The sequence below is a fragment of the Dendrobates tinctorius genome, unplaced genomic scaffold (assembly GCF_039654945.1).
Source record: "Dendrobates tinctorius isolate UK_male_01 unplaced genomic scaffold, ASM3965494v1 ptg000147l, whole genome shotgun sequence".
NCBI classification, from domain to species: domain Eukaryota; kingdom Metazoa; phylum Chordata; class Amphibia; order Anura; family Dendrobatidae; genus Dendrobates; species Dendrobates tinctorius.
The window spans coordinates 11,947,274-12,014,987 of NW_027361814.1; the positions used below are offsets into that span (position 1 = coordinate 11,947,274).

Genomic DNA, 67,714 nt, shown 5'->3' on the forward strand with positions numbered 1-67,714 from the left:
GGTGCTGCATTGAAGTCACAGGTATAATTAAGATTAAAGCCCATACACAATAACTGTAATATACACATTATACCGATTTATAGAACTACCTTGTAGAGAGCAGCAGCAAAATCAAACCTGGTCCACCAGCCTTCGTCATCGGGACCACCCCCCCACCATATGCAGATTGGTCCGCACCCGCCCTATAGGATGACACTCGGCGTATAAGAAGACTGATTGCCGTATGTGAAGTCAGGAAGGAATTTTTTTTCCCCAAAGTGGAGCTTATGTGTTTGCCACATGGGTTTTTTTTTGCTTTCCTCTGGATCAACATGTTAGGCTATGGGTTGAACTAGATGGACTTAAAGTCTCCCTTCAACCTTAAATACTATGTTACTATGTATTATACTTTGCACACAGGCCTAGACAAGCACTCTCTTCCCCCAATGTATGCAATGGCATCAGTGTGCCGCGGTGCCTGTCCTTTTACAAACTCTCATCATCATTGTCATTCCAGCCAATCACAGTAATGCCACAACCAAGATGGCGACTGCATTACAGTGCCTCACAGGCAATCCCCGCTTATTGGCTGCGTAGCTGGCGCCAAAGGTTCGTGGTGGGGATTCAAATTTTATATAGCGCACCGGCCAATACTCTCCGAGTAACGAGCCCATCTGAGCACCATGATACTCGAGTGATAACCGAGTACCACTGAGCACGGTTGCTCATCCCTAATAATCACACCTCGGCACTTTGACAGCTCGCTCTGCACAGATGCGCTGCAGAAAGGCTGCCAGAAAGTATTTACAGCTGTGAACGATGACTGCAGCTGCTCTGTGCACGTCCCCATGGGTGAAAGCTGGTAGGTCCTTGGAGGAATAAAGTTCATTCTCTTCCTGTAGCTGCACTTCCAGTAAGGTGTCCTGGTAGAATTGTAGATACATTTATAGGTTCATAGCGTTTGGACTCATTTAGACAAGCTGATAATCTCGAATTAACATTTACTAGAACAATCGTTTGCCGATTAGCATCGTGGGTAAACAAGCCGGCAATCACTTGGGGAATGAGCAAAATGCTAATTCGTCAGGTGATTGGATCATTCATGCTGGCATTAAAATCATCATTCTAGGCAGCACATATTCTTGTGTAAACAGGACATGTGCTGCCGATGACGATACTCTATGTGCACAGACCGATTGTACTTAAGGGCCCTTTACACAAAGCGATATCGCTGCTGCGTCACCGATTTTGTGACGCAGCAGCGATATCACTAGCGATGTTGCTACATGTGATACTTACCTCCGACCGGCTCCCCCGCTGGCTATCGCTGATCGCGCGAGATCGGCCTGGTCCATTTCTTGTCGTCAGCTTCCTGCTGGCGCCGACGAGCGAGCCATGGACGCGGGCGGAAGACGGTCACCCTCGCCGCGTCTGACAGGTGAGTACGACCGCCGACCGCTGCTGCATCGCTAGTGAGATCTGCCTGTGTGGCAGCTCACTAGTGACCATTTAGCGATGCACCAGCGATCCTGACCGCGTCATATCGTGGTCGGGATCGCTGGTGCATCGCTAAATGTAACGGGGCCTTTAGAATCTTTCTGTGCTCTAATTATTCTGGTTGGCCAACAATTGACCACAAATTGACTTGTAGTATATGGCCAATTGATGATCATTTACCAGCCGTAGTCTGCTTATTTCAATTGGCCCTCATGCTTTTTCCTGACAACAGATGTTGAAGAGGATAAAAAAAGATAACTTGCTTTGAAAAAGCCACTTGATTAGTTTACACACAAGGCACCGATCAGTGTTTGAATTTCACAGAAGCCAACAGATTTTAATAATTAGACACTGAAAGGCTATAAGAGTATTGTCATTTAGCATGACTAGGGATCTGTAGCGGTTATTGTAACGCTGGTGGACTGCAGTCCTAATAATGTCTATAAAGTTCTGCCTGGATTTAAAGAGATAATAATTAGCAGAATATTGATAAAAACATTATCTTCCAATCTTTCCTACTGCGGGTTAGTGCCTTGTGGGAAACTATTTGGTTTAACCACTTTACCCCCCAAGGGTGGTTTGCACGTTCATGACCGGGCCAATTTTTACAATTCTGACACCTGTCCCTTTAAGATGTAATAACTCTGGAACGCTTCCATGGATCCCGATGATTCTGACAATGTTTTTGTTGTGACATACTGTACTTCATGTTAGTGGTAAAATTTAAATCATATAACTAGCATTTATTTGTGAAAAAAAAAGAAATTTGGTGAAAATTTAGAAAATTTTGCAATTTTCCAACTTTGGCACACAAAATACTTAATAAGTAACATTTCCCACATGTTTACTTTACATCAGCACAATTTTGGAACCAAAATTTCTTTTGTTAGGAAGTTATAAGGGTTAAAAATTGAGCAGCGATTTCTCATTTTTACAACACCATTTTTTTAGGGGCCACATCACATTTGGGCACATGGCAGAGCTTGGAAGGGAATGAGCGCTGTTTGACTTTTTCAACGCAGAGTTGGCTTGACGCCATATCGCATTTGGAGAGCCCCTAATGTGCCTAAACAGTGGAAACCTCCCACAAATAACACCATTTTGGAAACTAGACCCCCCAAGGAACTTATCTAGATATGTGGTGAGAACTTTGAACCCCCAAGGGCTTCACAGAAGTTTATAACGTACAATTAAAAAATCATATTTTTTTTCCACAAAAATGATCTTTTCACCTCCAATTTTTATTTTTCCAAGGGAAACAGGACCCCAAAAGTTATTGTGCAAGTTGTCCTGAGTACGCCGATAACCCATATGTGGAGGTAAACCACTGTTTGGGCGCATGGCAGAGCTCAGAAGGGAATGAGCACAGTTTGACTTTTTCATTGCAAAATTGGCTGGAATTCAGATCGGACGCCATGTCACGTTTGGAGAGCCCCTGATGTGCCTAAACAGTGGAAACCCCCCACAAATGACCCCATTTTGGAAACTAGACCCCCCCAAGGAACTTATCTAGATGTGTGGTGAGAACTTTGAACCCCCATGGGCTTCACATAAGTTTATGACGTACAGCCGTAAAATTGAAAAATCATATTTTGTCCACAGAAATGATCTTTTCACCCCCAATTGTTATTTTCCCAAGGGTAACAGGACCCTAAAAGCTATTGTGCAATTTGTCCTTAGTACGCTGATACCCCATATGTGTAGATGGCAGAACCCAGCCTTATATTAGTGGCCCACTATGATTTTCGTTATGGTGCTCCCCATCTTCCATGTCTACATGACACAAGGAGGATTTTTCAAACATCACCAACTGTCATGGCGGCGTCTGGGTCTGTGGATTCCACAGATTCATACACTCCTCCTTGTAACTCCATAAATAGTTACAGTCTACGCAGAGAGACTTGGGTGTCAACTCTAAGAGCTGCAGCTCGTAGGCAGGGTAGCAAGAGTTAAGTCGTTGCTGGAATAAGGTTGTTGATTAGCTTTGTGCTACATGATGTGAGAGAACCAGTCATGTCTGCTCTTTATCTATTTAAGCTGGCTCTGCCTTACTGGTAATGCCAGCAATATTTTCTCTACCCTGGTTGCTAGTGGTTATCTCCAAAGTTGTGGTGAGCGGTGTTTGGTTAACTCTTTCCTTCTTCCCTAGCTGTCTTTACATTGCTTGGTGGCCTCCTCACGGCTTTACACTTTAATTCCTTAGTGTTTTTCCTTGAGAGTGTGTTGTCTGACTGTACTTAAATTTTGCTCTGTCTTTCTTGCTTGTATTCTCCCATACACTTTACTGACTAGCTCTGCTTAAGAGCACAGTAAGGAATGAGGCCCAGGCATTCCCACCTTCAGGGGTAATCCTGGGGACAGGGATAGCTAGGGACCCCCAAGCCTGAGGGTCAGTATAGGAGCACATTCGCTATTCCGCAGTCACACCTTGACACTACCACTGCTCTACATATACAGTATCCATTCCTTAGTAATTTAGTAGCCAAAGTGCAGCTTTTATGCTCAGACATCTCACTTAAGAAGATAGACCTATTAAAATACGATGCAGAAAGGAGACAATTCGACGACAAACGCTGCACCATTTATACAATCTAGAGGAGTCTATGAGTGGATTTGCATTTCATTATTATCACTGTCATTTAAAATATTATAGCAATCTCATTGTATTATAGTAAACAGTGTATAAAATAAAACATATGGGTCTCATGCATAAAGACCTAGCACCACCAAACTACAGCAACCAAATTACTTGCAGAGAATAAATAAGTGCAACAAGCAGGGGCGCCCCAATAGGAGGGAGAACCCAGTGCCTGGAGCTCAGAAAGCCCCTCTGTCCCATATAAGGTGAAGATTATAGTTGACTTCTAATAGTTGTGGGTCCGCTTTACAGATTTAGCATTGTGGTCCAGGTTACATACCCTAGATCCACATACTTCACCTGGAACAAAATGCAGTAGGTTGGAGAGTGCTGGAGGGGCGCGTAACTTGGGTACGGAGTGCCGGGGGACACTAGATGTAGGGTTTGAGCAGTGAAGTGAACCTTTACCCAAAGTATAGGAAAACCTACCTAGGACAAAATTGTTGACTTATCAAAATTGTGTACTTCACACTTCAGATGCTGCAGAACCCAAATTTTTGCGCCAATTACTTTTAAAAAGAGGTTCTGCATTAGCTGTATCAACACCTGGTATATTAAATAATGTACCATACAGGTAAGATTATTAGATGTCACCTCTCAGTTATGGGATCTCCTACCTTCCTCGATGACATTAATTCCTTAGGAAAACTGCAATAAGTTGATCACTAAATATGTATACTTTTTTTCCCGCCAGTGTTTGATTCATAGCTAGACCAGTAGGAGGCGCTCTAAAAGCATTCACATACACAGTACAGTCCGTTATAGCGTAAACCATTTACTAATTCATTTGTAGAACAGACTAAGCTTTATTAATAACAAACAAAACAAAAAAATACTTTATCGAATTAGCACCTAAGACATATTTTGGAATGAAGTGGTGGCCATGTACTTGGAGTACACTTGAAGATATAACTTATATAACTTGGAATTGAAGACAAAATTAAAAGAAAAGACATTTAAAAGCATTTGCTATGCAGAATGGAGGGGCCAGCTTCATCGTATTCTGGTTTGCTGATCCACATCTGCTGGAAGGTAGACAGGGAAGCCAGGATGGATCCACCAATCCAGACAGAGTACTTGCGTTCTGGAGGAGCTATGATCTGCAGGGAAAAAAGGACAAAGTCAGCGGCTGACGGACTCTGAAATTCTATTTACAGTGCAAGAAGAAGAGGACTAGAACCAATGTCAGACTGGGGTGCCAAGGGCCCACCAGTAATATTGACTTTGGGGGTGCCCATTTTTCACCTGCATACAAATATTACACTACCCCATTCACAAATGTATCTACATTGCTATATAATAATTTACTGGGTAGTCTGGTTAATGAATGAGTTGCTGCTATTTTCTGTATAGAGTGAATCAAGTGAATTATGCCAAGTACTGCCCATACAGTGGGGTTAGGGGCCGAGATCTGCACAGGTGCCCACCAGGGGATTGCCCTGTTCTTCCTATTGGCCAGTCCTAGAATGACTAGAACCCTAGTGCTACGTATTGGAAGTAACAATCTCTGAAGAGGTAATTTCCATATTTAATTTCCCAAAGGCCCATGCATGGCATATACTGTAAGTCTCCTCACTCTGGCATTACAGGCCTTGCTTGTCACTCTGCAGCAGGAAAAATGTTATCCCTAAGATACTATATTTACTGTGCAGAAATTTCCAAACCTATGAAAGTCACATCTGTAGTTAGTGGCAAGTTGGGCCGCGTGGCAGGGATGCATTTTTCCCCTGGGCCGGTCCCCAGGCGGCTGTTCAGGACCGCCAGAGGACCGTCACTGTACTTGTGATTGCGACCGCCAAAACTTCATTTGCATCCGGGCTGCCTGGCAGACTGCTTCCTGATTATGCATGATGCACCCACATGTATTTGCGTTTTTGAAATGCGAATACATTTGAATGCATGATATCCGGCACAGAGCAGAGCACCGCTGTTGTTCCCGCACCACGGCCTAGCATATGAAACAAAACCATATAGAACAAAGTCGTAAAGACCCCAAATGAGTCATGTACTTTGTAGTCCTGCCTGAAAGGGGATCTTAAGTGGACACTCCTGCATAGTATACAGTATATAAGGCCGAAGTCACATCGGCACTCGGGATCAGAGTGTACGGCTGAATGTATTTCTATGCAGCCGAACACTCCGGTCCGAGTGCTGATGGCAGTGCCGGGTATTGAGGTGCAAGACTCGTTCGAGTTTCTCGCAAGTGTGACCCTGGCCTAATACTGTATAATCAGGGGTTTTGCTATTTAAATGGCATTGTTTGGTACTAAGCCCATTGGGACTAAACTTTTCGGGTGTTGGCCAGTGTTCCGCAGCCCCTGTCCTCACAGGGCATGGTTTTTGTATTTGTGTGTTTTTTTAAATGTTTTTAATATTTTTGTGTAGTTTACATATAGTCTAATAAAATTTTAGATATTTGTTATGGTGATCCCTGCCTGAATGCAAGATGGTCTAGTCTCTCCTTTTCTCATTGATCTTCAGTGACATGCGGTGGGTTGAACCCATTTACTAATTTGTTGATGGTGCCCTCCTGTCTTGGGTTCTCTACTAATACTGACCGGGGAAACATAACCTAAGTGTTCAGACGGGCAGTGTGGAGGGAGGACATTATAGAGACTAGGGACAGTATGTGGGGGACATTATGAAGACGAACATTATGGAGAGGGATGGTGTAGGTGGGATATTATGGGGAGGGGCGGTGTAGGGGGTATATTATGGGGAGGGGCAGTGTATGGGGTATATTATGGGGAGGGGCAGTGTATGGGGTATATTATGGGGAGGGGCAGTGTATGGGGTATATTATGTTGTGGTTCTTTATTGATCATGCCGGCATGGAGAGAGAATGACGGCCGTACCAGATGTATGCAGTCACCTGTCTGCCCCAATACAGATTCTTAGAGTTTAAGTAGAACAACAGTAGGGCGTTCAAAAGACAAAGTTTGCAAAATAGTACATATGTTGGAATATGCTTAACTGTCAGCAATCCTTATCTACTTTACCTGAGAATAAAAGGGATGACAGTTTATTTGTACGTAAGACAAGGAAAGCAAACTAAGCATTACAACCATGTCTTCACAATATGTCAGCTGAATAGAGCTTCTAAGTCTAGGCACAGAAATGAGGACTTTATCGCATTCAAACAGTCCCTCATTACAGATCTCCCACTTTGCACTGATGAGGGGCAGTACCCCGAAACACAGTGTCTGCAAATGGAGATTCTGGCTTGGCTTTTATCCTAAAGGCCCCATCTCACTAAGCAATCTCGGTAGCGAGATCGCTGCTGAGTCACAACTTTTGTGACGTAACAGCGATTCACCAGCGAGATCGCTGTGTGTGACAGCGATCAGCGAGCGGCCCCCCTGCCGGTATCGCTGATCGCTGCAAGAAACCTCTGGACATTTCAGTGATCCTTTGCACGAATGACCGCGAGACTTTGTTATCCCGCGAGACCGTGACATCTCGCGGTCATTCATGCAAAGGATCACTGGGACCGGAGTGTGGAGAGAGGCGGGATGACTGAACGCGACGTCGGAAGGTGAGAATAACTATTTTTTATTTTGATTCTATTTTTTACAGGATGGCCAGCGATGCCGGGCGCTCGGCATCGCTGTGCTGATCGCTGGTGAAGCTGTCTGTTTGATAGCTCACCAGCGATCACATAGCGACTTACTAGCGATCCTGACACCTTGATATCGGTGTCGGGATCGCTGGTAAGTCGCTTAGTGAGACGGGGCCTTAAGTCATGTAACTAGGCTCGTTAAAGGGTCAACATTGACTTTTAGGATTGCTACCTCCAATAGGTGGCACTAGAGTTCTAGTCCTCTTCCTCTCTGAAGAGACAATTTGCATCATTACTTTCAAGGACACACTCGCTGCAGCAAAGCAAACCTACTTCTCATCTCTCATATCCTCCCTGTCTCACAACCCTAAACAGTTATTCAACACCTTCAATTCTCTCCTCCGCCCCTCAGCACCTCCTCCCTCATCTCAGCTGAAGACTTGCCTCATTTTTCAAGGAGACGATTGATAACATCAGAGACAGTCTTGGTCAACAACCCCCAGTGTTCTTCCTCTTAACTGCCCTGCCTTCCTCCAAAACCAACTTCTCCACCATTACAGAAGATCGACTCTCCACTCTACTCTCAAGATCACATCTCACTACTTGTGCACTTGACCCGATCCCATCCCACTTTATCCCAAACCTCACCACAGTCTTCATCCCAACCCTAACCCACCTCTTCAACCTGTCACAAACAACTAATGTTTTCCCCTCCAGCTTTAAACATGCCTCAATCACACCTATCCTCAAAAAGCCCTCTCTTGACCCATCCTCTCTATCCAGCTATTGCCCTATATCACTTCTCCCCTATGCCTCAAAGCTACTGGAACAACACGTCCATCTTGAACTGTCCTCCCACCTCTCTTCGTGCTCCCTCCTTGACCGATTACAATTTGGCTTCCGGCCACACCACTCCACTGAAATTGCCCTAACTAAGGTCACCAATTACCTACTAGCCGCCAGTAACAACGTTAACTATACAATAATTAAGATGACCCTGCTTGTGAGAGCTTACAATCTACAATGAGGTGGGGGAGATAGAGTACAGGTGTGTATTTACAATGAAGGTCCAGCCATCTTGAGAGAGTGAGGGATAGAAGGAGATAGTGAATGGGCTACACATGCACACTTACACATAGAATGACTGATTAGTGAACGTGATAGGCCGCTCTGAACAGATGCGTTTTGAGGGAGCGCCTAAAACTGTGCAAATTGTGGATAGTCCTAATTTCTTGGGGTAGAGCCTTCCAGAGGATTGGCGCAGCTCAGGAGAAGTCTTAGAGTTGGAAGTGTGAGGTGCGGATTAGTGCCGAGGTTAGTCGAAAGTCGTTTGCAGAGCGCAGCGATTGGCTAGGCCGATAGACAGAAATGAGGGAGGATATGTAGGGGGGGTGACGCACTGTGGAGAGCTTTGTGGGTGAGAACAAGTACTTTCAATTGGATCCTATAAATAATGAAACATTTACATCCTGGTACCTTATAGATGACATTATACCTAATTGGAGTCATTCAGTCCCTTTTGGCTTCTTGTAGTACAGGCGCCATGATCAGATTTCATGCACACAGCTAGTGTCTGCAAACTTCCCTCTTTTCCATCTTCAGCAGCATTTTCTAACACGGTGCCCTTAAAAATAAAAAGTGTCATCATACTGCCAACAAAATATACATATCTACAATGCTGTGCCCGACTAAATAATTGCTTCCTGCACAAAAAATCCCCCCAGACTGTCTCTCTCCATAATATCCCTCCCACACCAACCTTCTCTATAATATACCCCCTACACCACACCTCCACATAGTATACCCCATACACTGCCCCTCTGTTAGGGACGGCAGAACGCACTAAATATAAAATAATAGAAAGTGCATTCGCCGCCCAGGGTCCACCATGCAGAGGTGTAAAACTGCTGCTATATAATGGCAGACGCACAATATGCTGGTATGATACACGCGGGTTGAACGTCACCCAGCGTGCGCTGGCGAGCACTGTTAATATCACAGAGACACGTACGGCATAAACATAAATGCCGAGCCTGTTGACTTCACAGGTCTCAGCGGTGTGCACGCACGGTATATGGTCACAGAACTAGGCCCAAGACTCCGGGTCACAGTCCGTCTAGACCTGCCGCGGACGCCAACCAGTGCTGCCGACTGCAGCGCAGCAACCGACTCAGCCGCAACACGACAATGCCCAAGAGGGGTGCACGGTCGGACGCTAGTTCTGCTAGATGTGAACTGTGGCCTGTAACGTGCCAATGACTGGCGCTGACTCTATGACTAAGTCCCTATCCACACACGTAATATCAGAGGGAGGGGATCTTAATGAGTCATTCGCAGGCACATGCATTCATCATCATTCACACAGATAGCAATTACAGTCTATACTAACACATGGCCGAGCGGCCATGCGGACCTTTTATAGCCGTGCGGGACCTTCCAGATCTCTGGGATGGACCAATCAGATCAGGAGAAGGACCTGAGCACGTGACTCCCTATCTCCAATGAGAGATCGTCTCGTGAGCATGCCCAGTAGCGTGACGAGAGGACTTGGCTACTGGAGTGGCTTGCTGCAGGGCAACCTGCGCTGCTATTGCTGACCCAGAGGTGGCAGCAACAACCAGTCCCACAGAGCTGGTCAGAGCAGAGAGCCTGCAACACTGAAATTGCTGTGCAGGCTCCTGAGCGGTTGGAGAAGAATGTGAGACCGCAGGATGTGGATCGCCCTCACCCACGGCAGCGGGGTACTCGGAGCTGGGCCTGGTGGATTTCAATGGGAGATGTTATGGTAGCTGCAACCCGGTCCATGGCCCTGGGTGTCCATTGTAAAAGGGGAATAGAGTGGATGATGATGTTTATAAGTGAATGATTCGTGATGCCATCTGTGGTGTTTGGCAATGAAGATGTTAAGCCAATGCTGCAGACAGATCCTCTGGTGTAGCAAAGATGCTGTAGCCCCAGGGCAGAGTAGATGAAGAAGATAGGTGTTAAGGAAGAGAGTGTCAGGCACAGAGATGTAGCAGTGCTGAGTGGGTTGATGCAGTAATAAGTGGAGGACACCAGGGCATGTAGTTCCAAAGCTTTGCTTACAGGTGCCTGCCTCAGTGCTGTCCTCCAGGTCAGGGGCTCAGGCAAGATGAAGTACTCGGCCAACATATGTGCCTTTTCTGAACGTCTCCCTTTTGCGCCTATAGTGAAGTACTCTCAGTACTGAGTTACACTGGAGTTCCTCCTGTCAGATGTTCCTATGAACTCTACTTGTACGGCAGACAGCTGTAGCCTGCTTCGGGGACACCTTGCTACCAAGTCCCGGCTCACTATCGTTGCTGTTGTGCCCCCAAGTCTTGTGTGGGAATAAAGTGGTGACAACTTCTATTCCTCCGGTGTCTGCTTATATAAGATAACTCCGATGAACATAGCTGGAGGGAAAATTATGCAAATAGAACAAAGACAAAATCCCACATAACCTCCATACGTAAGGACAATAGATGACCAACTGTACGACTATAGTCACAAGCAAAGAAAAAATCCAGTCATCAGGTCAAATAACAAGAATAAAAAAGATTTATTTATTTATTAACAAATATTAAAATTGTACAGACAAACAGGCAAACAGTAGGGCTAAATGATGGAATATAGCTATTGCAACCACATATAGGAGGCCCAGGGTGGGTCTGTCAAAGGTCGGTATGCATAAACATTATATTATATTAATAAGGATATACCACAACACTCCTCAAAACAATAGCAAACATTTACAGGTCACCAAAGCAGATATATGTGCCAGGGTAGAGCAATAACACAGTGGGCTCATAGCGCTAGTAGCGCACTATAATAATAAAGGTTTAAACAAATACCTGATAAGGAGTGAAGCAACCTTGCCAGATAGAGCGGCTCTTGACAGACCCACCCTGGGCCTCCTATATGTGGTTGCAACAGCTATATTCCATCATTTAGCCCTACTGTTTGCCTGTTTGTCTGTACAATTTTAATATTTGTTAATAAATAAATAAATCTTTTTTATTCTTGTTATTTGACCTGATGACTGGATTTTTTCTTTGCTTGTGACTCCGGTGTCTGCTGCAGGACCATTAGTATCCATACAACCTCGGGGACCGGACCCCGGCCGTGCGCTGTGAACTTGGGAAGGGTTCTGCTCTAACCCTAATCCTTAGTCCTCCTCTCCTTACGTTCCGTACTAATCCTTCCTTCTTATGAAGAGATTCAGGCTTTCCATCAATGTCTCTTTCATGTGCCAGCGGACCCAGGTCGGCTGCAGCACTTCCTTCATCCATCCCACTCCGGAGATCTTCACTCTTCCACTGACTCTATCAGATTGACTAAATCCTAAACTCTTCCCGCTCTTTTGGTGCCAACTAACTCCACCCGCCTCCCAGCACGCTTCGTGTTCCAAGCAGGGAGCCACCAAAGGGTGCTTTGCTACACTACTATGTTGTGTGGGATGCAGGTGTTGGAGTGTGGTCTCCACCTTACCTGACATTACACCCCCCTCCTGGGGCCTCTGAGCCTCGGCACACTCAAACGCCACGATCAGGAGCGGGGCGTGGATTTTCTCCACTGGTTCCCAGGTCCGGGCCTCCAGACCATGACCCTTCCAGTCCACCAAATAAATTTTTTTGCCACGCACAATCCTGCATCTCACAATAGCGTTGACCTCAAACTCATCCAAGGACGGGTCTGATGTTCCGGCAGATGACTCGGAAAACCGAGCCATGTGAACAGGCTTGAGAAGGGACACGTGGAAGACATCAGAGATGGCCAAGTGTGGTGGAAGAGCCAGATGGTAGACCACTGAGCTGATGCGCTCGAGGACTTTGAAGGGACCAATGTATCGCGGAGCAAACTTGTAGGACTCGGCCCGCAGCTTGATATTACGAGCAGAGAGCCACACTAAGTCGCCAGGGGCAAAAGTTGGAGCGGGAGGCCGATGTGTGTCGGCTGACGCTCTCATTATCTCTTTAGAGGCTCGAATAGTATCCTGGGTGCGATCCCAAATGTCGCAAGTCTCCACCCAGTCTGCCACCCTGGAATCCGTGGAAGACACTGGCATCGGGACAGGGATGCGCGGATGCTGGCCGTAATTGAGAAGGAACGGCGTCTGACCAGTGGAATCAGCCACTGCGTTATTCAGGGCAAATTCAGCCCACGGTAATAAGGATGCCCAGTCATCCTGCCTGGCAGAGACAAAATGTCGCAGGTATGTGACCAGAGTTTGATTGGCTCTCTCAACCAACCCGTTCGTCTCGGGATGATATGTGGAGGACAAATTGAGCTCGATACTGAGTAGACTGCAGAGCTCCCTCCAAAATTGAGACGCAAACTGGGGACCTCGGTCACTGACTATTTTGTCTGGCAAACCATGCAAACGAAATACGTGCTTTATGAACAGTGCGGCGAGACCACGAGCGGAAGGCAGCCGCGCGAGTGGCACCAGATGCACCATTTTAGAGAAATGATCGGTGACCACCCAGATGACCGTGCTGCCACCAGATTTGGGCAGGCCGACCACAAAGTCCATGCCGACCATCTCCCTGGGTCTCTCTGCTACCGGCAAGGGATACAGTAACCCAGCCGGCCTCTGCCTAGAGGACCTGTTCCGAGCACAAGAGACGCATGCTTGAATGTACTCTTTAGTGTCTCGAGCCATGTGCAGCCACCAATAAGACCTTGTCAGGAGTTCTGTGGTCCGCTTAATGCCAAAGTGACCAACCACCCTGGACGCCTGTGCCCATGCGTGGACCTCCGGCAGCAGGCGTGGAGGGACAAAGGTCTTGCCCGACGGAACTGCCTCAAGAGCGACCGGAGCCACGGTCCTCAGGCTCTCTGTGGGGACAATTAGCCAAGGCTCAGCCTCCTCTTCCTCCGCTGAGACCACCGAGCGAGAAAGAACACGGATGTTCTTCTCTCCAGACAGGTAATGCAAGGTGAAGCGGGAGAAGAAGAGCGACCACCTAGCTTGACGAGAGTTCAAGCGCTGGGCCATTTGCAAATAGACCAGGTTTTTATGGTCAGTGTACACCTGGAAGGGAAACCGGACTCCCTCCAGGAGATGTCTCCACTCAGAAAAGGCCAATTTCATGGCCAGCAACTCCCTGTCCCTGATGGAGTAGTTTCTCTCCGCCGGTGAGAAGGTCTTTGAGAAGAAGAAGCAGGGATGCTTCCGACCTTGAGCATCCTTCTGAAAAAGGACTGCTTCTGCACTGACGGACAGGCATCTACCTCTAGGATAAAGGGTTTATCCACATCGGGACGGTGGAGGATGGGAGCGCCAGCAAAATGAGTTTTCAGAGACGAAAAGGCCGTGGAGATGTGCTCTGACCAAACCTTTGGATTGGCTCCTTTCTTGGTGAGAGCGACCAAAGGAGCTACCAGTGTGGAGAAGTGGGGAATGAACTGGCGGTAATAGTTAACAAACCCCAAAAAGCGCTGCACCGCTTTTAGAGAATGGGGCTTCTGCCAGTCCATTACCGCTTGCAATTTGGCAGGATCCATAGCCAACCCCTGGGCCGAGATGATATAGCCCAGGAACGGCAAGGACTCCTGCTCAAACTAGCACTTCTCCAGCTTGGCGAAGAGAGAATTCGCCCACAAACGGTCAAAGACCTTGCAGACGTCTCTCCGGTGAGAGGCCACATCTGGAGAAAAGATGTCATCCAGATAAACCACTTCAGAGGTAGAGAGCATATCGCGAAAGACGTCATTTACGAAGTCCTGGAAGACAGCAGGCGCATTACAGAGGCCGAAGAGCATGACCAGATACTCATAGTGGCCATCCCTGGTATTAAAGGCTGTCTTCCACTCGTCTTCTTCGCGTATGCGGATCAGGTTGTACGCCCCCCCGTAGATCTAGTTTCGTAAAGATTCGGGCCCCTTGCAACCTGTCAAACAACTCAGAGATCAAAGGAAGAGGGTATTTGTTTTTTACGGTAATGGCGTTGAGACCGCTGTAGTCAACGCATGGACACAACTCCCCACTCTTCTTCTGTATGAAGAAGAACCCTGCACCAGCCGGCGACACCGATTTTCTGATAAACCCTCTTGCCAGGTTCTCCCGGATATATTGTGACATGGCCTCTGTCTCTGGGAGAGATAGAGGGTACACGCGGCCTCTAGGAGGCTCCGCGCCTGGCAATAGGTCTATCAGGCAATCGTAAGGACGGTGCGGCAGAAGCGTCTCCGCTGATTTTTTGTAGAAGACGTCTGCGTACTGCCGGTAGTGTCCAGGGAGCGCGGAAAGATCCGCGGGTACCTCCGTGGATGCTACTTGAACACTGCCCCTCATGCACCTTCCCTCACAGTCCTTGCTCCAACCCAGTATACTCCCTGAAGACCAATCTATATGAGCGGAATGGTAATGGAGCCACGGAAGTCTGAGAAGCACCTGGTCAATGCCATCTGGCAAAATGAACAGGGACAACGTCTCGTGATGAGAGGGTGAGATTGAGAAACCAAGAGGTGCTGTCTGGTGTGTAACTTGGGATGGTAAAGGCGCACCGTCAACCACCCTGATGGTCAAGGGACAAGGCAGTAGTACCAGCGGAATAGCGTGCTTTTGGGCAAAGGATGAAGACATGAAGTTTCCTTCTGCCCCGGAGTCCACCGTGACCTCTACCTCCCTGGTGGAAGCTCCGCTATCTAATGTCCCTCAGAATACTGGTTTGGGGGAAAAGGTTTTCATATTAGTTAGAACACCACCTACGACCACTGGACGTGATCGTTTTTTCGACCGCAGAGGACACGTGCTAGCCGAGTAACCGAACTGCCGACACTGGACGTGGTTTGGGGCCGGCGCGAGACACCTCCATAGAAGGTGTAAGCTCCTGAGCAGGAAATCTTCGTGGCTCGGAGAAGGTGGGAGCCAAATTATAAATTAACCCTTCATCTGGATTGCGCACATTCCAGCCCGCGCTCCGTAAACCGGAGATCAATGCGGGTGGAGATGGCAATCAACTCCTCCAAACTTGTGGGGACTTCTCTGGTTGCTAGAGCATCTTTAACATGCTCCGCTAACCCTCTCCAAAACACAGGGACGAGTGCTTTTTCAGGCCACTCTAGTTTGGAAGCCAATGTCCGGAATTGGACGGCATAATGGCTGACCAAGAGAGACCCCTATGTTAGGGCCAATAATTGGAGAGAGATGTCGTGCGTGATCCGTGGTTCCAAAAAGACCTGCTTCAGGGCCGTGAGGAACTGAGCAGCGCCCTGAACCACGGGGTCATCCCGCTCCCACAATGGCGTAGCCCACGCTAACACCCTGCCTGATAGGAGAAAAACAATAAACACCAACTTTGCCCGCTCTGTGGGAAATCGCGTGGCCAGTAACTCCAGCTGGATAGAGCACTGGCTCACGAAACCCCTGCAGGCGGTGTTGTCCCCAGAAAACTTATCGGGCAACGGGAGGCGGGTTATTGTCGGCATAGGCGTGGGTGTGGACACGCGTGAGACAGCCACTGCGACTGCCTGAGCAGTGGCCACTGTACCATTCGCAGCTGAGGTGGAGCTCTCAATAGCCGCCAACCTGCTCTCCAGCTGCCGAATGTACCGCTGTAGCTGCTGCAGGTCCGCCATTACTAGCCAGACCCTGGCACTAGTATAATGTTATGGACGGCGGAACGCACTAAATATAGAATAATAGAAAGTGCATTCGCCGCCCAGGGTCCACCGTGCAGGTGTAAAACTGCTGCTATATAATGGCAGACTCACAATATGGCGGTATGACACACGCAGGTTGAACGTCACCCGGCGTGCGCTGGCGAGCACTGTTAATATCACAGAGACGCGTACGGCATAAACATAAATGCCGAGCCTGTTGACTTCACAGGTCTCAGCAGTGTGCACGCATGGTATATGGTCACAGGACTAGGCCCAAGACTCCGGGTCACAGTCCATCTAGACCAACCGTGCGTGCGGCGTCACTACCGCGGACGCCAACCAGTGCTGCCGAGTGCAGCGCGGCGACCAACTCAGCCGCAACACGACAATGCCCAAGAGGGGTGCACTGTCGGACACTAGTTCTGCTAGATGTGAACTGTGGCCTGTAGCGTGCCAATGACTGGCACTGACTCTAAGATTAAGTCCCTATCCACACACGTAATATCAGAGGGAGGGGATCTTAATGAGTCATTCGCAGGCACATTCATTCATCATCATTCACATAGATAGCAATTACAGTCCATACTAGCGCATGGCCGAGTGGCCATGCGGAACTTTTATAGCCGTGCGGGACCTTCCAGATCTCTGGGATGGACCAATCAGATCAGGAGAATGACCTGAGCACGTGACTCCCTATCTCCAATGAGAGATCGTCTCTTGAGCATGCCCAGTAGAGTGACGAGAGGACCTAGCCACTGGAGTGGCTTTCTGCAGGGCTACCTGTGCTGCTATTGCTGACCCAGAGGTGGCAGCAACAACCAATCCCACAGAGCTGGTCTGAGCAGAGAGCCTGCAACGCTGAGATTGCTGTGCAGGCTCCTGAGTGGTCAGAAAAGAATGGGAGACCGTAGAATGCAAGGTTCTGCATTCCCACTGTGCAGCTGCAGGAACCCAACACCCTCTCCATAATATCCCACCTACACTGTACCTCTCCATAACATTCATCTATATACTGTCCCTAGTCTCTATAATGTCCTCCCTCCACACTGCCCGTGTGAACACTTAGGGTATGTTTCCTGGTCAGTATTAGTGGAAAACCCAAGACAGGAGGACACCATCAACAAATTAGTAAATGGGTTCAATCTGCTGCATATCAATGAGAAAAGGAGAGACTAGACCATCTTGCATTTAGGCAGGGATCACCATAACAAATATCTAACCTTTTATTAGACTATTTGTAAACCACACAAAAATATTAAAAACATTTAAAAAACTCACAAAAATACAAAAACCATGCCCTGTAAGGACAGGGGCTGCGGAACACTGGCCAATACCCGAAAAGTTTAGCCCCAATGGGCTTAGTACCAAACAATGCCATTTAAAAAGCAAAAACCATGATTATACAGTATTAGGCCGGGGTCACACTTGCGAGAAACTCGAACAAGTCTTGCACCTCAATACCCGGCACGTTCAACTGCTTGCATGCAGCCGCACACTCTGGTGCCAGTGTGACCCCGGCCTTAAATACATTATCTTTACTTGACTTCTAAGTAGGAAAGAAAGCACCAATGAATAATGTCCGACCAATAAGAAGGTAATGATTGGTACCCAATATAAATATGTTACCTAACACTGAGCGCAAACCAAAATCATGCTATCAATAGCCTGCATAGTCAGGGGCAAAACATCCAAAACTTATTGTGTTCAAGACTTCATTAGTCCACAATATTCCCAAACCTATAAGGTAAAGACGCGCCGCATTTGTGTCTCCGCAGGGAAGCTGGAGGCGACCTGCACGCAGAGTGGAGATAGGATTTCATGAAATTCCATCTACTATGCTGTAACATCTGGACGCTGCGTGTGTGTGCGGCGTCCAACTCGCAGCGAGTACTGAATGTTGGAACATACCCACACACTCTCTTAGGGCTCATACTCACATGCGAGAAACTCGGACAAGTCTCGCACGTCAATACCTGGCACTGCCGCTGGCACTCGTTTCGGAGCGTTCATCTGCATGTATTTCTATGTAGGTCAACGCTCCGCTCCCGGGTGCCGGCGGCAGTGACAGGTATTGACGTGCGAGACTCGTCCGAGTTTCTCGCACGTGAGTATGAGCCCTTACAAACTCATACACACACACTCATACACACCCTCTTCTGCCCCGCTCTGCATTGCCAGCAGCAGTAGGGTGACGAGGTGCAGCATGATGACCTCATCACTCTGCTGCACGCTAGGCTACGGCGGGGGAACAACAGCGGTGCTCTGCTCTGTGTCGGATATCATGCATTCAAATATATTTGTGTCTCAAAGACTCGAATACATGTGGATGCATCATGCATAAGAAAGCAGCCTGCCAGGCAGCCCGGCCGCAAAGTAAGTTTTGGCGGCCGGAATCACAAGTACCGTGCCGGTCCTCCGATGGCCCTAAACAGCCGCCTGGGGACCGGCCCAGGGGGGAAAATGCATCCCTGCCACATGGCCCAGCCCGCCACTGGGGTTCGCTACTCCACAAAGCTTTCTACAGCAGAGTAGGGTTTGTGGCGAGGTGCCCACCATTTGTTCGGCGCTCCTCATTCATGAAGAGACGTATGAAGAGTCAGTGGATGAGCCGGACGCCAGTCCATCTACTCACCATGACTGGCATGAACCAGTACAGGGCCCCCACAGTCTTTTAAGGGGTTCTCCAGTGATATTAGAAATATCTAAACTGGAAAGCACCCTCAGCTGATGACAGACAGCTGTGCTGCTGCTGGTTGGATCCCCCCGCCTTTATATACTTCTGCAAGATGGTGATTCATCAAATGAAGTAAAAAAAAAAAGGGGGGGTCCACATAACCACATGAGATGGTGCCCATAGGGGAAATTATGTAGCTGCTATGAAGTCAAACCTTTGGCACCAGGTGTAGTAGGTATAGTAATCTTTATTGAGTCAGCCCGTATGAGACAGATTCATGGACCAACGTTTCGGCCTTTATGGCAGCTTTTATCAAGGTTATCTGTCCAGGTGCACATTAATGGAATATAGGATATCACCATCCTGGTAGCAAATCAGGGGAAGGCGGTGAATAACGAGCAGTGCGCAGTAAGACGCTATTCACCGCAACAGTATACAGCACAGTGTGCAGGTGGAAGGCAGGCAGTCACGTGGTGTGGCTATACAGTAATAGCCCAGAGAGTCACGTGGTGTGGCTCCACAGAACGCCGCGCTCTGCACATTCCAGCCTTCTCTCGGCTCCGCCCATCTGTCACGCACAAGGGGGCGAGAGGAGGGAGATGGCTCAAATGAACAATGTGATTGGTCACTTGGCTAGTATTTCAACCAATCAACTAAAACCTTGCAGATCGTCACCCGGCGGCGATTCTACATAAGAGGGGCCTGGAGGGGGCGCGGTGTCGCTGGCAGCAGGGTGATTGGAGCAGGTGGGTGACCCGGGAGCCCCGGCGCAGGGGTCGGTGCCCGCGTGGCATTGCGTCATCCTGCCGCCCGGCTTCTGTCATTGTCTCGCTTCCTCCTCTATAGAAGGGCTTGGTGCTTTCATGCCGGATGCGATTTGGTTGCACGGTGCCGTCGCCCTGTCTCTTCCCTCTCTCTGTGGCCTGTGTGATGCTGGTGCCAGGGGCCACTCTTGGCCCTATGGATGCTGGGCACACAGTGATGCCTGTCACCCCCTGGCCTCCAGTGATGGCGCCGTGTGCCCCCCCAGTATCCAGCTGTGACAATGATTGGCATTTATAGCGGTGGTCTCCAGCAGTTGGGGGGAACTACAGTCCGCAGAAATCCTTGCATCCTCCTGGGCCTTCTCCAGGGGGCTGCGGATACTGGGGGGGGCGTTTTGGGTGATGCACCTCACAGGCTGTGCAGCTGGTGAATCTGTAGCTTTTCATGATAAGGCCGTGTTCACACAGTGTAAATACTGTTTGTTTGTTTTTTTTTTGTTTTTTTTTAACTGTAGAATAGACTGTACCATAACAAAATGTAGCATCAAATGGGAAAATGTACAGAATAGTGAAATTTGGACCCCTGCAGATAGAGGCAGCATTTCCACTGTCAATGGGGTCTTGTCGGTCTGCAGGATTCCCTCTTGCAGTCTCCTGTTACAGATGCTGTGGTGCCACTCTGCGGGCAGTGTCGCTGTTCCGCTCCTCCTGATGTACACGAGGATTTATTGCATCATTTATCCTTTATGTAACTAAGTTATGAATCTGTTCAGCCTGCAAGATCCGTCCTGCCCCAGCAGCGTCCTGTGACTTACAGAAGCCGTAGGTTGTGATCTGTAAATCTGTAATCAGATGTTCAATTACAAAAATGCACAAGTTAGAGGAAACAGAAAGGTGAAAAGGGGTTCCGTGCCCCCCCCCCCCCCAAAAAAAAATAAATTTTTCTAGTTTAATCTACATCCCTAGATAATGTTGTGGAGCTGAATTCAGATGTCGGTGGAACTGTCAGGCTGTGTACACGCTGCGGATCCACAGCAGTTTCTGCTGCGGTGTACAGTACCATAATATCCTATGGATATCAAAAACCTCAGTGCAGATTTTTCCGTGCGGATTTGCTGCAGTTTCTAAACCGCAGAAAGAATTGACATGTCAGTTCTTTCTGCGGATTCTGCTGCGGTTTGCCATCTCCGTTGAGATGAAAATCTGCAGGGCAAAACCGCAGGTGAAACCGCATGTCTTTTGACTTGCAGATTTACCTGCGGATTTTGTAAAATCCGCACCCCAATCTGCAGCGTGTGTACGTACCCTTAATGTAAAGACCCAAACTCAACAGCTTTGTATATCCCTCATATATTACTGCTGCAGAAATTCAGCAGCAAGTATGGCTAAAGCGCTTTAGAGTCCTGAATGGAGACGGCAATATTTAAGATGCATTGTTTTATCTGCTCTATAGGGTGGCAAAATACAAACACATGGGCCTTGCACTAAGCGAACAAGTCTGTAGGACAGTGTTCACACCACCAAAAGACTGAAACACAGAAAAACACAGTAAAACAAACATAGAAAAATACTGTGTTAATGAAGTAACAGTACACAGCAAGTGCTAGTAAAAAGATAACAGAATATTTGGTTGATATATTTTTGCAAAAATCGTATAATAAGCCGCTCTACCAAATGTCAAGGTAACCCATATCAGAGCAGTCCCTGATATATTTAAAAACCTGATCATACTGTAGTACCTATGAGTTTTTTACGGTTTTTCTGTGGTTCAGTCTCTTGGGGGGTGTTAACACTGTCCTACAGACTTGTTCACTGTGTGCGTGGCCCATGTGTTTGTATTTTTAATAGTTTTTTGTTTTTGCAAGTTTAAGGAGGTTTTCCACCCCTCCCTTGTCTCCCTTGTAAGCCGTGCACAAAGGCCATCCTCTGCAGCATGTCCACATCGTATATTACCTGTATGAATCCTCATATAGGTACTGTACACATGATCAGGTTTTTAAATACGTCAGTTAGGGACTGCTCTGATACGGGTTACCTTGACGTTTGTTGGAGCGGCTGTTTTTCTGTGTTTCAAAAAGTTACAAAAGTCAGAATGTGTCCCAAGTCCTGTGGCAAGGCTCATTTAAGGGGTAATTTTTTGCTTTAATGATTGCTAATTCCAGTTGGTGGCACTAGAGTTCTGAAGAGGCAATTTGCAAATATTTATTACTACTTGAAGAGCCCGGTGCTGCCCAGGCATAGTAACTAACTATGGTTAGTTATTACAGATTATACTGATTATATCTATATATGAGTGTAGAGCCCCGCCCACTCCACATAGCCACATTCAATATAATATCCCACATCATCCCATCAGCCAGAGCCACCGGACTACTACCACTAGTATACCACATCATCCCATCAGCCAGAGCCACCGGACTACTACCACTAGTATACCACATCATCCCATCAGCCAGAGCCACCGGACTACTACCACTAGTATACCACATCATCCCGTCAGCCTGGGGTCCGAACCACAGCGCTGAGTTGAATGGTCCTAACTTCCATACCGGAGATCCCTTCAAGAGGCCTGAGGTCAAAACCAAAGCACTGGATGGATTTGCCCTCACTTCCATACTAATGATCCCTTTAATAGAAGCCTGGGGTCAGAATCAGAGTGCTGAGGGATTTGCCTTAACTTCCGTACCGGAGATCCCATTAAGAGGGAAGATGTGCCTATGGGATGGAGGATGTGTGATGGGTATATGGGCACAGGAGGGGGTGATTCATTTGTCCTGTGCTCTCTGCTCCTTTCTGGGGGTGCAGACAATGGCTGGGAGCTTATGTTCCTGGGGATGCTAGATTTCTCCCTCCTGGTCAGTGTCTGCTGAGGTGTTGTCATGGAGTGGGAAAACTGTTGCTCATAGCAACCAATCACAGCTTAGCTTCTTTTAAACAGCTCTGGTGAAACAAAAGATGCTCAGTGATTGGGTGCAAGGAAAACTGTTGCTCATAGCAACCAATGACAGCTCGGCTTCTTTTAAACCGCTCTGGTGAAATGAGATGCTTCGTGATTGGTTGGTGATTATATAGATATGTAGAGAGATATATCGCACACATGCGGGCTCAGTTTGCAAGGGCTGGGTGAGGATACAGTAGGTGAGGATAGAGCTGGTCGTGCAGCGGTTTGGTGGATCGGTGGTTACTGCAGGTTGTAGGCTTGTTGGAAAGGTAGGTCTTCAGGTTCCTTTTGAAGGTTTCCACAGTAGATGAGAGTCTGATATGTTGTGGTAGAGAGTTCCAGAGTAGGGGGGATGAATGGGAGAAATATTGTATGTGATTGTGGGAAGAGGAGATGAGGAGAGCAGAGAAGGATATCTTGTGAGGATCAGAGGTTGTGTGCAGGCAAGTACCGGGAGATGAGGTCACAGATGTATGGAGGAGATGGGTTGTGGATGGCTTTGTATGCCATGGTTGGGGCTTTGAACTGGCATCTTTAGACATGGGGAGATAGTGAAGGGATTGACAGAGGAGAGGCCAGGGAATAGCTGGGGGACAGGTGGATTAGCCGGGCAGCAGAGTCTAGAATAGATTGGAGGGGTGCGAGAGTGTTAGTGGGGAAGCCACAGAGCAGGAGGTTGCAGTAGTCAAGGCGGGAGATGAGGGCATGGATTAGGGTTTTTGCAGATTCTTGGTTGAGGTGTGGAAATAGAAAGGGCTTGGATATGTGGCATGAAGGAGAGATCACTGTCAAGCGTTATGTAAAGGCAGTGAGCTTGTGGGACTGGGGAGAGTGGGCAGCCATTGATCCTGATGGATGGGTGGGTGGGGGGGGGGATGACTGTTGTAGAAATCTAGAAGAGAAGAGAGATGAAATGGTGGACACATTGTAGGATTCTGGTTAGTAAGGAGGTGATAGCGGGTCCAGAGAGGTAGATCTGTATATCAGCATAAAGATACTCAAAGCTGAGAGACTCCATGAGCTTTCCCAGGCTGAAGATGTAGATCGGGAAGAGTAGGGGATCTAGGCTTAACCTTGGGGGACCCTGACAGACAGGTGGCAAGATGTGTTGGGAGACTGAATGTCTGGTATGAAGATGGGTCGCCCTCCCAGGGCTGTTGGGTACTCAGTACCGGGCCGGTGTCAGCGGGATGTCACAGCAGCGGTGGCCCGGTCCGTGGCCCTGGGCACCCAAGTAATGGGGGAACTGAAATGGTGAAATGTAATTGTTTGAATGAATAGTTTGTGACGCCACCTGTGGTATTCGGCAAGTGAGGTGTTAAGTCGACGCTGCATGCAGATCCTCTGGGACTGGTGGTGTGTTGCAGCCAAGATGGTGACGCTCCCCACAGGTGGAGCTGTAGTCCCAGGGCAGTGTAGATGTAGGGGTAGAGGAGAGGCACAGGCGGTGTAGAAGCTGGTGCCCAGATGTAGTGGTATAGGGTGTGTTAGCGAAGGAATAACTGGAAGACACCAGGGCTTGTAGTTTCAAAGCTTTACTCAGTCTGTAGTACACACAGGTGCCTGCCTCTGTGCTGTGTCCTCCAGGTCGGACTCAGTCAACCTCCATGTCAGATGGAATGCTCCCTTCCAACACTCTGCCAACATGTGTCTTTCTGAACGTCTCCTCTTATAGCGCCTTTGGGGTGAAGTACTCCTAGTACTGAGTTGCACTAGAGTTCCTCCTGACAGATGTTCCCAAGAACAATACTTGTATGGCAGACAGCTGTAGCCTGCTTTGGGGACTCCTTACTCCTGAGTCCCGGCTCACTATCCAAGTTGCTGTTGTGCCCTCAAGTCTTAGATGGGAGTAGTGCATTTACAGCTCACTACTCCACCGGTGTCTGCTGAAGGACCATTAGTATCCATACAACCTTGGGGACTGGGCCCCGGCCTTGCGCTTAGAACATCTAGGCAGGGTTCTCTCCTAACCCACGTCCTCTGTTCCCTTTTACTCCTACGTTCCGTACTAGTCTTTCTTATGGAAGATCTGGTTTCTGTTCAATGTCTTTCTCCTTCTTTCCTTTCCTGTGCCAGCAGACCCAGGTCACTGAGATCTGCTGCAGCACCTCCTTCCTCCATCCCTCTCCTAGGGATCTTCTGTCCTCCAACTCTGAACTGTAACTGAACTGAAAACTAGACTCCTAAACCTTCCTGCCTCCCAGCACGTTTCGTGTTCCAAGCAGGGAGCCACCAAAGGTGCTCTGCTACACTCCAAGCAGGGAGACACAATGTGGCTTTGCTGAACTACTGTGTTGTGTGGGATGCAAGTGTTGGTGCATGGTCAGGAGCCTCCAACTCATCTGGATGATGGGGTACCACACCTCAAGAGGAGGTGCAGTACCTCTGTGGCAACTGAATCCTCAGGGGTGCCACAAAGAGATACAAGATAAGTCTGGGATGCCAAGAGATGAGGGAATGGTCAACTGTTGCAGGCAGAGGACAGAGTAGTGTCGCTTGGATTTTGCGTTTAGTAGTTTTTTGGTGACTTTACTAGGGGCAGTATTGGTGGAGTGGTGGGGCCGGAAGCCAGATTGTAAGCAGTCAAAGAGGAGACATAGGAGGACAGTTCAAGATGGACGTGGTGTTCCAGTAGTTTTGTGGCTTAGTTAATTGCATCAAAGGGCACAAGCACCTAATAAACTTGGTGAATATTTACTGTCCTATAATCCAGTAATGAAGTCAGTACCTTCTATCAGCTTTTCAGCAAATTTTGTAACTGTTTCCAGTGTAAAGGGCTCCCGGCTGTACACTTCTTACAGATATTTAATAAAGTGTGATGTCTTATCTGCTGCATGTTTTTCTGTTGTGAAAATCTGTCAGTGTTGTTGGCCCCTCTAAGTTGTGTAACTTCAACCTTTTGGGGCCCCCAATGCAAAATTTCCAACAAGTCCCCCACTTTTTAGGGGTCTTAACAATAGTGGTCTTTGCATATGGGCCAAAAGGGACATTTTGGTCCCCTTAGGCTCCAGGTCCCAGGTGTGATTACAACCTCTGCGCCTATCACAGCTACGTCCCTGCCCCTCTCCCTTCTTGCTGTGCCCAATTGCTCAACTTTTATGGAGCTTGGTTCAAAAATTATGACTTGTGACATTGGGTGTGCCACATACTAATGTAAACTGTTCGATAAGTGGGGTCAGTGTGTGAAGGAGACCTCCTATTACTATTGTGCCACACGTAGCCCACGTGGGCAGAAATGGCTGTGTGGGACGGCTTTAACCATTTCAGTTCTGACTTCTCCTAACTCTTGTTAGCACATTTGCCGTTTGTTAATTTTGGTTCCTTAGGCTAGTTTCGCACTAGCGTTACCGGGCGCAGCGCATGGCTGCCGCTAAGCTCCGCCCCCTCCAGTCAGCTCCTCCTCTGATTGCATGGCGCTGCATGCTATCGGGGTACCTTATATTTAGCAATGGGTATGCTGGTCATGCACTGGTATGATTTTGCCGGCGCTTGCGCCCTTTTGGTGCTGCACCGAGCGCACAAAAATGCAACACAGTGCGTTTGGTGCACGTCAGCGCAGAGCCAAAAGGGCACATTAGCCGTCATAAGTACACCAGCGCACGACCAGCGTACCCAACGCTAAATATAGGGTACGCTGATCGTATGCAGCGAACGGACGGGGTGTGGGCAGGGGCAGAGCTTAGCGGCGGCTGTGCGCTGCGCCCGGTAACGCTAGTGTGAAACTAGCCTTAGAGGGGTTTCCCAGGACTTTTTAATATCAATGGCATTTCCTTGGGGTGGGTGGTCAATACCATATGGATTGGGGTCAGACTGCAGGCACCTCCACTGATCACCCAGCACAGCTCTGCATGTTATTTGTGCCAATAACTGCAGGAGTAAGGACAGCGGCCACATCTACTGCTGTGGGATGTGGCACCCGCATGGTTGGCAATTTGGGGGTCATTTACTCCTTCTCTTTGGGGAAGCCTTAACGCTCTGATGCAGAGGTGCTAAAAGTTACTCGCCACCAATTTTTAAAGCCCCCGCCCCCCCCCCCACTGAAAAAATCATTTTTTTAATTGGTTTTCCCCAAATATGATTTGACTTGAGTTAAAATTTTCATTCCGTTCTTATGGTGGTCTAACTACTTGGGACACCACTGATCCTCAGAATCGGAAAAGGTTTATGCTGTCCTATTGTCAAGAACGTTACAACTGCATAACTCAGCACGACCATGAGTTTCGGGAACCGATCAAATGACTTAGTCGTATCTGATACTGTTCAGGATAAGAGACCTGCTATGTGCTCATGTAAACCCATCCACCTTCCCAAATGTCTTCATTGGGTGGGGCTGGCATTTTTTGCTGCCGGCTGCACACTAATGTTCCTCAATACAAATTATTTGTGCCACGTAACATACCTGGTGTGCGAGTTAGATTAGAGAATGGGAGATACAGATTTCGTTACGATTTTCTGATTTGGTGAGGTCAAGGTAGAGCGGTGTTACCTGGGTGTGTGCAGGGCTGTGCGGTGACTGGTTACAGTGCAGAGGAGTGGACGGGGAGAGGGCGGCAGCCAATACTCAGCCGCAGGCGGCACATAAGGCAGCAGAACCTGCGTCCCCGCCAGCCTACGTAATACGGAGCAGTGCAAATAGGCTGAGCAAATAGCCCGAAGTATGACGGGAGAATTTGTCTGAAAGGTTAAATTCTAATGAACCTGCTTGTAATAGATGAGTGACATCCCGTCTACTGCAGGAGAAACTTACTGGTAATGTTAAACTTTTTCCTTAAAGTGTAGATTGGAAGGCAAAGTTCTGCAGCATGGATGGAAATATTCCCAGATGCCACTGCTGGTTGCAATACTAGGGATATTACTTGTATTGATAAGGTCTACCCACTATAGACACTGTGTGTAAATGCAAATTAAGTCTCTCCGAGAGGGAATAAAGTCTGATGCCACATATGAGGCTGTTCCCACCATGACCTTTTGATGTTGCAGAATTTCATACAATCCTACAATGTTAGAGTTGGAAGGGACCTCCAGGGTGTTATCCTGCCCCCTGTTCAATGCAGCACAGGATTCACCTTTCTGCACCAACTATGTAAGATAGGTTACTTCCATGTTTTTCTAAAATAAATGACCTAAAAAAAACTTACTGTGGGAATGTAGCCTTATAGGTAGCTATCATAAGTCAGTCTGATCCAATGACTAACGAGCTTTGCACCATGTACTGATGAGGCGAATTATCCACCCTCTACCATATTGGCTTGATTAATATCCTTGGCCCAGCTGCAGCCCTGGCAGTTAGAGGGTCTATTACCAGTGTCAAGCTTTGGACTTTTGTTTCTGCTGCTTGCCTTTAGTAATTTCTATAAATCTGTCATACAGATCCAGAGCCTTATTTGGTGCTAATTTTTATGGGATTTACAAAGGGGGTGTGTCTCCATGGATCCTCAGGGGCGTGACTTTAGGCTGTTCTGCACTATTACCCTGTAAGCCATGCCTCCCTGTAAACACTATAAAAAGACCCATATCTCAACCTGTGTAGTGGATTTACAAAGAAAATGGAATACTCAGGAGAGCCATGGGAATGACCTAAGCAAAAAACAGTTCTGGTGACAAGTGTCAGACATTAAATTTTAGGGTGCATAACCTCAAGTAGATGGCACCAGTGAAGGTTTGGTTCCTCTTCATTTGTCCTTTTATTTCTCATGGTGCATTGCCCTTAAAACTCCATAGAAAACTGGTCTATTACAGGGCCTGTTTTCTATTCAGACAACCCAATTCTCAGTTTATTTTATATGGGGGAAGTATGGTAACGCTCTGGTGCCAGCTGGTATTTTCCATACAGTATAGTAGTTGAGTAGGGGTTGGCCGAGTAGCGAACAACCCCTTTAATACGAGCCAGACCCCTCTATCATACAGTATAATGACTGGCACAGTTCAGTTGCAATTAGAATATTTTCTATACAAGATGTAATAATAATAATAAATTTTATTTTTATAGCGCCGACCTATTCCGCAGCACTTTACATTTCAGAGGGGATTTGTACAGACAATAGACATTACAGCATAACAATAATCACATACAGTAGATTATAACAAATACCAAGAGGAGTGAGGGCCCTGCTCGCAAGCTTACAGTCTATGAGGAAAGAGGTAGACACGAAAGGTGGGTGGTAACAGTTGCCCTGATTGTATGGACCAGCCATAATGTTAAGTGTGTAACAGTACAGACACAGAGGGCTAATGGATGCATAAAGCATGTGGGAACATGATGCTGGGAACCTGGTTATGGTAAAACTTTTGGCTCTGCCACACAGGGATAGGTTAGGTTAATGTGTTGAGGCGATAGGCCAGTCTGAATAAATGCGTTTTCAGGACACGCTTAAAAATGTGGGGATTGGGGACTAATCGTATTGACCTGGGAAGTGCATTCCAAAGAATTGGCGCGGCACGTGTAAAGTCTTGGAGACGGGAGTGGGAGGTTCTGACTATTGAGGATACTAACCTCAGGTCATCAGCAGAGCGGAGGGCGCGGGTAGGGTGGTATACTGAAACAAGGGAGGAGATGTAGGGTGGTGCTGAGCCATGGAGGGCTTTGTGGGTGAGGGTAATAAGTTTATACTGAATTCTGGAGTGGATGGGTAGCCAGTGTAATGACTGGCACAAGGTAGAGGCATCGGTGTAACGATTGGTGAGGAATATGATCCTGGCTGCAGCATTCAAGACAGATTGGAGAGGGGAGAGTTTGGTAAGAGGGAGACCGATTAGAAGAGAGTTACAATAGTCAAGACGAGAATGAATAAGAGAAACAGTAAGAGTTTTTGCAGAGTCAAAAGTAAGAAAAGGTCGAATTCTAGAAATGTTTTTGAGGTGCAGATGACAAGAGCGAGCCAGTGATCGAATGTGGGGGGCAAAGGAAAGCTCGGAATCAAGTATGACCCCAAGACAGCGGGCATGTTGCTGGGGAGTAATAGTGGAACCACAGACGGAAATGGCAATGTCGGGTGTAGGTACATTAGTAGCGGGAGGAAACACAAGGAGTTCAGTCTTTGACAGGTTCAGTTTCAGATATAGTGAGGACATGATATTAGACACAGCGTTTAGACAATCGCCAGTGTTTTCTAGAAAGGCTGGCGTGATGTCAGGAGAAGAAGCGTATAATTGGGTGTCATCAGCATAGAGATGGTAATGGAAACCAAATCTACTGATTGTTTGACCAATAGGGGCAGTGTACAAGGAGAAGAGGAGGGGGCCTAGAACCGATCCTTGAGGAACCCCAACAGTAAGGGGAAGGTGAGAGGAGGAGGAACCGGCAAAAGAAACAGTAAAGGAGCGGTCGGAGAGATAGGAGGAGAACCAGGAGAGAACGGTGTCCTTGAGGCCAATGGAATGGAGCATAGTGAGGAGGAGCTGATGATCCACAGTGTCGAATGCTGCAGAGAGATCCAAGAGAATTAGTATGGAGTAATGACCATTTGATTTGAAGATGTCTATCTTCTCTTGAATGCATTCAATAGAGTAAATGGTTGGCCCGAATATTTGCAGCCATTGCACATGGGATGACTTCCAGTAATGGTTCCCTCTTGTATATGGTGGCTTTCTTCAGGCCCCAGGTCACATTACAGATAATACAGCACAAGCCCCAGGACAGTTACACCTGGATACGTGGAATCCACCTCATCTACTTGTATCACCCTCACCTTAATACTTCCTTGACTTGTATTGGTTGAATGTACTTTTCCAGACATGAAGGAATGCTGGTGGTGGCTGGGAAACAAGGTCATTTGGGAACTGTTGGTTCATGGCCAAGTGTGGGAGGATTACAGAGCAGTGATATAACATAGATGCAATAGGACTTTTTGGTGTATTTACTTCTACTCCACCTCGTGCCAACAGGCAAACATAACCTGGTCAAGTCTAGATGACGGCTTTACTTATCTATTTGTATGGTGCTGACCTAATACGTGGCCCTGAAAGCCGCATGTACTTATCTTAATTCAAGAGGTCTCAATTAGGTTATTGTATAATTTTGTACATTAGGTGTTGAGCAGAAACCTTGGAATGAGGTGGGACATGTCAGCTGTTGGCATTTATCTTGCCCATTTTCCAGCCTGTGACCGGGCATATATTAATGTAAAATTACAAAAATCTTATTTAGTCAATGACCCTATGAATTTTCAAAGTAAAGGCTGTAGAAGTCCCAAATGCCCAACTATGGCTGGACACGTCCATCACTGGGTCATCTCTTGTATATGGCTGTAGATCGGCACCATATTCACTTATGGGCACAGTAGGGTTGGCACACCATGTTTTGTTGTGCCACATGGAATATACTTTGTGGTGTGCCACACAACATTCCAAACCCTCGATGTTGGGTGTAGGATGCTGACCTCTTATGAATGGGAGATTGCTTTACAATTGAGATCAGTTTTGGATCACGGTTGGATCCCCAATTCTTGACTATATTGAGGGTCTTTCCTCTGAACCCCTGATAAACTGGATTCAGTGTGCCACTGGTTAGACAATTTGAGTCCAAAATGTGTAACTTTGCACCCAACTCGACCTTTTTCCCTTTCAGATCAAAGCCCCCAATAAAGTCCAAAATTGGCTCACGGGTACCTTTTGAACTCAGCCTAATTCTATTGCTCCAGGGATCTTTGTTGACTTACCACCAGTCCAGCCCATGTTCTACAGCAGCCCCCAAGTCCTTTCTATTGGTGCAGGAGAGTTTATCCATCTCGGATAAGTTTGGGTGCAAATTTTTAGTTTGTCCCGTAGGTGTGCTGCACTGTTTTATCTGAAGTTTGCAACCATTGTGCGTTTCTTGATGTTGCACTTGAACTACATGAACTTGGGTGTAGAGCATAAAATAGAAACTTTCCAGTGTGTCACTGCCTCTGGACTTGTACTCGTGAGTTCCCTGACCTTATATTATTTACTGGGTGTGTTGTGGGTTGTGGTGGTTTTCCTCCAATTGCATCTCTATCTGAACCAAACACCATAGATTGCTTGTGTTGTCTCCTTGCCAAGGAACGAACTTCCCAGTGTGGGTCCGGCAGTGGGCTCAGTATGTTTGGCCACATACTTCAATAGGAATTTCAGTGCCCATTATCTGTGCAAAAAGTCAGACTTCAAAGTGAGGTAAGCTGTCGGTGACATAAGGCAAAATAGTCATTTTTCGTTTTTGCACGGTCTTCTGGTTGCCATCTGATCAGAAGACTGAGCAACGTGCAGCCACAGGCGGAAGCTTCTCATGACTCAGGGTTATAAAGGGGAAATACCTGGGTGTGACTAACAAGACAGACGTGTTGGCTGCAGATTTTAGGCACTTCAACTAAAAGGTGGCTACAAAGGAGTCCTCAAGCATCAGACCCTGTGTTGTGTGAGGAGACCCAAAGGCCTTGCCACACAAAGCACTGACTTTGGTGAAAGTAGGACCCTTCTCCCTTTGCATTAGACTTTATCCTTGTGCATGTGTTGTGATTTGATAGTATGTGTGTATATGTATATATATGTACAAAATATTTTTTTAATATATGTGGGATAAGTGTTTACTTAGGATCTTTTTTTCTATTTTTAGACCCCACCTGTAATGCACTTGTTTTCATGACCACTGTGGTTCAATGACTGCATCACCTTTGCGATCAGTTGATGGTGCAGATGAAGTCTATAACAAAGTGACGTTATACTTTTTGCAATATCTTTACATTCAATCTTTAGGGGTAAACAATCCAGGTCAGATTAGCTGATGAAAAGCTTTCTAGTCTGGCAGAGTGCTGACAGTCTGCTCGCTTTGCACTGCCTGGACCTTGGTGTTTACCTAGCGGAGTAGTCTGTGTGATCTTGGGTGTGTCATCATGGTCATTTTTTGCACTTGCCGTGACTTGGTGTTTGGCATGGGAGTGTGATGTGGAGCTTGATATCGATTGGGTCTATGCTGGTCGTTCTCAGCCATTTATAGGCTCTCGCTCTTCTGCTCTTCTTGCATTTAGCTGCACCTGCCTCTAGGGTGGTCTTCTAACTCTTTCCATTCTCTATCACAGGACTTCTAGTATTTTCTTGGATTTTCCAAAATGTTTTCCAAACTCGTCCAGAGACGCAGTCTGGGTGCACTGTGCACCAACCTCAGGGCTTCAATAAGCTCTGCAGGACCGGTGGCCACCGAGAGCAGCTTGGAGGAAGCGTTAAACTCGGATTATGTGTTCGAGAGAGAAGCAAAATACGGAGCCCACAACTACCACCCGCTCCCCGTGGCCCTAGAAAGGGGGAAAGGTTTGTTATTTAAAATTAGGTTTTAATTTTGCTTTCTGCTTATTGAATGCCTTTCACATCTTTCATAACACTTATCTGAACGGTTCCTTTACTGTTGCTGTTAAAGGGGCTTTCAAGCTTTGGGGAGGCTTTTTTTTTTTTCTTAAATGCACATATATAGGGCTAAAAATAACGTTTTGTTTTTCCTAGAAGTGCGGTTTCTCAGAAAGGCCATATATAATGCATCGGTGGCATCATATGACAGCGCATGACCTCCCCTTGACATGTAATCCAGGATGTGACTGTGCTCAGCAGCTTAGGATCAGAATAGTGTTATCACTGGATCTATTATGCTAGACTTTATTTTACTCATTATACAGTGCCATTAATTCTGCAGCGCTTTACAGACATTATCACCACTGTCCCCATCGGAGCTCACAATCTAGATTCCCTATCAGTATGTCCTTGGAATGTGGGTGGAAACCCACGAAAACACGGGGAGAACATACAAACTCCATTTAAAAAAGAAGCTTCCATAAAAACCTAAAGTTGATAGTCAGCATTGATTGGACAGTGTAGACACACCTCTAGGTCGTGTTTAACACCCACTTGTCAATTTTTTTTTCACACATTACTAGGGGCAATAACAGGAACACAATGTAGAGATCTAAAAAAAAAAAAGCTCCCTGATTTGTTTCCTGGCATATACAACTATTTAGTAAAATGTTGAGCGACTGGGTCAGGTTTTTTCCTGGGTCAGAGTGTTGTAAATAAAATCAATTTTACGATGTACTGCTCACTAAAATGTCAGCAGTTCTTGCAGTATTAACACCTTTTCTTTTGTTGCCTTGGAGACCGACCACTGTTGCTAGACAGCAGAACGCTCAGTGCTTACAGGCCCTTCTCTTGAGTTTGTAATTGCAGCTTTGAAGCTGGCTGGTCGGTTTCCTGGGCAATGTTTGCTTGTGTTCAGTAAAAATGGCTGTCGGATGACGTGTCAATCTTTTGGGACATTTTTCTGGTGGTGTTGGTGGTGCAAACCAAGCAGGCCCAAATGCATCTGCACTAATCCAGGGTGCTGCGGACCCAAGTAAAATGGCAGCTGCACAGGTGCATAAATACCAAATGAAACAGCCAGCCAACTTGTGGCCTGATTGTAGGCTGGCTGTTTCATTTGGTATTTATGCACCTGTGCAGCTGCCATTTTACTTGGGTCTGCTGCACCCTGGATTAGTGCAGATGCGTTTGGGCCTGGTTGGTTTGCAACTGAATTTTTTGGAGGATTTTTCCTCTTTCTGTGGTTTTCATGTTAGCGTAGGGACTGGCAAGTGTAAGGAACTTTGACGCAGTTTGTCAGCTTCCGTATTAAGGCCGTAATATCAACCAATACCTTACATATATTGCTATGTTTGTTGTGCACTTTTTATATTTTTTCCAGGGTGCAGTTGGGCCCAAATGGTTCTGCAAACTTGTGGCCTCTGTTCACACGGGATGCATTCTAGTTGGCACTGGGCAGCCCCCCTATATGGTGTTACTAAGAGGTTGTTAGCCAGAAGCCCTGCATTCCCTGTGTGAACACTGCCACATGCGGATTATTATTTTTTCTGCACTGGTGTACCACACGGCCAATCCCTGATTGTAGGCTGGCTGTTTCATTTGGTATTTATGCACCTGTGCAGCTGCCATTTTACTTGGGTCCGCTGCACCCTGGATTAGTGCAGATGCATTTGGGCCTGCTTGGTTTGCAACTGAATTTTTTGGAGGATTTTTCCTTTCTGTGGTTTTCATGGTGTTGGTGGTGGTCAGATATCACGTACAGTAAGCAAACTAACAATGACACTGATACTGAGGGGAGAGGACCCTGCCCTTTTGGGCTTACATTCTACAGGATGGTGGGGAAGGAGACAGTAGGTTGGTGGGTTGCAGCAGTTCCGGTGTTGGTTGAGGTGATATCACCGGTAGTGGTGAGAGAGGAGGTAGCGGGGTCATTGCAGGCTGTAAGCTTTCTTGAAGAGGTGAGTTTTCAGGTTCCGTCTGAAGGATCCAAATGTGGTTGATAGTCGGACTTGTTGGGGCACAGAATTCCAGAGAATAGGGGCTATTTGGGAGATGTCTTGGAGGCGGTTGGGTGAGGAGCGAATAAGTGGAGGAGAGAAGGAAGTCTTGGGAGGACCGGAGATTATGTGAGGGAAGGTATCGGGAGATTAGTTCAGAGACATATGGGGGAGACAGGTTAATGATGGCCTTGTAGGTCAGTATTAGTAATTTGAACTGGATACGCTGAGGGAATGGGAGCCAGTGAAGAGATTTGCAGAGGGGAGGAGTAGCGAGGAGAGAGATGAATTAGTTGGGCGGCAGAGTTAAGGATGGACTGGAGAGGTGTGAGGGTGTTAGCAGGGAGACAACAAAAATAGGTATTAGACCTACCGGTAATGATGTTTCCAGGAGTCCAACCTGACAGCACCATGGAGGACGTCCTCCTCCTCCTTACAGGGACAGGAAGCACACGAGAGGTTAAAGGTCACGTCCCACCCCCTCTCCCTCAGTGATTTAACAAGTACCGCAAGGTGGATGATGCTACCGTGTTTCCCCGAAAGTAAGACCCTGTCTTACATTAATTTTACCCCAAAAAGTCCCACCCTGTCTTACTTTCGGGGGAGGTCTTACATTAGCCGAAAAAAAATGACAATTTCTTTTTAACCAATAAATTAACATTTATTAACATGCTGTTATACCCCATAACAGTGCCGTATCCCACTGCACACAGCCCCACACCCCATAACAGTGCCGTATCCCACTGCACACAGCCCCACACCCCATAACAGTGCCGTATCCCACTGCACACAGCCCCATACCCTATACAGTACATGTTTCCCTACTTGGTTTTTAAATGCTGGACGTTTTCCTCTGCGGTGCGGCTGTGGGTGCGGAAGGCCTGTGCTGCAGGGAAACAGCGGTGACGTGGGGCTGGGGCGGCCAATTACAGCCCGAGCTGCTGGACCAATCAGTGCTCGAGCCGGGGGCCGGCGGTGACGTGGGGAACAGGGGCGGCCAATGAGCTGTTGAGCTGGGCGGATTGCGGGGTTAACACGGCGAGTTAACCCCATGAGCGCTGGACCCGCCCAGCTGCACCTGAGGACACCTCTGCAGCCTGGGGACCTAATGGGGGACAGCGGCGGCCCAAAGGTAAGGGCCTTACATTTCACAGCGGCCCCCAACCCTGCCTTACATTCGGGGGAGGCCTTACATTGAAGGACCCCCCCGTAACCCCCACCCTGTCTTACTTTCGGGGGGGTCCTACTTTCGGGGAAACACGGTAGTAACAGTTTAATGAAACAATCATATTACAGCATATGACATATCAAAATACAACATAGCATAACATAACAGGGAGGGAAGTACCCGTGCTGTCAGGATGGACTCCTGGAAACATCATTACCGGTAGGTCTAATACCTATTTTCCAGGACGTCCACCTGACAGCACCATGGAGAGTACCAAAGCACCTCAGGGTGGGATTACCGCCTGGAGAACTTTTCTCCCGAATGCGGTCTGCTGACCAGCCAACACGTCAAGCTTGTAGTGCTTGCAGAATGTATTCAGATTGGCCCAGGTTGCTGCTCTACAGATTTGGTCAACCGAGGCCCCCGCCCGTTCGGCCCATGAGGCTGATACCGCCCTCGTAGAGTGGGCTTTTATGGACCCTGGCGGGCTAATGCCTTCAGCTTGGTAGGCGTCAGAGATTACTGAGGTAATCAAGCGCGCGATAGACGCCTTAGAGGCTTTCTTCCCCTTATTTTTACCCCCAAAAAGGATGAACAAGTTTGGGTCAATGCGCCAGCTATTGGTGGCTTCTAGATAGTCTAGCACCGCGCGCCTCACATCCAGCGAGTGAAGACGCTGTTCTTTTTTTATTACGGGGATTGTCGCAGAACGATGGTAACACTACCTCCTGGTTTAGATTCTTTGAGGAGACTACCTTCGGGGTAAATGCCAGGTCTAACCTTAGGATTATACTATCCCCTCTTATCTGTAGATATGGGTCCTTAGTGGACAGGGCCTGGATCTCCCCTATCCTTTTGGCCGTGGTAATGGCTACTAGGAAGGCCGTTTTACGGGTGAGGGCAGAGATGGTTATTTTCTCCCCTAGAGCATAGTGGTCTGTACAGAGGGACTGGAGTACCAGACCCAGATCCCACGGCGGGGTGAGCTGCCTAATCGTGGGACGCAGGCGCTGCGTGGCCTTTATAAATCTTATTACCCAGGGATGAGCAGCTAGCTGGTAATCGAAGAAGGTGCTTAAGGCTGAAATCTGGACCTTTAGCGTGCTAGGCTTAAGGCCTTTATTAAAACCTGCCTGCAAAAAACTTAGTATGCTAGGGAGGTCAGGGGTGCCTGCCACGAGATTGGACCTGCCACCCTCCAGACAGAATCTTTTCCATATCTTCCTATAGATTGCGGATGTCACCGGTTTCCTACTGGCCAGTAGGGTGGATATGACCTGGTCCGACAATCCCTTTGTCTTGAGGATGCCCCTCTCAGGATCCAGGCCGATAGATGAAGTCTTGCTGGGTTTGGATGGTAGATCGGGCCCTGGTGGATGATGTCCTTCCACAGGGGTAGCTCGACTGGATTTCCGACTGCCATGGCTCCTAGAAGGGGAAACCAGCTTCTCTTCGGCCAGTATGGAGCGATCAACATCACTCGTGCGTGGTCCTCGCGTATTTTCCTGAGCACTGCCAGTATAAGGGCCAGTAGCGGGAATGCGTAGGAGAGGGATTCTCCCCAGGTCTGACTCGGGGCATCCACGCCTTCTGGGTGGTCCGTCGGATTCAGGGAATAGAATCTGGGGACCTTCGAATTCTTTCGGCTTGCAAAGAGATCTATACTGGGGGTCCCCCAACGCTGACAGAGATGGTTGAAGATCTCTTCGTTCAGTTCCCATTCTGTTGGGCGGATCCGTTGTCTGCTCAAGTAGTCTGCTACTTCGTTCTGGGAACCCTCTAGGTGTACTGCGGTCACTGATCGGACTGTTCTTTCTGCCCAAGCGAATATTTTTCCTGCTAGGTCCTGTAGTGGTTGATGTCTGGGCCCTCCCTGGTGCTTCAGGAATGCCACTGTCGTCATATTGTTGGATAGTATACGGACATGACGATTCTCTAGTATCAACTGGTTCCGCCGTAGCGCTTCCCAGACCGCGTAGAGTTCTCTGAAATTGGAGGATCTGGTCTTGATGTCTACTGGCCATCTCCCCTGGAAGATTTTCCCTTCTATGTGGGCTCCCCAACCCCACACACTGGCGTCCGTGGTGACTACCACGTATGGAGAGGCTGTCCAAAATACGCCCACCTGAAGGTTTCTGGACAGTGTCCACCACCGAAGGGACTCTCTTACTCGTTCTGGCAGCCTTAGGGGTCTGTCTAGCGACGCCTGACTTCTGTCCCACCTCGCAAGGATCTTTCTGCAGTGATCTTGAGTGGAATTGGGCCCATCGGACGCACTGGATGCAGGCCGTCATGAGGCCCAGGACCTCCATTGCCTCTCTTATGGAGCACTGACGTCTCAACAGGTCTCTGGTTCTGGTCTGAATAGTCCTCTGCTTCTGTTCGGGTAGCCAGGATATTCTGTCGGTTGAGTCTAGGAGGACCCCGAGAAATATTTTCCTGGTTTCTGGCCTGATGTTCGACTTCTCCCAATTGATCACCCATCCAAGGAACTCCATTACCGCAGTTGCTCGGTTTCTGTCGCGAACGAGTGCTTCCCTGGATCTTGCCACCAGTAGGAAGTCGTCTAAATAGGGTATGATCACGATACCCCGATCTCTCAGGTAGGCCACTACTTCTCCCACCAGCTTTGTAAAGATTCTGGGAGCTGAGGCCAACCCGAATGGAAGACACTGGAACTGGAAGTGGCAGGTCCGGGCTGGTAAACTGACCGCAAACCTTAGCAGTCTCTGGGATGAGGGATGGATAGGGACCTGGTAGTAGGCCTTCTTTAGGTCTAGGGTGCACATGACGGCGTCCCGATCTATCAGGAGGGTTGCGGATCGGACCGATTCCATCCGGAATCTCTTGTACTTGACCCAGGCATTTAGTGGTTTCAGGTTTATGATGGTACGGGCCTCGCCAGATGGTTTTGTGATCGAGAACAGGGACGAATAGTGCCCTTTCCCTCTTTCTGACGGGGGAACTGGTACTATGACCTTTGATTTTACCATGTCCTGTAGATCCGTCCACATTGCGGAGTCCTCCAGGACGACAGTGGGGGTAATATATCTTTCGGGGGGAGGTGAATAAAGCTCTATATTGTAGCCCTCCGCGATGGTTCTGAGGACCCACTGATTGTGGGTGACTCGGGACCAGTTTGCTGCGAAGTGGTGAAGTCTCCCCCCAATACCTATGGCGTCATTGCCTCCTCGATCTAGAGGTTGATGTGAATGGAGGACCTCTGTCCCTCCCGGTCTGGCTGAAGGAGCCCTTATAGGAGCCTCTACTGGACCTTGCCCGACCCCTGAACTCGGTCTGCCTCCTAGAAAAGGAGCCTCTCCGAAAGGACTGGGGTCGTCTGGGTTTTTCCTCCGGGAATCCCTTCTTTTTATCGGACACCAGCTCTAGAATGATATCTAGGGCTGGCCCGAATACCCTCAGGCCCGAGAAGGGGATGGCGCATAGCTTAGTTTTTGAAGCGTTGTCCCCCGACCAGGATTTGAGCCAGACTGCTCTTCGGGCCGTGTTGGAGAGGGAGCTGTTTCTGGCTGCAAATCTTACCGATTCGGCCGACGTATCTGATAGGAACGCCGTAGCCGATTTCATGAGCGGAAGGGATGCTAGGATGTCTGATCTAGGGGTCTTGTTGGTTAGGTGTTCTTCCAACTGACCCATCCACAAAAACATAGACCTGGCCACCGAGGTGGCTGCTATGTTGGCCCTAATAAGAGCCGCCGACGTCTCCCATGCTCTTTTTAATAAGACGTCTGCCTTCCTATCCATCGGGTCTCGAAGACCTGATGAGTCCTCGAATGGGATAGCTGTCTTTTTGGTAACTTTAGCGACTGGGACATCTATTTTAGGAATTTCCTCAGGATCAAAAGGCAGTCTTTCTAAAGTCTCAGGAGAGTGTCAGTCGATGCTCTGCCTCCTTCCACTCCTCCTGGACCATCGTTTTGATGTGTTCACTTACAGGGAACACTACCTGTCTCCGGGCCACCAGTCCTCTGAACAGTAAGTCCTGCCTGGACTGTGGTTTAGGGACCTCCTCTATCTGCATAGTATTTCTGACTGCTTGGACCAACTTGTCCGTGTCCTCCAGTCTGAATAGGTATTTCCTGCTCTGATCTTGTCTATCCCCCCGGATCTCGCCTTCTTCCTGATCCGAATCCCGGAATTCGGACTCCTCACTAGGACTTTCTTCCGACTCTGGGTCCGCTTCCCACCTTGGACGTTTGCGACTCGGCCCTGGGCTGGGGGACTGATGCCGTGCGAGGCTGGATATAGAGGCCCGAACTTCCTCCCTTATCAGCGATCTCATTTCGGCTAGGAGGGATGGCTGTTCCTCGCCTACGACCCTTGAGGTACAGGGTCTGCATAGGGTCTTGTTATATGCGTCTGGCAGCTTTACCCTGCATACTGGGCATCTGTCCGATTTGGAGGTGGCCTTTGCCGGGTCCTTCGCCCCCGAGGGGGATTCTGTCTGGGCTCCCTTCTCATAATACAGAAGGGGCACCTACTCATATCTGGGTTTGGGTAATGGGTGGGAGAGGGTGGTCTGCGCTATGCGCACTTACCCCTCCGCCTGCTGGAGCGACCCCTTCCATCCTGGCGCGGTCCGCAGGGCGCTATGGACCTCCGAAGCGTGCTCCCTGGATCTCCAGAAGCGCGCTCTGTGCCTTAGGAGCGCGCTCTGTGCCTTAGGAGCGTGCGCTGTGGCTTCAGTGGCGAGCGCTGTGGCTTCAGTGGCGAGCGCTGTGGCTTCAGTAGCGAGCGCTGTCTGGCTTCAGCAGCGAGCGCTATGTGGCTTCAGAAGCGCGCGCTGGGATTCAAAGGCTGGCATCTGACGTCACCGGATGTGACACGCGGCCTCTCGCGCTAGGCCGCCTCCTCCACTTCCTGCTCTGCGCGCGACTATGGCGGCCTCCTCCGGCTAGCCGCCGTGGGGAGCCAACCCCCATCCATCTGCGGCGGACTGCCACTCCGGCCTCTTTGCCTGCTATGGCGGACTGCGGAGGCCTCATTCCTGCCTCCCAGCGCCGGCTGCGCCAGTCGTCCGTCGGTGCCCGCCCGGCCAGCCGCCTGCGGGGAGCCGACCGTCGCCTGCCGTGGCGGTGAGTTTTTGGAGCCGAGAGCCGCCCATAGGGAGGAACGGCTCCCTCCAGGAGCGTCGTCCTGCTCCTGGCCTTTGGGGCAGAGGGACTCCCCACTGGGGAGTTTCGGCCCCGGGACCTCTTGACAGGGGAAGGCTTGGACTAGCCGTACGATCCCCTGAGCCCCTCCGGTAAGCCTCTCGTGTGTCCCTCCGTGCAGGGACAGGAAACACTGAGGGAGGGGGTGGGTCGTGACCTTTAACCTCTCGTGTGCTTCCTGTCCCTGTAAGGAGGAGGAGGACGTCCTCCATGGTGCTGTCAGGTGGACGTCCTGGAAAGAGGATGTTGCAGTAGTCAAGGCGGGAGATGAGGGCGTGCACAAGCATTTTAGTAGATTGAGGGTTGAGGAAAGGACTGATTCTGGAAATATTTTTGAGCTGGAGGCAACAGGAGGTCAAAATAGCTTGGATGTGCGGTTTGAAGGACAGGGCAGAGTCAAAGGTTACTCCGAGGCAGCGGACTTCTGGTACTGGGGAAAGTGTGATGTCATTAATTGTTATAGCTAGGTTGGGTAAGGAAGATCTGTGAGACGGAGGCAAGATGAGTTCAGATTTGTCCACATTGAGTTTGAGTAAGTGAGAGGAGAAGGATATGGCTGATAGACACTCCGGGATTCTGGGCAGCAGAGAGGTGATGTCTGGGCCAGAGAGGTAGATCTGAGCGTCATCAGCATAAAGGTGGTACTGAAATCCATGGGACTTTGAGTTGCCCCAGACCAAGTGTATAGATTGAAAAGAGTAGGAGTCCTAAAACAGAGCCTTGGCAGACTCCAACAGAGGGTGGGATGAGGAGGTGGTGGAAGTGGGAGATGCTGAATGTGCGATTGGAAAGGTATGAGGAGATCCAGGATAGGGCAAGTCCTTTGATGCCAAAGGAGGAGAGGATCTGTAGTAGGAGGCAGTGGTCAACTGTGTCAAATGCAGAGGACAGGTCTAGAAGCAGGAGTATAGAGTATTGTCCATTTGAAGGCTAAAAGATATCTTCACAATTGGGTTTCATTACTGGGCTACTTGCTGTAGTTTTGATAAAAAATCATTAGCAGAAGATAATTTGGAGAGGACTAGTAAACCTGCTGTCTTGCCAAACCACACACCCCCCACCACTGATTGGCAGCTGTGTACACTGTGTAAAGGCAGAAAGCTGCCAATCAGTGGCGTGGGTTGGGTTATACAGTGCTCAGCATTGAGAGAACTGCTAGCTCTGCAGCAGAGAACGGGGGTTTTAACAAAACTGCAGCATGCAGCCCTGCAAGTTAAACATTGCTGGAACCTACATCATGTGGTTCTCAGATGGGCAGTGAAAACCTAGTGATGGAAAGGAGAGGGAAGAGTGAGTAGGTTGTGGTCAGAAAGAGGGAGAGGAGAGTTAAAGATTAGATAATTAACAGAAGCAGGTGAAGATGAGGTCCAGTGTGGCTCTGGAGGACCGAAGGGGGAAGTGTGTTAGAAGCTTGGAGACAGCTGAGTGGGAAGTCTCAATGGGGATGTTTAAGTCACCAATGATAGTGGGGATGTCAGTGGAAAGGAAATTAAATTGCTGGTGGCTGGTTGGAGAATAGATGCAGACAGTGCACTGCTAAATAAGAGTAATTGAGGGTGGCAGTGGAACTGGGATAAAGGAGCAGTAATGACAGGAGAGCCTCCACCATGCTTGTTGCTGGGGTGGAGTATGTAAGAAAGGTGGAATCCACTGTAAAAGGTTAGCTGGAGAGGCTGTCGGAGGGTGTGAGCCAGGTTTTGGTAATGCAGAGGAAGGAAGGTTTTCGTGATGACAAAATCATGGATGTAGGAAAGTTTGTTGCAGACAGAGCAAGCGTTCCATAGAGCTCCTGTTAGAGGGGCTGGATGAAAAGTTGCAGAAATTCATGATTGTGGATGGGAGGTATAGGTGACACTGGGGATGTGGTGAGGAGGGCCAGGACTTGGGAGGGATATTGTCTGTAGTGAGCAAGAACATGGATGGGAGTGGGCATGAGGTGGCTGTCTGGACACAGGATTGTATGTTGAGGAATTGATATGAGCAGGTGAGATAAATGGAGGGAAAGATGGCAAGTTCATTACTGGGTGTAGGGATTATTAAGGTCAGTAGGAAGTGAAGGACTATGGGGGGGGTGAGAATGAAGACCTTGTTTTGTGGCTACATATCCAGTTACCTTCAGTTCAATGCTGGTCCAATTCATTGCAGTATTTACCATATTTTTCGGACCATAATACGCACTTTTTCCCCCCAAAATTTTGGGGGAAGTGGGGGGGGGGGGGGGGGTGCGACTTATGGTCGCAATGCATGGTACCTGGTGCGCTGGTGGCAGCGGGCGGCGCTCTGCGGTGCGGTGGTGGCAGCGGGCTGTGCTCCGGTGCAGGGGCGGCGGTTCCGCCAGCGTTTCTTCGCAGCCCGGAGGCCCCGCACACCCCATGCTGGGCGCCGCCATGTTGCGGTGGCCTCCGGGAGCATGGACGCCGGCAAGATGGCCGCCGGCCCGGCGACTGCGCATGAGTAGCTTCAGATCTCGTGCTGAGATCTCGTTGCCGAGATTTGAATCTCGCCCCCCGAGATCTCGGCACAAGATCTGAAGCTGTGCATGTGCCGTCCCCGGACCGGCGGCCATCTTGCCAGCGTCCATGCTCCCGGAGGCCACCGCAACATGGCGGCGCCCAGCAAGGGGTGTGCGGGGGCCTCCGGGCTGCGAAGAAACGCCGGCGGAGCACAGCCCGCTGCCACCACCGCAGAGCCCACCTGCCCCTGCCACAGCTGCCCCTGCCCCTGCACAGCCCACCCGCCCCAGCCCCAGTGCAGCTGCCCCAGCACAGAGCCGCCACTGCATGAGCCTGGACCACTGAATGACCCCTGTGACTACTTCTCCACCTGTGCCGGATCCCTTCCCAGGTAAGCTGAATTCGGACTGTAAGACGGACCCCCATTTGACACATTATTTTTTTCCCTATTTTCCTTCTGAAAATAGGGGTGCGTCTTATGGTCCGGTGCGTCTTATAGTCCGAAAAATACGGTATATGCTGTGGTTGGTCTGCATCATCCAAGTCTATTCAGACCTATCACTCACTGTATATGGATATCAGAGGCCTGTACTCGTCTTGATCAGTTAACTATCACTGGGCCAGAAGTAGGATATTGTAAGTGGAGTAAACAAGCAGGTTGTAAAGAATTGTGGGGATTGGGAAGTGGAGTGAGCATATTCGCACATACCATTGATGAGCAGCGGACGCAAGTAATATCAGTTTGGGGAAAAGCTGGATGGCAGAATCAAACATACATGCAGGAGGTGTAGACAAACATAACTAGAGCGATGGTGATGGATGACAAGTGCATTCTGTATACATCATGGTGCACTCTGGTCTAATTATTGCACTACTTATATGCTGCACTTGGATGATGCACTGAGTAGACGAAACGTGCTGTTCCTTGCAGGGGTTTACGTGTGGGATGTAGAAGGCCGGAGATACTTTGACTTCCTGAGCGCTTACAGTGCGGTGAACCAGGGGCACTGTCATCCCAAGATTGTCAATGCTTTAAAGTCTCAGGCAGAGAAGCTGACCCTCACCTCCAGGGCCTTCTACAACGATGTCCTGGGAGAATACGAGGAGTACATCACCAAGCTGTTCAACTATAACAAAATACTACCTATGAACACAGGTAAGTGGGGACAAAGCGTAAACGGCTGCAAGTTCATTTTGTTTGGGAAAATTTACTATTGAGTCTGAATTTTCTTGCAATACCCCCTAGATTCTGACCCCAGCCTCATTCACACAGGCTTCTTGTACATAAAGTGTAGATGGCTAAATATGGTCCAGGCTGCTGATGTACTACTAATCTCAGCATAGCTCTGTCCCCTATCCAAGATTAGAGGGCACATGTCTTCTGTACGGTTGGGGACTAGACTGCAGTATCACAATTTTAGAAACCTTTGTTGCACCCTCTAGTTCTAATGCCACCAGATGCCTTCAATAGTTGATAACTGACAGCTGAAATGTCCATTGGTCATCACTCAAACATTCTCATGCACATGGATGGTCAGGCTGACTCGCAGGTGTTCTGAGTTGGGGTAGAGGAAGATAAAACCTGCTTCTAGACACCTAGTACCTCCACTCATCATTTACAGAAGAGTGATCTTAAATGGCTGGTCTGTCCTGAAATGTGTGCATATAGCCACCTATACACCTAGACTTGTAATAAGACCTTCCGGCATGGTGAGCGGATACTGCACATTGTGGGGTACTGTGGGTGTGATAATGTGGCCATGGCACACTCCTTGTCTGGAGTCCTTTATGTCCAGAACAACTCTGTATTCCTCTGATTCTTTCATTTCTGATCTGTTTTTTTTCTCACTGATCTTTAAACCTGTAATTTTGTCTCTTTAGGAGTTGAAGGTGGTGAAACTGCCTGCAAGTTGGCTAGAAAATGGGCGTACACTGTGAAGGGAGTCCCCAAGTACAAGGCTCAGATAATTTTTGCAGGTAGACGGTCAGGCGGTTTGTCTTGCATTGAAAAAAATTGAAAACAAAAATGGTAACATTGATTTTCCCATGACAGTGACTCAAACAGCTTTATATCAAATTCCTCCCAAATATGATTTCCCCTTTTTTCAAATGTTCAGATATCAGAACACAAGGAATCACTCAGATAAAGTCCCCCCCCCCCCCCCCCCTTGCAGAATCTGACTACTTTGCTTGTATAATGTGAAGACTTGCATCTATTGTGCATGTTAAAATATATTCTGTTGTAACCATTGGACCAGCACTGCTCCCTGAGATGCGATGTATGGGCTGTTCTATTGTCCATTGCTTCATATTGGAATCTCTTCTCTACAGCTGGTAACTTCTGGGGAAGGACTATGTCTGCCATATCCAGCTCCACAGATCCCTCCAGCTATGAAGGCTTTGGGCCATTTATGCCAGGATTTCAAGTAATTCCTTACAATGACCTTCCAGCTCTAGAGGTGAGTGTATGGGGCTGCTTCTGGCTAAGAGAGATTCCAGCAGGGGTTAATATGGATCGGTGACAATCCTCATAGTGATTGTGTATTTAAGCAGGGGGTCTTGGTTGTCCAGACTAAGGTTGAACTTCTACTCCCAACATGTGAAGCTACAGATTCCAGAAGCTGCCAGGACCTGAGTCTATATTATATAGTATGAACAATTTATACCGGGGAGACAAACCTTTCCTACAGGCTTATTGATGGGTTCAGACTGGTGACTGCTTCCTTAGGCTGTCTAAAATACCCTGGTTCTATAAAGAGTTCACATTGGTCCAATAATAGACTTTCTTACTGCTGATTGTTTCCTTTGCCTCTGACCGGATATGGCTCTGGCTGTCATCCAGGAAGCTAGTGCTTCTCATTTCCTTCTAGTAATGGTAGCAAGACACTCTTGCTGCAAAGACCCTTCTCAAAATTACACTTCTGACTTTGCGTGCTAAAGCATAAAAAATGCATCTGGTGAAACTTGGTAATGGTGTGGTGAGGTTGACCAATCAAGAATGCTGCCCTACCAGGGTAGACGCAGCGCAAAGTTGTTCCCATCAGTTTGCGCCAAGTAACTTATTCAGTATAAAGGGGTTTTCGTTTTTAAAGGTATTATGTCCACTGTTAACAAACTAATTTGTCCCCCTTCTTTGGGTCCAGCACAGTTTCCACCGCTGGTCTTGACTTTCTGGCTGCAGCTCTGTCGAAATGACATTGCTGCAGGCAGTATCTGATACCAGGAGGAGCGGTGGAGGCCCAGCACTAGACCCTGAAAGAGGGACTAAAGCGGAATAAAACAAATAAAATGGGTTGTGCTAACTAAACACAACACTAGGAATGATTAGCTCCATATGCAGCTGATCTGATACTGTAGGAAGTTCCTCCCATGGAGTTCCAACGGTTTATAATGGCAAGAGGTGGTCCAGGTATGTGGCGCTTCCACCACGGAAAACAAAAAATGAAGAAAACCCCATATCAGTGTGACTTGAATCCAAATAAGGGTTTTCCACTTTTTTTAATACTTAAATGCAACATGTTTTGACTAACTGTCTTGTGTCTACAGATATAAAATGAGAGGCTCGGCCTTCTTATACTCTCCTTACCTGATAAAGGGTGTAGTTAATCATTAACAACAACAATACAATTGTTCTCAAATAATATCCTAAACGCATGAGCAGTAAAAAAATATACAAAAAGTATACAAATAAAATTGTTCTCGATAATAAAACATCCTAAATGCATGTATAGAAAATACACAAAAAAAATCTTTCCATCTGCACATAAATGCCAAAAAAACAATTCTGATTACCTGTAGAAACTTGGATTCTTTGAAGCTTAATGTTTTCCTTCTATTCAATATATGGCTATCTGTTCAAGTGGTGTAACTTTTAGGTAACTTGAACCAGTCAAAATAGTTGGCAGCTATGGCAGAATGATCAACTTACACTTGAGGTTCAGTTTTCTGATGGTTCATCAAACATCTTCTATAGGAAGGTTTAAACTTCGCCGTGCTGCTGAGTACGCACTTATCGGTTATTGGGTTTCACCAAGTGTTCATGTATTTTGAGATTGAGTAATGGTCATGTACATGATTCGTTCCCATTATCATCCCATGTAAATATCCTGGCGAGTGCTCTGCAAACAAAGTTTGTCACAATCTTTGGCAGTGAAGAGTAATATGCTGGCTTCTACATGGCTGTGTGTAGGGCACAATGACCTCATCAATGATTGACATTGGTAATTGACATGTCTACATGGGCCCTACACTGCTGGCTACTCCATAGCTTATCCTCTGGGATCTGGCATTAGAACTTCAGAATGTCATGTGCTTATGTATTGAACCACGGCGCACCGTCAAAAGTGCGCAGCACGCTACTTTCACACTGGCAGCGCATGATCTGCGCGCCCTATGCTAAAGATAGGGTGTGCCGATCGCATGCGTGCAAATGCGAAAGTAGGCGGTGATCCCGGATGGGGCGGGCAGGGAGCCGGATCGGAGCAGGGCTTACCGACGCAGTGCGCAGCGTTGTTTCAATGCTAATGTGAAACCAGCCTAAGCAGACAGCGGGTCAGCCTGACGGAGTGGGAACTAAACGAAGAAATCTTCCATCAGCTTTGTCAGCGGTGGGGGACCCCCAGTATAGACCTGTTTGCAAACAGGAAGAACTCAAAGGTCGCCAGATTCTACTCCTTGAACCCAGCAGACCACCCGGACGGAGTAGATGCCCTGAGCCAGGCCTGGACGGAACCCCTCTTGTATGCATTCCCACCACTGGCGCTGATACCGGCGGTACTCAGGAAGATCTGCGAGGACCGCGCGTCGGTGATATTAATAGTGCCATACTGGCCAAAGAAGCTGGTTTCCGCTGCTAGGAGCCATGGCAGTAGGAAACCCAGTCGAGCTACCCCTGAAGGGAGATGTTATCCACCAGGGGCCGATTCGCCATCCAGACCCAGCAAGGCTACGCCTCTCGGCATGGATCCTGAAAGGGACATCCTGAGAGCAAAGGGCTTATCTGAGCAGGTCATATCCACTCTACTGGCCAGTAGGAAACCGGTAACATCCGCAATCTACAGAAAAATGTTTGATTCTGCCTGGAAGGTGGCAGGTCCGACCTCTCGGCAGGTACCCCTGACCTCCCTAGTGTCCTAGACTTTCTGCAGTCGGGATATAATAAGGGGCTTAAACCTAGCACGTTAAAGGTCCAGATCTCTGCTTTGAGCGCCTTCAACTACCCTTTAGCCTCCCATCCTTGGGTGGTAAGATTCATAAATGCCACACAGCATCTTCGCCCCACAATTAGGCAGCTCACCCCACCCTGGGACCTCGGCCTGGTACTCAGATATTTATGTAGGGACCCCTACATGCCTAGTGATAGAATGTCCATTTCGACTCACTCGAAAGACTGCTTTCCTCGTAGCCATCACCACGGCCAAAAGAATAGGGGAGATCCAGGCCCTGTCCACCAAGGATCCATATCTCCAGATCAGAGACGATCATATAACCTTAAGATTAGATCTGGCTTTTATCCCCAAGGTAGCCTCTTGCCAGAATATAAATCAGGAGCTAGTGCTACCATCCTTCTGCAGCAATCCCCGCAATGAGAAAGAACAGCGTCTCCACTCCCTAGACGTAAGACGGGCAGTTATAAGCTATCTAGAGGCCACCAATGACTGGCGTATTGACTCAAACCTGTTCATCCTCTTCGGGGGTAAAAATAGGTGGAGAAAAGCCTGTAAGGCGTCCATCGCAAGATGGATCACATCAGTAATTTCAGACGCCTACCAGTCGGAAGGCGCCAACCCACCAGATATCTTAAGGGCCCACTCTACTAGGGCAGTTTCAGCCTCCTGGGCTGAGCTCGCAGGCGCCTCAGTCGAGCAGATTTGTAGAGCGGCAACCTGGGCCAGCCTGAATACATTTTGCAAGCACTACAAACTCAACGTGCTATCAGGCCAACATACCGCATTTGGGAGAAAAGTTCTCCAGGTGGTGATCCCACCCTGAAGAGGTGCTTTGGTACTCTCCATGGTGCTGTCAGGTGGACGTCCTGGAAAATAGGTATTAGACCTACCGGTAATGATGTTTCCAGGAGTCCATCCTGACAGCACGGGTAGTTCCCTCCCGGATAGGTTGTTATGTTAAGTTATGTCATATGATGTAGTATGATGATACCATTAAGAGTTACAGCATTATCCATGCTGTGGTACTTGTTAAGTCACTGAGGGAAAGGGGTGGAACGGGGCCTTTTAACCTCTCGCGTGCTTTCCTGTCCCTGTAAGGAGGAGGAGGACGTCCTCCATGGTGCTGTCAGGATGGACTCCTGGAAACATCATTACCGGTAGGTCTAATACCTATTTTTTTTTTCAGAGACCCCCCCCCCCCCCCGAGCGAACAAAAATGGGACCGGAGAAGGGACAGGGGGTTCTTCCTTGGTAACTCGCCCCGAGACAAAAAACCCCCAAGTGACTGTTTGCCCAGGGTGGGAGGGAGACTAAGTGTAGATAGAAACTATCCTTAACCCTGATCCTATCTCTCCCGCCTCAAATATGTGGTAACCCCACTAAGATCGATAGTGGAACAAGAAGCACTTGAAAAAGAGGTCTTAAGTCTATTGAACAAGAGTCCTCCAGGAGGTTCCCCTGTGGGAGAGAGGCAGGGGGTTTTACTCACCTTTCTAGAAACCAAACCGGACAGTACCTTCCAGACAATAATAAATCTAAAGAGATTGAACGATTATGTCAAAAACGAAAAATTCAAAATGGAGTTGATAAAGTCGACCATCAAAATTCTCTCTACATTGCTTTATGATATGCATCGCTGAGGTCTAATACTATCACGACCCCATCCACAGAGACTCCCGGAAATACCTCAGACTGGCGGTCTCCATAGGAAGTGAAGTAAGAGTTTCAGTACAGGGCCCTGCCATTTGGAATCTCTGTAGCCCCGCGAGTTTTTACAAAGCTAGTGGCAGAGATGATGGCGCACCTGAGAGGACAAGATATTCTAATAGTCCCATATCTGGACGACTTTTTAATTGCGAGCAACTCGGCCCAAAGATGCCAGGAACAAAGACAGAGTGATAGACACTCTACAAAACCTGGGCTGGCTTCTAAACCTAAAAAAATCAAGGCTGGAGCCCAAACAAGTTCAGGAGTTCCTAGGCCTGACACTGGACTCAAACACCCAGGAGTGCTACCTCCCAGACCACAAAAAAGAGAAGATTGCTCAGATGGTAGCAAGAGTGATACAGAACCCTTCCATGACACTAAGGAAAGCAATGTCCCTGTTGGATTCCTTCTCCGCCTGTCTGCCAGCAGTCCAGTGGCCACAGATACATACAAGAGATCTCCAATGGGATGTATTAGCCAACCAGTTGGCATTAGGAGGTCACTTGGAGAGTCACATCACACTAGACTCCAAAACTATTCATTCCCTAGCTTGGTGGGGGAACAGACAACCTATCCAAAGGGGTTCCCTGGGTGATAAAAATCACACATGTAATCACCACGGATGCCAGTCCCAAGGGATGGGGAGCACATGAGCAACAAGGTGGCTCAGGAACTAGAAGCCGCCTTGACCCAAAATACTATTAGCAGTAGACTATGCCCTAACACCCTGCCGGTACTACGGGGCCATCATGTCCTGATATTTTCGGACAATTGGGTGACGGTGGCCTATATAAACCATCAGGGGGAACCAGGTCTCGAACACTAATGAACACATCCTCCGAAATATTCACGTTAGCCGAGGAAAACCTACTATCCCTCTCTGCACTACACATACCGGGAGCAGAAAACCAGAGCAGACTTCCTGAGTCGCACCCAGCTACATCAAGGGGAGTGGGTTCTAAAACAGTCCATTTTTCTACAGATCATAAAAATGTAGGGGACCCCGGACATGGATCTGTTTGCCGATTACAGAAACAAAGTAAAAGCTTTCTGTTCCCTAAACCCCAGGGGAAACCCCCAGACCCTGGATGCATTTATGCTTCCGTGGACACAGGGCCTAATGTATGCCTTTCCGCCTCCCATTCTCATCCTGGCAGTCATAAGGAAAGTCAGACTGGGCAAGAATGATACGAATAGCCCCGTTCTGGCCAAAAAGAACCTGGTTCTCCTGGCTGAGAATACTTTCAATAACCGACCCCTGGGTTCTACCAGATCTCCCTGACCTTCTGTCCCAAGGTCCCATGTTACAACCTTGAGCAGTGAACCTCCATTTAACAGCATTGAATTTGAAAGGACAATGCGAAGGGGAAGGGCGTTCTCAGAAAACCTGATCTCCACTCTACAAAAAAGTAGGAAACCAATAACAACCAGGGCCTACGGGAGAACTTGGAGGAAATTTCTGTCCAGCTCTGGGGCAAGGGTTCAGGATGGAGTTCAGGTGGAAGAAATTCTTGAGTTTCTGCAGAAGTGGCTAGAGAAGGGGTTGGCGACCAGTACGTTGAAGGTACAGATAGTGGCTCTAGGTGCCCTTTATAACCAAGATGTGGCAGGCAAACCTTGGGTAGCACGGTTCATGAGAGCCGCAGCCAGGTCTAGACCAATAATCACCGAAAAGTTACCAGCATGGGATCTAAACCGTGTTATCTGCACTAACGGGGCCTCCATTCGAACCCATCCAGTCCGCACCCTTAAAAACCCTATCATTAAAGACTGTACTTTTAGTGGCCCCAACATCCGCTCGCAGAGTGAGCGATATTCAGGCTTTCTCAGCGATACCGCCATTCACTAAAATCCTAGATAGTCATATTGAAACCTGGGCGGCACGGTGGCTCAGTGGTTAGTGCTGCAGCCTTGCAGCGCTGGGGTCCTGGATTCCAATCCCACCAAGGGCAACATCTGCAAGGAGTTTGTATGTTCTCCCCGTGTTTGCGTGGGTTTCCTCCCACATTCTAAAGACATACTAATAGGGAATTTAGATTGTGAGCCCCATCGGGGACAGTGATGTGTGCAAACTGTAAAGCGCTGTGGAATATGTTAGCGCTATATAAAAATAAAGATTATTTATAACCTGACCCGGCATATCTACCAAAGGTAGCATCACACTTCCATAGGTCCCAAGAAGTAGTCCTTCTTTCCTTCTGCCCAAATCCCAGGAATAAGGGTGGCCTCTAGTTCAGTACTTAGAGGCCACCAAGGGATGTAGGAAGGAAGGGTCTCTGTGTCTCCAGGGACCTCGGAGGGGACTCAAGGCATCCAAGAGTACCCTAGCAAGGTGGATAAGGGATGCGATTGCCCTGGTGTATTCATCCAGCGGGAATACCGTCCTGGAGGGTTTAAAAGCTCACTCTACAAGAGCAATGGCAACCTCATGGGCAGAAAAATCAGAGGTATCGATAGAACAGATCTGTAAGGCGGCCACCTGGTCAACACCTTCCACCTTTTTCACACACTATCGTTTAGATCTAGCCTCTGTCTGATCTGACCTTCAGGAGAAGGGTCCTTCAGGCGGTGGTCCCTCCCTAAGCTACCAATCTCTGTAATTCTCTCCATGGTGCTGTCATGGGTGAGAGAGAATAGCTTAGTTACTCACCGATAAGTGTTTCTCAGAATCCATGACAGCACCCGCTTATTTCCCCCCCCCCCCCCTTCACGTGTGTGGTAAGCATGAGTAATGTGTGAAAAGTTTTTAAGACACGGTGCTTCTCCATAATATGCAATACTATAATGTTATGTATATACTTTTGTTGTTAACTAACAGGGGAGACCCTCTGATGCTCTGTAACCAACTGGGGGTGGAGGAGAGGTGCCGCCTTTTTATCTGTAGGTTCCTGTCCTTGATGGGCGGACCCCCTCTCTCCGTGGTGCTGTCATGGGTTCCGAGAAAGTTATCGGTGAGTAACTAAGCTATTCTGAGAAAATGTAACTTGAAAAGCTGTCGGGTGACTTTCTCAGATGACATCTAGGCAGGTCGTCCCTAGAAGCTTTGTTGCTCCGGTGAACCGATGGGTTTCTGCCTGTGTACATGGGGAGAAACCTATGACTGGTATCTGAGTGTAAAGAAGCCACCGGGCACGTGGCCTCTTGGACTGCCCTCTTAACAGTCTTCTTAACAGTCTTATGCTGGATGCTTCTCTGAAATGCTGCAAAGTTTAAGGCCAAGTGCACACGTTGAGTATTTGGGAAGTTTTTTTACCTCAGTATTTTTAAGACAATACCAGGAGTGGGTGATAAATACAGAAGTGGTGGCATGTTTCTATTATACTTTCCCTCCGATTGTTGCACTCCTGGTTTTGGATTACAAATACTGAGGTAAAATACTGACCAAATACTGAATGTGTGCACGTGGCCTAATGATCAAAACAAACTACTGCAATAACACCACCAGTGTCTGATTAATGTTGCCCAGGGATCGAGCAGATGGGCTCCCTTTAGTATTGCAATGACACTTGGAGGTTAGAATTTACCTTGCTTTATACTTGGATGATTTAAGCTGCTTTAAGTGACCAAACAAAAAATGCTAATAAGGACAACGTATGATAGAAATTGATCATACCTGCTGCATGAGTTGGTCTATGAATCCAAGGTGACTGGTTTTAAGTCTTGTTAAAAATTAGATTTAGCTCCACAGTTTTCCTGTATAGCTGTAAATGACAGTGAACTGATTTTGGGTCATGGCTTCCGGTTCCGACTTTACCTTGGGCTTTAGGCCGTGTCCAGCTTCCCTGCCCACAGAATGAAACTACTGATCAATCTGTAGCAATAGGGGTGCAATAAATAAACCTGTATTTTGCTACTGGGGGTGGGTGGCCATCTACTCTTCATGCACATTGTCCTGGCATTATATGGACCTCTGACTTGAGGTTGCACTCATCCTATACCTGAATGTAGACTTTAAATGCCGTATGTTCTTTAAATGCCGTATGTTCTTTAAATGCCGTATGTTCTTTAAATGCCGTATGTTCTTTAAATGCCGTATGTTCTTTAAATGCGCTAGAATGTTAGTTCTTATGTGTAAATTCTTTCAATTTAGAGAGCGCTCCAGGACCCCAATGTAGCTGCGTTCATGGTGGAACCAATTCAGGGTGAGGCTGGAGTCATTGTCCCCGATGACGGTTACCTAACCGGAGTGAGGCAGCTGTGCTCGGCACACAATGTGAGTTGTTGCACTACAAGAGATGACTCTTCAGATGTCTTTTTGAATGTGGCTGAGCTCCATTCTCTTCTGCAGGTATTGTTCATTGCTGATGAGGTGCAGACTGGCTTGGCCAGGACTGGGAAGATGCTGGCTGTGGACCACGAGGATGTCCGTCCAGATATTGTGGTGCTGGGAAAAGCGCTTTCAGGAGGAGTTTATCCTGTAAGTGAATATGTAAAACTTCGTCCTTTTGTCTGCAGGTTAACTGGTAAGAATGGTTATATGGAGGGCAGCGTCTAGACCGTGCTGGTTGAAACAGCGCTGATGGTGGCTCGAAAGGGCAATGTTGGCGTTGGATGAATGGTGGTCTATTCTTGCGTTTGGCACATGCACCAGGAGTTTTCTGTTTTGGAGAAAAGCATATTCACAGGCAGTTGATCCTATTACTAACGGTATTTTTTTCTCCAGGTCTCGGGTGTACTGTGTGATGATGAAGTTATGCTCACGATTAAGCCAGGAGAACATGGGTCCACATACGGAGGTAATCCCTTGGCATGTCGGGTGGCCATGGCTTCTCTAGAGGTATTGTACTAGTAATTAGTGAGATCTGTGTCCCATGTTGCCTTGTACAACAGTCACTGGATTTATCCACTTGTTTTTATAGGTCATTGAAGAGGAGAAATTGGCAGACAATGCCCGAAAAATGGGTGAGCTGCTGAGAGCTGAACTCATGAAGACTCCCTCAGACATTGTCACTGATGTGAGGGGAAAGGGATTGCTGAACGCCATTGTTATCAAAGAGACAAAAGGTAAGCTGTTCTCCAGTGACACAACTTCCAAGGTTTTTTTTCCCTTGTGGGCTTTTCACACTTTTGTCAGGGAAAACTATAAGCAATTTAGTTAAGGTCTGTTCTTGTTTGTATTCTGACTTGTCTATAACTTGGCCATAGTTCAGTGCCAGACCATTGAGTCAGTCACATGTGCAATTTGTACCTGATTCTCATCATGGGGGTCTAGTGGGTACAATCATTGACTGTAAGAATATTAATGCACCTTCTCACTGGGAGGTGGTGATTGGAGGTGGTGATTGCAGAGAGGCATGAAGCTAAAGTGTGTACCTCAACTGAAAAATTACCCCAAGTCCTAGTGGTTCCACACAACACATCCCTACAGTAAGGGAACAATGGCCACCATCTCGACCAGGTAATTCCTCACCCACTGTGGTCCAGGCACAGACTACACCTTCTCTGGTCAAAATCATACATGTTATAACCTAGGCAGCGCTTGGCTTTCTCAGTCTTGACACTTGTCACTAATATCTGCTATTGGGGCTGTCCACAGCAGGTCAACTCCAACACTGCAAGATTGGGCAAAAATGCAGGAACATACGTGTACTCCATAGTCCACATGGGTGATGCACAACATAGGCTATCTTGTGCTGAAACACTTAATCACCTGCCCAAATAGTTAAGGTGTGTTAACTAGTGATGAGCAAGCGAGCTTGGATAAGATGTTATTTGAGCACACTCGAGTGCTAAGAGTATCTTCAGCATGCTCGCGAAGAGTCCCTGTGGCTGCATGACTCGCAGCTGTTTGACAGCCACAACACATGTGGGGATTGCCTATTGCGACTCAGACCTAGTATTTAAGCACACCAAAGACTAACATCCAAGTGTGCTCAAATACTCAAATAACACCTTATCCGAGCACACTTGCTCATCACTAGTGTTCTCATAACCTGCAATGTCCATAGCAGAAATTATACTTCCTCAGGAACTTGAGGCAAGAAAAAGGCAGTGGTCCCAGCAACCATTGGAACCAGATTGATCAGTACGATAATTGGCATTCAAGAGTTTCTAGGAAAGCTCATCCCCAATTATCTACCTCTCTAAACGGTCTATTGCCCATCAATAAGCATCCAATACACTTGTTCATCAGATGAAATGATTCTTGAAGAGTAAACATCATTCTCAGTAGCGCATCACCCAGTGTAAACAGGACATGTGCTGCCAGGAACAATGATCTATATGCAAAGAACGATCATTATGTGCGCGCATAGAACGCCGGTCAACCCATCTAGATGTTAAACAATTGCTGATCGGCTTGTATGTGGCACGGTAGTCGTTGGTCTGTATGTTTGGGCCCGAAGTCGTTAGATATATGTAAATGCACATCGTCCCAGCAGTAATGTCGGTCACACCTGACGTTCTTTGTTGGCAGGCCAATTTCAGTCTTCTGCCTTCTCCCGATTTCCCACTCAGTTGTCATCTATGGACAATGTCCAACCTCTGGGACCCCCCAATAGTGAAAACCTTTGTGTGGTGTATGATTTCCATTAAGTTTAGTGTGGTTTATCCATAAAATCTGCAGTGACATTGTACCAGACCCATGAAACAATCATGTGCCACCGTATAATTTAATCTTTTGCCTAATGATATTCCGCAGCACTTTGCAGGCACAATCATTGTCCCTGTTGGGCCTCACTATCAGTATGTCTTAGGAGTGTGCGAGTTTCCTCTCAAACACGGGGAGAACATGAAGATTCTCTGCCGATGTTGTGCTTTGAACTCAAAACCCCAGCTCTGCAGAGCTACAGTCTATCCAATGAGCCACCGTGCTGCCCATGTGAAAATTATGCTGCATATTCAGTACCAGTAACTGGGACGATATAAGGAATGCACACTGAAGAGAAACTCTGCAGAAATTGACCTACGCTGCAGACTTTAGATCTTCTGAGTGTCCATTTTTGCTGCGACCTTTACTCCTTCTGCAATGTGAAGGCTGTGATCAAATGATCAACTTCAGCTGCAGGTTTCACTGCAAAAATGCTGCCAGTTTGAGCAATCCTTCATGGATGTGCTGTACAAAAACATGATATGGGCCTTGCCTGTCTTAACTTGGTGTCGCTTTGGTTTTAGATTGTGATGCTTGGAAAGTTTGCCTGAGACTTCGTGATAATGGCCTTCTAGCCAAGCCCACCCATGGAGATATCATCAGACTGGCACCACCGCTAACAATCAAGGAGGATGAGATCCAGGAATGCTGTGAAATCATCCATAAGACTCTCCTCTCGTTCTGAGCAGACATCAGTCCTGTATTCCTTCATACTGCTTTTCATGTGGTTATAAAGTTGGATACTCCCAACATTGAGTGTTACAAATTATGGTCCAATGGACACAGTGTGCCCTCTACTAGACTGGTAGTGATTGGTAAGGACTGGAAGGCTGCAGGTATGGGTAATGGACTGGTGGGCCATCAAGTCATACAGCTCTCCATGTATTGGAGATTTGCCTATGTTTGTGTTTAGTGCTCAGTTTTTCTGTCTTGTAGTATTTATAGTAATAAAAGTAGACCTTATTTAATATTCTAGTTTATAACATATATATTTTTTTCGCATCGTCTGAAATGTGAAATAAAATCTTATTTCTCTGAAACATCAGCCTGGACTGTTTCTGTAGCGGTGATCCCCAACGTGACTTGCCAGTGTCCTGGAACTGGTCTCCAATGAATTCCAAGTATTGGACTGTATGACTTTAAAAGATTTCTTCTATGCTACACAACAGTTAGTCTGCAGCCATTTTGTGGCATTGGTGCCCACGTTACAGCTTCTCATTATTGAGGGCACAGATGCTGTTCTGTAGGGACACATTTGGGTATTGGTGTAAGAAACTGGCCTTAATGCAAAAAAAGCTGGTGGGTTCTAAAATTTAGTGCACTCATGAAACGCAACCAATGTCATATGGTGGATGGTTTTTTTTTTTTTTTTGTTTTTTTTCTAGAATGCTCCAATGCTTTGTGGAGAGAGAATTGTTGCAATTGAAGGGGTCTTTACGTTGGTGGTGAACAGGGCTGATGACATAAAGTCACCGGCTGAGATATGTGCTTGATTAGAGGGGGTCATGATGCCTGATGTTTCTGCACGTCTCGGCAGATATGTGGGGTCGGATCACCATTGCGTTGCTCCCCTGTAAAGCAGAACGGAGTAGCACCGGACAACCCCTTTAAGAGCACATAATATAGGCCCGTGAAGATGGGGTTGGACACAGTGCTAATAAGGAAAAGCAAGCATTTTTAGCTTCACATTGATCAATGGCAAGTCCTGTTTTCTTGGGGTTGTTCTGTGCACTGGTCCTGGGTTTTTGCTTGCTAGGAACAGTTGCTCTCCCAATGAACTAAATTGTGCATGCTCCTGTGCTGTAAGCAGAGGCTGCTTTGTGTCTGCACCGGAAGAGCACAGGGACACACATGCCAGTTGGATCCAGCGCTCCAGGCAGTGCTTTCAGTTGTGCACTTCAATAGAAAACCGGCCACCTCTCATAGATAAGGGGTGGCAGTAAACTATAAAGTAAAAACACACTTCATTAGAGGCTTTACAGATAAATTAGAAAGATATTTGATCAATATTATCCAAGTAACCCCTGAGGAAGCCAAATGCGAAACTCTCTGGGGCACGCTTCATCGACTTCCCCGTTCAGGTTGGTTGCTTGGATAATCTTTAATATCTGTCTCGTGGCTGTTCGATGGGCAATCCTTGCACATGTTGCTGCTGTTGAACAGCTGCAATGGTTTTTGCTGTAGATTTTCCACTGTGGAAATTTAAATATGGTATCATACCTTTTTTTTTTAGTCTATCTCCACATACTATTTGATTGAAAAATAAATGACAAAAGACTGACTGGCACTTCAAAGTTTGTGTGAACAGGTGCATACTAGGAGCAGCCATCTCCATATGCAATAAACAAAAAAAGTTGAACTTTGTAGCAGGAAAGCATGTCATTGTGAAATATGAATAGCAATACTGCTTCTGGATACTAGGAAAAACATGAGACACTTGGCACATAATTTGGCCAATTCATGCATGCCCAACAGACAATGCCAACGACATGTGTAGTGTGAAGACCTCTCTAAGGCCAGGATCACACATGTGGGAAACTCGTACGAGTCTCGCATCTTAATACCTGGCACTGCCACTCGGGAGCGGAGTGTGCAGCTGTGTGTATTTGTATGCAGCCGTATGCTCTGCTCCCGAGTGCCAGGTATTAAGATGCGAGACTCGTCCAAGTTTCCCGCATGTGTGATCCTGGCCTAAAGGTACTGTCACACTTAGCGATGCACCAGCGATATGACGCGGTCAGGATCGCTGGTGCATCGCTAAGTGGTCGCTAGTGAGCTGCCTCACAGGCAGATCTCACCAGCGACAGCAGCGGTCGGTGGTCGCTACTTACCTGTCAGACGCGGTGATGAAGACGTCCTCCCGCCCGTGTCGCTCGTCTGCGCCACAGGAAGCTGACGATGAGAAATGGCCCAGGACGTTCTCGCGCGATCAGCGGGGAGCCGGTCGGAGGTAAGTATCACACAGCGATATCGCTAGCAATATCACTGCTACGTCACAAAACCAGTGATGTTATAGCGATATTGCTAGCGATATTGCTTAAGGTCCCGTCACACCTAGCGATGCTATAACGATCCCGACAGCGATACGACACGACGGGGATCGTTGCCGCATCGCTATGTGGTCGCTATTGAGATGTCAGACAGTCCAGTCTACCCAACAACGGAGCAACGATCTAGCGTGTCATAGCGACCTTTGTAACGATGTCGGGAACGCTAATCCCCACCTTGTCTTGCTTCTGAGTCGCTAACAAGGTCGTTGGGCTAGGTGTCAAACGTGACGATACAAGCGACTCAGCGGGACATGAGCGACCCAAAATATGTCCAGACATTTCGGGCACGATCAGCGATACCCGGCAGGGGGGCCGGTCACTCGCACACAGCGATCTCGCTGGTGAGATCGCCATAACGTCACAGTTCTAGTGACTCAGCAGCGATCTCGCTTAGTGTGACAGGCCCTTAAGGCTGAAGTCTGGATTCCTGGGTAGATGTGATTACCTCTCTTCAGAGTCTGACTTTATGGGTAGGTAGGACCCTGTTGCAATTAAAATCCACCACATGCTGGAGGGCGGAGTGTTTTTTTTTTTTTTTTTAACCATCAGTGATTTTCTTGTCTGCAACCGTACACCGCACTGAGACCACCGGGGGCCAGCTGGGTTTGTGTTTTTTACTGGACCAAAAACATGCTGAAAATTGGACATCTTCATTTATTTTTATTTTACCTTGGTACACATGGTACTTTACAAAAACGCAGCCATGTGGATAGCAGTATAGACTGTAATGTGTTTAACTTTTGAAAAACTTATGTCTGAATGAGGCCTAATTCTTGCTACACTTGCACAGGAAGAAACAAATGATTTGTAGATGCTGGATAAAATGTCAAATACAGATGTGAGGCAGCACAAGGACTAGAATGGAAATCCAGAGATTTAATTTGGCTTTTTTGAAACAGAACAACAAACTGAATACATCATAATAATGGATGGATTATAAAGTGATGAGGCTAGAACTGAGGACATTAAAAAAGAAAAAAAAAAAAAATCCTCTAACCTGCCAATGTATGTAAGAGTGCCACCTAGTGGATGATTGCAAATTAGTTCTTCTGAAGCTAGGCAATATCATACCCAATAAATGTGCAACAGATTAACATACATGTGATCCCTACAGCTGTACACATGAGCAGGAAATCTCAAAATTCAGACCCAAGATCTGATTTAGGCTATGTGCACACGTAGCGGAAGTTACTGCGTGAATTCCGGAATTCCATTTTGCGGGAAAATCGCATTTTAAATTCCCGCGATTTTCCTGCGGAAAAACTAGCGATTTGCAAGCGTAATTAGCTTGCAGAATACTAACGTTTTCCAAGCGTTCTGTAGCATTGCTTGGAGAACTGATTGACAGGTTGGTCACACTCGTCAAACAGTGTTTGACGAGTGTGACCAACTTTTTACTACTGAGGCCGACTATGCAGCATCAGTAGTAAAAGATAAAATGTAAAAAATAATAAAAATTGCTATTCTCACCTTCCGGCGTCCCGCGCAGCCTTCCCGCCTCTCTCCACGGACCCGGTTCCAGTAATCCTTTTTGCGAATGACCGTGACGAAAAAACCGCGAGGTGTGAACTCAGCCTTATACCTGCCCACGTTGCTAATGGGTTTCTCCTAGAACACCCTTCAAAGGTCGTAGCCTCAATAAATGCTTTAAAAAAATGAAAGACAAATTAAAGGGTTTATCCGGGACTTTTCTTTTAACGATTGCCTTAAAAACTAATAGACATACAGTTGCCAACTACCTGCCTGCATCACCTAGTGGCAGCACAGAGCAGTTACTGACAGCTCCTGCCGGCGATTCAGCTGCTCCACATCAACTTCTTCCAGGCTGCTCTGTCAACAGGGAGTGACTGCTGACGTCATGCTGGTTGACAGCATAGGAGCCGGCAGTCACGCCGCATCAACGAAGCCTCTGCTCTGTCAAAGTGACAGTAGAAGCTGCAGAATCGCCAACAGGAGCAGTCAGAGACTACTCTGTGCCAGCAGAGATTGGCAACAGGTATGTAGATAAAAACTGTCAGTTTTTAGGCCCATAGTATAAAAAAACTCTTGGATAATCCCTGTAAGTGTTCATAGGAGCTTAGGGCCACATATAACTTGCTACTGCCAGTAGTGCCCTTGTATCGTACCTGTACCTGATATGCCAACAGCTGGCATCTTCCTTTCCTGGTGCAGACTATGGGTTTACAGGGATGGACATGGTATACACAGAACCCATACATGTGCACAAAATGTTAGCAGCTCACTATTATCTATTAGATGGCATCTAAAGGGACTGCCATGACAAATCCTTAGAGGGTGGCGCCAGATGAGGAGTTATGGGGGACAAAGGCATCTATATCCTGCTCCCTGCGTCTGTCCCTGCACCTACCAATCACAGAAACTAATATAGAAAGGGCAAAACTAGAAAATTGTTTTGGTTTTTTTTTTTGCGTTTAAGCACATGATGTGTGATCAGGATGTAATGTAGTCTCTAATTGCATCCATGTGGAAAAGCTTTGCATTAAGTCGCGTTCTTAAAAAAAAAAAAAAAAAAAAAAAAGTTTCGGCCTGACCTCATGTGTGACATCGTTCTGGAATCCTGAAACCATTCAGTGGTTGTGAATGAGGAGCGAGACTGCTGACACCCCCGGAAAGTGGGGACCAACCCTCTCATTATGTGGGAATGTAGTCCCCGGGCTGCGCCGCACACTCACTATGGAAATCCACCCACGCCATTTGTTTGGTTCTTCAGTTTTACGCTCTGGTCGTGTAACATTCACGCTGCTTTCTAATATAACGCTTGATCCCTAGTTATACAAAGTAACACTTAGGCTATGTTCACACTAGCCGTTTTTGCTGCTTATTTTTAATGCAAATTTTCAGCTGTTTTACAGTACCAGTAAAGCCTATAAGATTTCAGACATCTCAGACGCACACATTTTGTTTTTTTTCATAAAGATTTTGTGCTCCGCATTTTTTTTTTTTTTGCACAATGGAGCTTGTCACGTCTTTCACCCATTGAAATAATCAATGCAGGTATAAGGTTTTGCTGCGTTTTTTGGTGCCAAAATCTGATTCTAAACTTTATCAGCATGCACAAGAGACAAATCTAGCGTGCCAAAAATGCAAAAGAACCCAAGGAAAAAAATGCCTTTTTTTTTCCGCAGCTTCTTTCCTGCCAAAAGATCAGCTTTCGCTGCAGAAAGAAAAAAGGTTACAGAATGCCTAGTGTAAACTTACCATAATGAGTGGGGAAAATTCTGCACCAAAAATGCAAATAAAAAAATGTGGTAAAATTAAACCTATTTTAAGCTGTGTTTTTCCTGCCAAGAGATGCTGAATTTTCTACACCTAATACTTAAAGTGTGAACATACCCATAGAGGGGAAAGTCACCGTAGCACGGTTGTGATGTGCAGCCACAGATTGGGAAAGTAACAATTAAGGCTGGTTTCACACTTGCGTTCCTTGGAGCTGCGCACGGCCACCGCTAAGCTCTGTCCCCTGCCGCGCCTCCGGTCAGCTCCGCCTATGGGCGCATGACGCTGCATGCGACCTGCGTACCCTATCTTTAGCATTGGGTACGCAGGCCATGCGCAGGTATGCGTTTGCCGGTGCATGCGTCCTTTTGACGGTGCGCCGAGCGTTGCATTTTGGTGCGCTCAGTGCACCGTCAAAAGGACGCATGCATCGGCAAACTCATACCTGCGCACAGCCTGCGTACCCAATGCTAAAGATGGGGTACGCAGGTCCCATGCAGCGTCATGCGTCCATAGGCGGAGCTGACCGGAGGAGGCGCAGCAGGGGGCAGAGCTTAGCGGTGGCCGTTCGCAGCTCCAAGGAACGCAAGTGTGAAACCAGCCTAACAGAGACAGATCTGATTTTTAGCTGATTCACTTCCTTGATCCTTTAGGGAATATTCAGTTTACTACTCTAGACCAAAAGGGATTTAAAATACTTAAAATTGGCAAGTGAGGTGTCCATTTTCTATAAAAACCGGTACCAACTGTTCCCTAATTGGAGCAACCAAGACTGAAGAAAATGAATAGTTGGCGTTACTCTCCGTATTCTGTAAGATCACATCTGCACCTTGACTTTGAGCGCTGTGAATGAGACATGACTCACACACGTCTGCTCCTTGCACTGGATCTGCATTCTTTCCATTGTCCCAGTTAACCTCATTTTTAAAGTTTTCCACACTAATCAGTCAGATTTTTCTGCCATTTATCTGTGACTGTTAAGTAAAGAAGCAGGCTCACGTTAAGGGACGTTTGCCCCTTTAAAGAATGGAGCAACATACAAATTATGACGGCCTCTTTTGAGAAGAGGAGCCGAGCTAAAGGAGGCGCAGGAAGGGCCAGCGCCGCGCTAATAGGAGGGAAGTTTCACAGTGTTTTGCAAAAATCTTTCATTTTGCCTTTAACAAAAAAATTATTTAAAATTAAAGTATGTTTTTAAGAAATTAGACAGCTTGCAATCTTCACACTGCCACTACGCCTTGTACTAGACTCACACTTGGCTATTGTAAGGTGACATTAAGCCTGGTTAAAAAGGGAGAGTTATCAATAAGACACCTATACATTATTAATCCATTAGTAAGAAAGGGGTTAAAAAAACACATTAACAAAAAAGACTTTTAATGAAATAAATACACAGTTTTTTCCATCTTTATTACACTCTCAATCCATTCCAAGCCATCGTTCTCCTTGGAAAAATTCAAAATAAAAAGCAACAATATCCCATATCTGCCGCCGTACAGTCAAGTCCCACGTCGCAATCCATCTGAAGGAGTTAAGTAGTTTACAACCGGGAGTGGTTGCTAATGCAACCGGCCCGGCTGTAAACCACGGAGGAATGAAGGAAAAGCTGCCTGCACAGCCTCCCCCGCCTGACTTGACATGAACTCATCAGTGTGGGAAAGTTTCTGAAAACTTTCCCATGCTGTCAGTTCACCGCTGGTCAGAAAGGGAATCAGCGCAGCCTCATTGACTACCACTGACATCAGTGAAGCTGCATTAGCGACCGCTCCCGGTTGTAAACTATTTAACCCCTTCAGATGGATTGCGGTGTGGGACTTGACTGTACGGCGTACAGGTATGGATATTGTTGCTTTTTTATTTTGGATTTTTTTTTTTTTACAGGAGAACGATGGCTTCGAATGGATTGAGAGTGTAATAAAGATGGAAAAAAGTGTGTGTTTATTTCATTAAAAGTCTTTTTTGTTAATGTGTGAGTGTTTTTTTTAACCCCTTTCTGACTAGTGGATCAATAATGGATAGGTGTCTTATTGACACCTCTCCTTTATTAACCAGGCTTAATGTCACCTTACAATAGCAAGGTGACATTAACCCCTTATTACCCCATATGCCACCGCTACACGGCAGTGGGAAAAGAGCGGGTAAGTGCCAGAATAGGCGCATCCTACAGATGCGCCTTTTCTGGGGTGGCTGGGGGCAGATTTTTTTTTTAGCCAGGCGGGGGTCCAAAAACAATGGTCCCTCTCTAGGCTATTAATATCTGCCCTCAGTCACTGGCTTGCCCTCTCTGGCGGAGAAAATTGTGCAGGAGCCCACGCCAGTTTTTTCTGTCAATACTTTAATTTAGCACCTTCAGCTCGAAAATTTTACACACATTCACTACTAACATTATTAGTGAGGGACATATAAAAATCTAACGGATATGCAATGGTTTACTATATGTAAACCGTGTCTCATATCCGGTCGGGTTCTGTAATGATTTTACAGATGCCGACAATTGAATTTTCACCTATTCTGCTATCTATATCTCTCTGAAATATACAGTGCCTTGTGAAAAGTATTCGGCCCCCTGGAACTTTTGAACCTTTTCCCACATATCATGCTTCAAACATAAAGATACCAAATGTAATTTTTTGGTGAAGAATCAACAACAAATAGAACACAATTGTGAAGTAGAACGGAATTTATTGGTTATTTAAAATTTTTGTGGAAATTCAAAAACTGAAAAGTGGGGCGTGCAATATTATTTGGCCCCTTTAACTTAATACTTTGTTACGCCATCTTTTGCTGCGATTACAGCTGCAAGTCGCTTGGGGTATGTCTCTATCAGTTTTGTACATCGAGAGACTGAAATTCTTGCCCATTCTTCCTTGGCAAACAGCTCAGTGAGGTTTGATGGAGATCGTTTGTGAACAGCAGTTTTCTGCTCTTTCCACAGATTCTCGATTGGATTCAGGTCTGGACTTTGACTTGGCCATTCTAACACCTGGATACGTTTATTTGTGAACCATTCCACTGTAGATTTTGCTTTATGTTTGGGATCCTTGTCTTGTTGGAAGACAAATCTTTGTCCAGGTCTTTTGCAGACTCCAACATGTTTTCTTCAAGTATGGTCCTGTATTTGGCTCCATCCATCTTCCCATCAATTTTAACCATTTTTTCCTGTCCAAAAAGCAGGCCCAAACCATGATGCTGCCACCACCATGTTTGACATTGGGGATGGGTGTGTTCAGGGTGATGAGCTGTGTTGCCTTTACGCCAAACATATCGTTTGGCATTGTTGCCAAAAAGTTCGATTTTGGTTTCATCTGACCAGAGCACCTTCTTCCACATGTTTGGTGTGTCTCCCAGGTGGCTTGTTGCAAACTTTAAACAACCCTTTTTATGGATATCTTTGAGAAATGGCTTTCTTCTTGCCACTCTTCCATAAAGGCCAGATTTGTGCAGTGTATGACTGATTGTTGTCCTATGGACAGACTGTCCCACCTCAGCTGTAGATCTCTGAAGTTCATCCAGAGTGATCATGGGCCTCTTGGCTGCATCTCTGATCAGTCTTCTCCTTGTTTGAGATGAAAGTTTAGAGGGACGGCCGGGTCTTGGTAGATTTGCAGTGGTATGATACTCCTTCCATTTCAATATGATCGCTTGCACAGTGCTCCTTGGGATGTTTAAAGTTTTGGAAATCATTTTGTATCCAAATCCGGCTTTAAACTTCTCCACAACAGTATCACGGACCTGCCTGTTGTGTTCCTTGGTCTTCATGATGCTCTCTGTGCATCTAACAGAACCCTGAGACTATCACAGAGCAGGTGCATTTATACGGAGACTTGATTACACACAGGTGGATTATATTTATCATCATTAGTCATTTAGAACAACATTGGATCATTCAGAGATCCACAAAGAACTTCTGGAGTGCGTTTGCTGCACTGAAAGTAAAGGGGCCGAATAATATTGCACGCCCCACTTTTCAGTTTTTGAATTTCCACAAAAATTTAAAATAACCAATAAATTTCATTCAACTTCACAATTGTGTCCCACTTGTTGATTCTTCACCAAAAATTTACATTTGGTATCTTTATGTTTGAAGCATGATATGTGGGAAAAGGTTGAAAAGTTCCAGGGGGCCAAATACTTTCGCAAGGCACTGTGTGTAAAAAATATATATATATATATATATATATATATATATATATATGTGTATATATGTATGTGT

At 47.3% G+C, this 67,714-nt stretch overlaps 1 protein-coding gene and 1 long non-coding RNA gene across 3 annotated transcripts; one reads left to right on the forward strand and one right to left on the reverse strand.

Moving 5' to 3' along the window:
• Positions 1 to 4,891: 4,891 nt before the first annotated feature.
• Positions 4,892 to 10,118, reverse strand: LOC141049726 (uncharacterized). 2 transcript variants are annotated; one of them, XR_012220427.1, is made up of 3 exons: positions 10,087 to 10,118; positions 9,169 to 9,297; positions 4,892 to 5,214 (listed from the first exon to the last, which is right to left on the reverse strand). It is a non-coding gene; the product is annotated as an uncharacterized lncRNA (long non-coding RNA). The 2 variants fall into 2 exon arrangements; XR_012220426.1 differs by lacking the exon at positions 10,087 to 10,118 and adding an exon at positions 9,685 to 9,888.
• Positions 10,119 to 19,558: 9,440 nt separating this feature from the next.
• On the forward strand, positions 19,559 to 58,254 carry OAT (ornithine aminotransferase). Its single transcript, XM_073546425.1, has 10 exons — positions 19,559 to 19,703; positions 32,694 to 32,922; positions 44,682 to 44,906; positions 45,632 to 45,727; positions 46,082 to 46,209; positions 54,716 to 54,838; positions 54,914 to 55,042; positions 55,289 to 55,402; positions 55,485 to 55,629; positions 57,739 to 58,254. Exons 2-10 carry the CDS (start codon positions 32,724 to 32,726, stop codon positions 57,897 to 57,899), a joined length of 1,320 nt encoding a protein of 439 aa, XP_073402526.1. The 5' UTR covers positions 19,559 to 19,703; positions 32,694 to 32,723; the 3' UTR covers positions 57,900 to 58,254.
• Positions 58,255 to 67,714: the final 9,460 nt, after the last annotated feature.

What these genes read in the sequence shown, in the direction of transcription:
- OAT (XM_073546425.1), top strand. Translation starts at nt 32,724, where the DNA reads ATGTTTTCCAAACTCGTCCAGAGACGCAGTCTGGGTGCACTGTGCACC. An exon ending in GGCCCTAGAAAGGGGGAAAG is followed by an intron (nt 32,923 to 44,681) that starts GTTTGTTATTTA and finishes TGTTCCTTGCAG; the next exon opens with GGGTTTACGTGTGGGATGTA. An exon ending in TGTTATCAAAGAGACAAAAG is followed by an intron (nt 55,630 to 57,738) that starts GTAAGCTGTTCT and finishes CTTTGGTTTTAG; the next exon opens with ATTGTGATGCTTGGAAAGTT.